The 52,014-nt window shown below is 54.4% G+C and overlaps 2 protein-coding genes, 1 long non-coding RNA gene and 1 other non-coding gene across 9 annotated transcripts; 2 read left to right on the forward strand and 2 right to left on the reverse strand.

Annotated features, from left to right (window-relative positions):
* Positions 1 to 6,924: 6,924 nt before the first annotated feature.
* RTN4RL2 (reticulon 4 receptor like 2) lies at positions 6,925 to 21,560 on the forward strand. The gene is made up of 3 exons (XM_031690691.2): positions 6,925 to 7,314; positions 12,987 to 13,468; positions 20,178 to 21,560. The coding sequence occupies exons 1-3, from the start codon at positions 7,284 to 7,286 to the stop codon at positions 20,925 to 20,927; spliced, it is 1,263 nt and encodes a 420-aa protein (XP_031546551.1). The 5' UTR covers positions 6,925 to 7,283; the 3' UTR covers positions 20,928 to 21,560.
* Positions 21,561 to 21,617: 57 nt separating this feature from the next.
* On the reverse strand, positions 21,618 to 25,834 carry LOC140698785 (uncharacterized). The gene is made up of 4 exons (XR_012076739.1): positions 25,667 to 25,834; positions 25,161 to 25,281; positions 24,891 to 24,961; positions 21,618 to 21,696 (listed from the first exon to the last, which is right to left on the reverse strand). It is a non-coding gene; the product is annotated as an uncharacterized lncRNA (long non-coding RNA).
* A 2,234-nt stretch (positions 25,835 to 28,068) lies between these two features.
* SLC43A1 (solute carrier family 43 member 1) lies at positions 28,069 to 50,280 on the reverse strand. 6 transcript variants are annotated; one of them, XM_072969972.1, is made up of 16 exons: positions 49,816 to 50,280; positions 49,496 to 49,662; positions 48,339 to 48,505; positions 41,223 to 41,400; positions 41,060 to 41,115; positions 40,861 to 40,937; positions 38,573 to 38,665; positions 36,701 to 36,834; positions 35,513 to 35,691; positions 34,263 to 34,409; positions 34,132 to 34,167; positions 33,781 to 33,907; positions 31,967 to 32,108; positions 31,633 to 31,706; positions 29,860 to 29,983; positions 28,069 to 28,775 (listed from the first exon to the last, which is right to left on the reverse strand). In XM_072969972.1, the coding sequence occupies exons 3-16, from the start codon at positions 48,490 to 48,492 to the stop codon at positions 28,629 to 28,631; spliced, it is 1,668 nt and encodes a 555-aa protein (XP_072826073.1). In that variant the 5' UTR covers positions 48,493 to 48,505; positions 49,496 to 49,662; positions 49,816 to 50,280; the 3' UTR covers positions 28,069 to 28,628. The 6 variants fall into 6 exon arrangements, with proteins under 6 accessions (XP_072826073.1, XP_015103325.2, XP_072826075.1 ...); XM_015247839.3 differs by lacking the exon at positions 49,496 to 49,662 and having other exon boundaries at positions 49,816 to 50,279; XM_072969974.1 differs by lacking the exons at positions 49,496 to 49,662; positions 49,816 to 50,280 and adding an exon at positions 49,322 to 49,378.
* Positions 41,807 to 41,877, forward strand: TRNAS-AGA (transfer RNA serine (anticodon AGA)). The gene has a single exon. It is a non-coding gene; the product is annotated as a tRNA-Ser (tRNA).
* Positions 50,281 to 52,014: the final 1,734 nt, after the last annotated feature.

Consider the following 52,014-nt stretch of genomic DNA (forward strand, 5'->3'; position numbering starts at 1 on the left):
GAGTCCTGCAACAAACATGATGTTAGAAACAGTTTCTACACTTCTGCACAGTCTTTGTAATTATCATTTCTGTGGCAGCATCATATTGCATTGACTAGATCAGCCATGGTTTACCTTAACCATCTCACTGCCTGGAGAACTATAGGAGGATAATGCCAAGGGCATGCCTGGAGCTTTTTCTTCTGTAGAATTCTGTTCTTAAGATCAATTCCCAGAAGTGAGATTAACGGGGCAAGAGGTAGTGATATTTTCAAGGCCCTGGTTCCCTTGTTCTAGGTGGTTTTCCTGAGCTGTGCACACTGCTTCCAGAGATGGAGAAGCACAGACGTCATCCAGCCTTGCTGGTACGGGGCAATGGTGTTTGTAGATTCTGCTAATTTAATAAGTCTGAAACACTATCTCCATCCTGCTTTCATTTGCATCTCTTTGATCACTAACCAGTTGAACTATTTTCAGGGTATCTGTTTATTCTCTACTTGCCCTCTTGGGTGAAGGAGTGATCCACATCCTTCACCTGTTTATCTGCCGACGTCTGCAGGCCTTTCTTATCCATCCGAATGAGCACTCCACAGTCGATAAATATTCATCATCTGCCAGCCAGATTTGGCAATGGGAGGCTTCTGAGCAGGAGGGTGGGTGATCAAACTACACCTTGGGAAGATTAACTTTGAGATGAACTGAGGAAAGGGGCTGAGAAATAGAGAAATCTGTCAGTGGGCTTCCGGGCTCGATCCTGTAAAGGGGCTCTGAACTGCGCAGTGGGGGTGGGAACGGCAGGGGGTCCGTGTCCCGTGTACTTGTGGCTCTTTGTACTGACTCCAACAATGCCCCTCATGCTCCCTTGCAAATTCAGTGGCTTCAGCACACAGAATTGGAGGGGAAAGGGATTACTGTGTCCTGTTCATTCACTGTGTAGATAAGAAAAATGTTGTCCATGGAGGATCCCACTCTAAGCACCCTTCCTCACCTGGTGTCTCCAAGGAGGTGGGGGAGGGGTTAGAAAATCAATGCAAGAAGGAAGGGGACTCATTAGAGTCTTTCGCCCTAGAATATGGGTTCCCAGACTAAAGGATTGTAAGGCAACTAGTCTCGTAGCCACCCCCAGGAAGGGCTTCCCAATACTTCCCCACACCCACTCTCCACCCCAGGCTTTTCACCCACTGCTGCATATCAGCATAACCAGTAGTGCCTTGTACCATGATTGTTCAATTAGCATCTTCCTCGCTGGACAAGGGTGGGGTGGGGAGGGGTCCAACAGATCAGCAACATTGTCAGGCTGTGCCAGGTGCACGAAACAAACAAGTCAAAGGAGACATAGACCTTGCACTCAGGGAGTTCACAATCGAGTGAGAGAGGGAGGCTCTCTTCGCCAGGAAGGGCACTGCAACAGATACAATGGGATCCCACTTTCTAACCAATAGACCTCCAGGAAGCCAAAATTCTGACTTTTGGTCAAGACGAGCATGGAACTTCATGAAAGAAGGGAAAAATCACACGTTCCTGGATTCAGAGTCTTGGCTCCATAGCTTTCTAGCCATGTCACCTTTGATACAGCCAGGTGACCTCTCAGTCCAGCTGCCCTTAACATCTGCAGGGGCTGGCCGGAATGCCAAGACAGGCTCTGGTACCACAGGCTGAGAGGGTCCGCCTTATGCCACCAGTCCACGCCTGGCAACCCCTGCCCACAAGGTACCCCTAGCCTCCTGCCACACCGACGTAGCTCTTCAGTGTTCTTCAGAGGAACCTGATGTTGGAAGGCTAGTTCAAATCTAGGATGATCCAACTTCTTGGAGTTCTATATAGAAATCCAGCCATCTCCTCCTCTCTTCCCAAACACAGCTCTGTCCCAAACAAGGGGCCTCATATACACGTGTGGGAATATCCCACCCACGTGTGCAAGCTCCACCCACATGCCCTCCAAACAGCTGCCCCTCAGCCACCCCAGGGGCACACATGCTGGCAGAAGGTAGGTGGGAGAAGACACTCACTCAGGTGCTAGAAGTAGCCTAGAGCCATTTGAGCAAGAGATTCCAGAATCCTAGATACCCAAAGTGTAGTCTAAAAAGAAGAATGCAGCAAGGACCTACTGTATAGCCCAGGGAACTATATTCAATTTCTGGTAATGATATGTAATGGAAAAGAATCTGAAAAGAAAAACTATATATATGCATGTATATGTATAACTGAATCACCTTGCTGTACACCTGAAACTAACATTATAAGTCAACTACACTTCAATAAAATCTTTTTAAAAAATAAAAGGAGAATGCAGGCTTTCAGAGCACATCCCCTTGGGCTCAGGGACTTTTGCTCCATGGAGGGTGCTGGCTGCAAGAGGACCAGAGCAAAGGTCTCTAAAGCAAGGAACCCAGGGCAAGACCTTCTTGCCCAGATCTAAAAGTAGTACAAAGTCTCTGAATTTGCATCTCCATCTGTAAAAAGGCGATATTAATAGACTTCCCCCTGCTCTGACATAGAGCTGCTCTGAATGTTAAGTGAGCGAATACACATAAATTCATGACATGAAGCAAGTAGTTAATAAAGGCCAGTTATTATTATAAATAATAGAGATGGGCAGAGACCCCAGAAACCAAACAGGGAAGGAGAAAGCACATTCTGACACCTTTGCCTTTTAAATGAATCTAGTGTAGGTTTTCTTCCCTGTTTTAGAAAGGACCTGAAGGCAACCCCGTCCTCATCAGGCCAGGCAGAGTAGGATGTGGAGCTCACGGGCAAAGTTCTGGGTGGCAAATCCAGGCACAGCTCTTTCCCCTCCCTCCAGAGTATATGATCACCGTCAAGGCTCAAGATCAGGCCAGCTGGCCACTGGGAGCAATCTGGGGAAGAAATTCTGGTCTTCCTCTGGGACATCACAACCCCAGAGCTGGAATCTAGCTGAGAGACTTCATTTTCAGTAGCTTCTGATTCCAGAGTCACAGAGAAAGGAGGATTCACCAAGTCAATGCTTTGTGGGACTTTCAAGGGCATTGGGTTCAAAACATACCATTCAATAATGGGGAGCTTGAAGCCCAGAGAGGAGAGAGATCTGGCCCACATTACACAGCCATTCGGAGGCAGAGTCCGGGCTAAAGCGCAAGACTTTGAATTTAGGTCTGGATCGCTTTCATCACGCTGGGCAGGGAGCCCTGGTTTATGGCAGAAGCAGGTCAGACACACACACAACCAGGTGGGAAGGAAGAACTAAGGGCTGACTCCCAGACAGAGCTCTGCGATTCATGACTTCTGAGACCTCAGGTCGTAGCTTTACTTTCTGCCCCTAGACGGCAACATCTATTTCTTCAGGTGGACATTAGTCTAAACGAGAAAATTAACACCAATATGACTAGTGTCTATTGAGCATAGGGTCACGCTCGCTGTCAGGTTCTTTCATGCTTTATCTCATTTAATCCTTAAACCACCAGATGAGCTGGGAGCTACTATTGTCCCCTCTCCCATTTTCCAGATGAGAAAACTGAACACCTTGCCCAAGGTCATCTAGCTAAGTAAGCAGCAGAGCCAGGGTATGAACCTGGCAAAGCCTTTGCTCCTGACCATGGAGCCGCCCAACCTCATATGCCAACTGCCAAGGGTCATACGGTGAAGTTGCCAAGTAGGTGGAGAAAAGAACCAGGGAAATTCCATGGACTCAACAGACAGGTCCCGTAAGTGGGAACTCATAGATGAAGTTAAGATTTATCTCGGTTCTGTCAATGTCCTGCTTCTTCTACATGACCTCCTTGCCAAAGCTCACAGTTCTCCCTCCGCACAGTGAATCCTCAGGGAAAATCCAGTCCAACCGCCCATTTCCCTAGGAGCCTCGGCTTCCCTTGGGGATGCAGATCCACCTACAGCCACCAGAGGGCGGGCCAGCTCTATGGCAAGTCCTGAGGACGACTCCCCCCCCCCCCCCACGCCCCGCCTCCTCCAAGAGCCGGGCCAACAGTCTAGCCAGGAACGGACCTAGATGCCGTCAAGGCACAACCCTCAGTTACATTTTACCATCAGTTTATTCCCTTCGATCTCAAAATGTCTAACTGCAGACATTCAACTCGATCAGACATATTCTACTGAGACAACGGTCTTAAGAATCACCACGAAAGGAGTAGCAACAACAGTGACCACCACAGACACTGGTCAGAGCCTCATTTGACTAAGCACTTTTTCATACCTTGACTGGCTGGAGATTCACTGGATAAGCTGAAGCTTATGCGTGGTGGTATGTTCCACTGCACAGTTGAGAAAACTGAGGCACGGGGGAGGGGAGTAACTTTCTTAGGGGACTCTGGTCTTCAGGGAGAGCTGTTTCCAATTCCCTGTCTGTCTGGAGGAGAGGTTGGGAATTCGGGGGGCTGCAAATGTGGCTAGGCAGGGGAGGAACAAGGGATCAGAATGCTCCACGGGGAAAACCGAAGGCATTGTGATGTTTCCTGTAAACTGAGAGAGCCATCCACTCACCCGACATTCATCCATCCAACAGTGTTCATTGAGCACCTGCTGGGGACACGAAGACGGATGAGAGGAATTTCCTGCCCTCAAAAAGCTGGCGTTCTAGTAGGGGAAAGTGGTGATTCAGCAGATAATTATAGGAAACCGACGCCTGTATAGTGGGATATGAGCAGAGGGATTTTTGACCGCCTGTAGCACACCCATATTTGGGGTGTCTTTTGGGGCTCCCAGGCCTGAAGGACAGGACTGGAGCCAAGGATGGTCGGCAGTAGCATCCCCCTTTCCTGCAGCTCACCCCGGGATGGGGGGACCCCTCCCAGCTTTGGGTCCCCAATTGTGTTGGGGGCCCAGGGTCCCACCCCCCCACCCCTCTCAGAAGAGTGCCGGCCCAAGGAGCCGATGACAGCACACACCTGAGTCAGCCCCGCCGCCCACCCGCCCCTCAGCGTCTGTCTCCGCATCTTGTGATATTTCGCTCCCCGGGAGCCAGCCCCACTGCGCTCCGGAGGCAGCTCGGCAAACAAACCCAGCGACAGATTGTGCTGCGGCTCATTCCGGGGAAGGACGCCAAATCCCACCCTGCTACCCCCAACACTCCCTCCCCGCCGCCCCCTCCAGGCCCTCCTCTCAGGCGCGGGCCCTCGGCAGGGTGGGTCCCGGGAAACGCAGGAACCCTGCCTTCTAGAGATGGGAGGGAGACGGGAGCCCCAGAGACACCCCTTTCCGCTCCTACCTCATCTGAACATTAAGACGGGCGGGGAGAGGAAATTTAGGTGCTGGGAGGGCGTGGGAGCCCAGGAAGGGCAAAGGATGGAGCCAACAGGGGGCGCCCGAGCGTCAAGGTGCCAGAGGGCTCGGAGACGTCTAATGAAACGGGGTGAAAAGGGATGTAGAGACAGAGATAGCGAGACATAAAACACAAAGATGGAGAGACAGGGAGCCACAAGGACAGAAGGGAAGCGACAGAGACACGGCCAGAAAGTGAGAGGGACAGAGAAGACAGTGACAGAAAGAAACAGATGCATAAAGGAAGGAAATGACAGGGAGACAGTAAGGAGGGGAGGAAGGGAGGGAGGGAACAGAGACTGGAGACCGTCTGGAGACCATAAAATATGAATAAGATTTGGGGGAGAAATCAGAGAAATCGAATGAGAACGAGAGAAGAATGAGATTATGGATGGAACGGGGAATGAATGGAAGAATGAGACCAGCATTTATAAAGTGCCGACTGTATGCCAGGCGCTGCGTTGCGCTCTGGCGCAGACAGGAGAGGAGGAGCCAGAGAGCCAGGCGGAGGGGCGAGGGGTTTCTTTGTAGGTGGAAGCGGCTGCCCGGGACTCCCGCGCTTCCTCCGGCCGGGCCCGGCTTCGCGCAGGTGGCCCTCGCACCGGCGGTTAGGCGCCGCTCCAGCAGTCCCAACCCCGCCTGCGCCGCTTGGCCACGGTCCCCCAGACGGCTACCTCGAGGGCCCTGAGCCTGTCCTGCGCCGAAGGGGCTCTCAACGTCCGGATGCCCGACGCCCTGGACTAGGTCAAGGCCAGGGTGATCTGCATCGCCTCCTTTGTAAGGGGACGCTTAGGTCGCGGGGCTGGTATCGCCCCGAACGAGGCCACGAGAGGCATGAGGGACGCAAGGGGCCCCGAAGAAATCAGAATGCACCCCTCTTGAAAAGGAAGTAGAAGAAGCTCTCGTGAAGCCAAAGCTCTCCTCTCACCTTTAGATCTTCTATCCCCCTCGAGGGTGATGAGACACAAGCGCACCCAAATTTGCACTCGCTTGTAAATGCGTTAAGGGACATACACACACCAGGGTGTACATACTCTGGCCACCCATCCCCAAGCTCGCTTGCGCCAAACCCTCACGCGGGCGCGCGTTTCCCACCAGGGCAGACACACACGCTGCTGGGCACTCAGCGGCTCATCGGTTCGCACACTCACGTAACCCTGCTTCCCCTGGCCCGTATAAAAGCGTGCAAGCAATCAGTCACACCTGCACAAGCGTCCTTGCGCGCGCATGCACGCTTATGTGCGCTTGGTCTTGCACCCACAGACTCTTGCATAGACTGTTCTTACAGTGGCACACACTCAGGGCTCGGGGGCCGGGAACGGAAGGGAAAGTGGAATCTTGGAGCTCTCCCAGAGGAGAGAAACGCTGGAGGCCTGGACATCGGGTGCCTGGCACCCAGCAAGGAGGGAGAGGCGACCCGGGAGCCCAGCTCCTCCAGGAAAGTTGGGAGGGGAAAAACTGGAGGAGTCCACGGGGTTCCCTTACACTATCGCACCCCCTCAGGAAGGGATTTCTCTAGAAGCGTGGCGCCACGAAGGCGATCGAACACAGTCCTCCGGGTCTCCCAAGAAAGGGAGGGGTCTGTGATGGAGGGGGCTAGAGAACCGCTCCCGCCTCCTAGTGGCCAGGAAAGGGTTAAGTCGCCCAGCTAGAAAGCGAGGGAGGAGCCAGGGAGTGCAGGAAGGAGGAGGGGTGGTTGGGAAGAGCCGTCCCCACTCTCCCTCCGCGAGCAGCCGGGGCGCACGGACCGACGGACTGACGGACCTGCGCGCTGCCTGCGCTGCTGGGGGGCGCGGGCACCGGGCGTCGACGGTCAGCTACAGCCCTCCCTGTCCCGTCACGCCCCGCCCCGTCCCGTCGGGGCCGATGGCTCCTCTCGAGGTCTGCAGTCCGGGGGGCGCAGGGTAGAGCGCCGCGGCCGGGCCACACAGCTCGGGGACTCCCGGGCCCTCCCGGAGCCCCGCGGAGTCCCCGCCGTCCGTCTGGCGGGCTCAGGGAGCGAGTGGGAGCGCCCTCCCCCCGCCGCCCTCTCCCCCGAGCGTCGAGACAAGATGCTGCCCGGGCTCAGGAGCCTGCTGCAAGGTAGGGATCCCAGCCTGCGGGAGGGCATCCTGCGGAGGGGAGCAGGGCGCCCCCTCCCCTGAGGGCGCGAGGGTGGGGCAGCGGTGGGTATAGGGGTACCCGGGGAGGGAAAAACGCTTAGCCCCGGGCCCCGCCCCCGCCCCCGGTGCCGCCGGCTGGAGCAGCGCACCCGACTCGGAGCCTGCCGGGCTGTGCCGGGAGCTCGTGACCGAGGAGGGACGCAAGGGGCGGGCGGACCCGGCTGGGAGGGGGAGGGAGGCTCAGGTTCCGCTGTCCCGGCTCCACCTGCTCCGGGGGACGCCGAGGACTCGGACCGGCTGGGGAAGCGCCGACTCAGCAGCTTCTCAGTGCCCGGTGCCTCAGCACTTTCCAGTCACCTGGGAGGACGGAGAACGTGGGTAGGGGGCCGTCTGGGAGGACTGGGGGCGCAGAGGGAAATCCAAACGTCCCTCCCTGGTAGAACAGAGGAGGGCACTAGAAACGGGTTAGTTCCCCAGACTGAGTGACAGACCAACAAGGGTGTGGGCCAGGGATTGGTGGTGGGGTGGGGAAGGTGGAGGGGGATAGGAAGGGCCCAGTCAAGGATGGAGAGAGTGGCTGGGAGAGGGAGATGGGGAGGAGGAGGAGGAATAGAGGTTAGACGGGAAAAGCTTGGAGGGAAGTGGGACCCTCGTTAAGACGGAGGAACAGGGAAGGAGAGGGGAGACCAGATTAGGCGAGGGGTGGAGGGCAGACTAGGGCCACTAGGGACAGGGGCCCAGAGCCTGAGGGTGGGAATAATGAGAAAGAGAAAGAGGGCTGGGACCCTGGGGGCCAGGAAGGAAAGGGGAGTGGGAAAATCAGAACCCCAGAAACCAGTGGAGGATGGGAATGGTGAACAGAGATGGGGTGTCAGGAACAGGGAAAGAGGGTCAGGATGAGAACTAGGGTTGAGATGGGAAACCATAGATGGGAGAGGGGCTGGGTTAATCAGGATGGGGATAGGGGCTGGAAAGGGAGGGAGGGGAGAAAGGAGAGAAAAGGATGAGGGAGAGATCAGGGGGGCTGCCCAGGGATGAGACAAAGAGGCTTCTGGTAACCACTTCCACGTGGGAAGCCCTCCATTTCCAAAGTGCTTGCCTGACACATCCTTTCTCTCAGGGAGCGGCCAGTGGGGCCAGACCTTGGACTCTGAGCTCAGGGTCTTGGGGGCAGCTGTGAGGGTGAACGGTGAGGGCGAACATTCACTTTCGAGTGGGGTGGCAGCCTTCAAGGGCAGGCACTCTGGCTGGCTCTGTGCTGCCATTTATATCTCGGGGCCCCGTCGTCGTCGGATCCTGCCGCTGCTGCCACGGTGGCTGCTTATTTTGGGGTGTTACATTCTGGCAGGGTGAGAAGCTGTTTGCAGCAGCTCTAAACCTCCGTCACCCGCGTCAGTGCCTCCCCAGGCCCCTGCGTCACTGGCATCACCACCACCTCCTCAGCCCCTGCCCCCTCAGCATCTGCCCAGAGGCCCCAGCCCTTCCTAGCCTTTTGAGTGTGGAGCTGTTGTTTCTTGTCTGGGACCCCGTGTGCCCCTCCTTCAGAGCCAGAGGCCTGGACTCCCTTTCCAGGGAGCATTTTCCTGGGGCTGCTCTGCCCTGTAGGTTGGCACCCTGGCTCTTGCCCTCCAGCCTGTGTCCATCTGCTTCCTCCTCAACTTCCTTCTTTCACCGGGGTCTCTGGACTAAAGGGGGACCTCCTGGGCTGAGAACTTTGTGAGCCTTGGTGCTCCAGGCTGATAGCCCGGAGTCCTTGACAGTGGTCCCTCGATGAATGGATACTTTTTGGCTCTGGGCACCTCAGCCTTCCAGGATCAATATTGGGTTCTGGCCTTTCTCTCTCTGTTCCTTCCCCTGGTCAGTTCTGGCCACATCTTTTGGACACTGGTCATCACTTCCTGACTCCCTGCCGTCCTCTAGAATAACCACAGCCTAGAGCCCAGGAGGGGAAAGTTGCAGAGAGCCTGGGTCCCTTCCTTGCCTTGACCCTGAACAGCCAAACAGACCCAGTGTCATTGCTGGCCCAGCCCTGTGCCCCTGGGTGCAGCTCCTGCCCCCCTGCCCCTGTTGCCAGGAGTGCAGCAACTCCCACTCAGGTGGTTTCTGTGGATGACACGAGGATCTCCCAAAGAAAGGTCAGAGACGTGGACTTGTCCAGTCTGGGTTCCACCTTGTTCTAGGTGCATGACTTGAAACAACTCATTTCCTGTGTGTGTGAGCCTCCCTCCCCTCGCCTGCAAATTGGGGGCCATAATGTTGATCTCCTGGGGATTACGTTATATTGTATTCTACACACAAAGACCTGTACAAATACAGTGGCTGGCACACAGTAGGTGCTCACTAATGGATGGTTTCTGCCCATCCCTGCTCCATGCTCGCCTGCAACTCTAGCCATCACCTGCTGACTTGAGAAAAAAAGAAAAGGAAAGAGAGAGGACGGGATGAGCAGAGGCGGGGAGGGTGCTGTTAGAATGGGCTTTCCTGGGCCCAGATAGTAGTGGAGGGATGACACGAAGCCTTTGAGAAAGATATTGGAGGCAGGCTGTCAGAGATTCAGGTCAGGAAGCCTGGGCTGCTCACTCAGAACTGGACCCTTCCCCTCCCCAGCCCTGTGAAATAAGGGGTTTGCTCCTGTTGCCTGATGAGTTGGCTCCATCTCCTGCTCTGACACTCTGTGCATCTTGCCCCAGTCTTTGCCAGGGAGTCACAAAATGGGGGCCGGGAGTGAAACTGCGGTCCTTGGGGAGAGAGAGAAGACACGGGCCTGGAGGGAAGGAGTGATGGGTTAAAGCCGTGAGAAGCAGGGGGTGGGGAAGGGACAGTGGCAAGAAGGAAAAGGGCACGCGCCTGGCAGGAGCTGAAGGCAGAGGAGGGAGAGGAAGGCACCATTCACCAGGCCTGCCGCCTCTGCCCAGGAGCTCTCCAGCCAGGCCCAGGGGCAGAGGCAGCCAGAGCCCCCCACCTTCCCCTCCTCCTCGCTTCCAGTGAGAGCCGCAGCCTGAATTATGGATGAGGCTCCTTGGGTTACAGCTGCTTTGCACGGTGGCAGCGAGGGCCAGAAATGGCAACAGAGTCACTGTTACGCAGCAGCTGTCACGGAGGGGCCCCCGGCCCAGGGCCCCTCCTCAGAGAGCCTACAGGGAACACCATCTCAGCCGTGGGAAGGTGGGCCATGATGGGGGGAGATACAGTGGGCAAGAGGAGGGGATGTGGGGAAGGAAGACAGAAGCCCCCTAATGTGGGTGGGCAGAGGACCCGGGAGTCATGGGTAAGAGGGATGAGTGGGGCCCCTGCCAGTCCCTGCTGAGTCTCCAAGCTGGAAGAGACCCGGTGCCAGGGGACTGGCTCCTGACTCTGGAGCACTCTGGGCTCGCATGTCCTTCCCTCTGTCTCTCCTGGGGGAACAGTCGGCTCCAGAGGCTGTGGAAAGAGCTCCATAATCCTCCTGAGGGCTGGCAGCCTCCTGAACGCACTCTCTGTGAGCTTCTGGCTAAGGGGTGGGATTAAGGGATCAGAGAGGGATTTGGCTTTCTCTGGTGTCAAGTCCTTGGGGCAGCGAGCTCAGAGGGTGACTCCACCAGGAAGGGAAGTGCCCTAGTCTGTCATCAGGAGACTCCTTTCTGGCCTTTGCCCTGCCAACCACTTTGCTGTGTGACCTTGGGCAAGTTGCTTGCCCTCTCTGAGCCCCAGCTGTCACCTCAGTAGAACCAGAGTTCAAACAGGATGAACACGGAGGATTTTCCAGCTCTGAGATTTTGTGTTCTAAGCCCAGAACCTCAGCCCTCTTGAAACCCACCCAGGGCTCTCCCTACTGGGCCCCCACACCCCACCCTGCCTGGTTGGGTTGAGGGGTGAGAGACGTGCTCCTCCACCCCACGTGGCTCTGAAAAACTCAAGAGGAGAAAGTAATCGTGAAACGCCGCACGGGGGAGGGGTGAGAAGGGCCGAGAAACGCGGAGGTGGTGTGAACGAATGAACAGCAGCCGCTGTGTCACTGAGTATTACATCACACCCAGCCTACACACGCACGGGGCCCGGTATTCACACACGCGCGGAGGGCGGCGGACACACGCTTGCACGCCCGGCGCGGGGAGGGGCCGGGGACACTCGCCGTGGGACGGGTCCCCCACCTGGCGCCTTCACGTTCCCCCACGGGAGGAGGTGCAGGAGCAGCCGTGATGTCCATGCCGCACGCGGGGCCTGTGGGCGCCAGGTGCACACCCCGGGCTCAGCAGCACTTCGTGGAGAGAGCGCCCAGCTCACACGCACATTCACCCACAGCAGCCTCTGACACGAGGCATCACTGAAGTCATGGACCCCTCAGGCTCTCCCTCCGTGTCTCGGAACCCGAGAGCCCAGGATCTCAGGTCCTTAGGTCCAAGGATGGCGTCTTCCTCTGCCTTGGCAGGCCTAGGCCACTGCTTGGAGCAGAAGGTGCTCACTGGATCTGTCCCCAGGGGATAACCACCTGGCTTTTGGGGTGTAGGCTCCCCTTCTCCCAGGCAAACCTGCCAGAAGGAAATCCCAAGATTTCTGAAACTCATAATGAAGGACAGAGGTCAAGCCAGTTTCAGCCCAGAACTTTCATCAGCTGCAGGAGAGGGGCAGAAGGCCAGGGGACAGGGGCGGATGAGGGGCCCTGCACCTCCTGCTGTAGCCCAGGGATACCGGGGCCTAGGCACGACTCTTCAGCCCCGGGCCCTTGGGCCTCCCTGGGCCTGCCCCTCCATCTGTAGCACAAGAAGGTTGGATCACAGCCAACTTTCAAAAGTTACTTTGAAAAAAACTGTTTAAGTGACTTTGAATGAGAAGCACTTGGGGTGTAAAATGCAGGTTCCCGGGCTACCCCCAGGAATGCCAATTGTGCACAGGCAGGGCGGAGGACACTGCCTGCTTTCCAGGATTCCTGGCTGATTCTGTTGTAGGTGGCTGGTGGCCCCTGTTGAAGACCCACTGCCCCCTGGTCCCCAAGAGCCCTTCCAGGGTGGATAGGTGAAGGAGGAAGGCTGCGGTCAGCAGTGGGTCAGCAAGACAGGACCTCAAGGGAAGCCTGAGGGCCATTTCACACGGTCTTTAGATTCACAGAGGGTCTCAATTTAGGTCCATCCATTCTCAAATGGGGTTGATATTGCTCCCCAGGTGATATCTGCCAATGTCTAGGGACATTCTGGTTATCATAACGGGGCCCGGGGGAGAGGGGGAGAGGTGTTATGCATATGGTGGGTTGAGGACAGGGATGCTGCTAAACGCCCTACATAGGACATCATATAGGAGTGCCCCATAACAAAGAACTGCCCTGCCCACCTCTCAAGACCAAGGTTGAGAAGCCCTGACTGCTAACACGGCCAGATCTACCACAGTGAAAACAGGAATGAAAGTGGCAGTCACTCTGACCACTCATCAGACAACTTTCAACCTATCGCAGTGCTTTCTACAATGTCCTCTTGGCATTTCTTTGCTTTTTAATATACTGGGAGCCTCAAAAAGCGGAGGCCTCTAGCAACTCTGAGGTTGTACCCAGAATCCCCCACCCCACCTAGGAACACAAGGCTCCCAGCCAGGGTCCCACTAGGGGTGGGTGGGCTGCCCCCCTAAGCTGGCACTCCCACCCCAGCCATCCACCCAGAGAGGCCCCCCTCCCTCTCCCCGCAGGTCCCGCCTCGGCCTGCCTCCTGCTGATGCTCCTGGCCCTGCCCCCAGCAGCCCCCAGCTGCCCCATGCTCTGTACCTGCTACTCGTCCCCGCCCACCGTGAGCTGCCAGGCCAATAACTTCTCGTCGGTGCCGCTGTCCCTGCCGCCCAGCACGCAGCGCCTCTTCCTGCAGAACAACCTCATCCGCACGCTGCGGCCAGGCACCTTCGGGCCCAGCCTGCTCACCCTGTGGCTCTTCTCCAACAACCTCTCCACCATCTACCCGGGCACCTTCCGCCACCTGCAGGCCCTGGAGGAGCTGGACCTCGGTGACAACCGGCACCTGCGCTCTCTGGAGCCCGACACCTTCCAGGGCCTGGAGCGGCTGCAGTCGCTGCACCTGTACCGCTGTCAGCTCAGCAGCCTGCCCAGCAACATCTTCCGTGGCCTGGTCAGCCTGCAGTACCTCTACCTCCAGGAGAACAGCCTGCTCCACCTACAGGTGAGCGTGCCCCACTCTGAGACACACACACACACACTCACTCACTCAGCTTCTGGCTCCTCCATCCCTGTGCACAGGGGACACCCTTCCGGCCTCAGGGTCTCAGCCCCTCTGTTTCTCTGTCCCTTTTCTAACTTTCTGTCCCTCCCGCTTTCTCCAGGGGCTTTTCTTTATTTTGGCTCTTCTGGCTATCTTTCACCCAAGCCCCCATCTGACTCCCTCTGCCTGTCTCTCCCTTTCTGTCCCTCTCTGTCTCGCTCCCTAACTTGCCTCCCCCATCTGTCTCCTGCCTCTTCTGTCTATCTCCCTTCACACGCCCACTCCACACACACCCCCGTGTCTGTCTGGGTGTGTGTGTGTGTCTCTCTTTCTGTGTTCTCTCCTTCCCCCGCCCCGTGTTGCCTTCGGGGGACTGCCTGTCCCCAGGCACCCCAGCCCCAAGACCTTCATGGCTGCTCTTCTCACCCACCCCCACACCCTCCCACATCATCGGGAGGTGGAGCGAGAGGGCAGAGCCACTGCAACTGGTACCCCATAGAAGGTTCCACCTCTCTCCATCTCGCTGGGTAGTGGGACCAGGGGGAACCCTGCCCTTCTGAGTCCCCCAAACCTGTTGTCTCAGTGCAATGGGAGAAAGCGAAATGGGTAAAGAGCTGTTAAGTAGCTGGAAAGTGGATGCCCTGAAAACGGAAGGAAAAACAGTAATTGCTGTTTATTGTTATTATTATTGATCTCAATGTTGTTTATCGTTGTTGTTATGCTGACTGTTTGACAGTCAGGTCCTCCCATTCTACTTCCTCAGGAAGCAATAACACACCCTCCAAACCACTCTGGGAGAAAGTTCTCTCTGGATATCCAAACTCTCCCCTCTCCCCACATCAACCTGGAAGGCACTTCCTCCCCTCCACCCCGGGGTTGGGGCCGAACTGGTCGCCCACGTGCAGATTTGAGGCTGATAATGAGAATAACTATAGTAATAATAATGTAACATTTATTGAGCCCCCAGGATGTGTGAGGTGCTGAGAAAAGAGCAGTGAACGAAACAGAAACTCATGCCTTCACAGAGAGCATTCTAGTGGTGGAGAGAGACCAGGAGTAAAGTATACAGTATGCTGGGGAAATATGTTGTGTGCTATTATTATTATATAAATAATGATAATAGCGCACTAGCACTTAGCGGGAACACTGTGTGTCAGGCCCGGTGCTTAGGACTTTTCAGGTATCAGCTCTGACATTCACAAATATGTGACATTTTTTCACCTCTATGGGCCTCAGTCTTTCCTTCTGTAAAATGGGGGTAGTCATAGCATCCAGCTCCTAGGGAGCATTAAGTGCATGAATAACTTGTAAAGTACTTGGAATAGTGCTTGGCATATGGTAAGCACCATACAGATGCTTGTTAAAGTGCTATTTTAAAAAGAGAAGGGGGGAAGGTAGAGCTCAGTGGTAGAGCGCATGCCTAGCATGCGTGAGGTCCTGGGTTCAATCTCTAGCACCTCCATTAAAATAAATAAATAAACCGAATTACCTCCACACACACACACACACACACACACACAAAGTTGAAAAAAAAAAAAAGACAAGAGGAGAGAGATATAGGTCAGTGATAGAGCACATGCTTAGCATGTATGAAGTCCTAGGTTCAATCCTCAGTACTTTTTTATTAGAAAATAAAAAGGGAAACAAGCCTCATTTAATATTGGTCTCGGTGAAATGGTCCATCTTGGACCCCATTCTGAAGATGTGGGTGGTCAACTTCAAGGATTATACTGAGACCATGGGTGGGTCCCAGAACATTCCCTCCTTTTTTTTTTTTTTTTTTCACTTCTTAACTTTGCACTTCATGGTTTCCAAGTGAGCTCAGCCACCTCATCTCATTTCTACAGCCCTGTCGGGAGATTGTTTACACCTCCTTACAGATGAGGAAGTTGAGAACAAGGGTCCCAAAGACTTTGTCCCAAAGTCTCTTAAGCCACCACTGGTGTGACTGGAGGCTGATGCGTTCTCACGTCGAACCTCACAACAGGCTGGCAGCAGGGACAGAGGATGAGGCCACACAGCTAGGAAGACCTGGTGGTACTTGAACTTCCATGGTCTGATGACATTTCAGGCCCTTTTCCTCACCGAGAACTCTCCCCTGGGGTCTGTTCAGGTGCAGGGAGGATGGTACTCAGAAGTCCAGCAGAGCGGGCTCATTTTTGAAAGCACACACTTTGGAGTCTGCCAGACCTAAGTGCAAATCCCAGCTCCCGTATGACTTTGGACAAATTACTTAACCTCTCTCCACCTCCATTTCCTCATCTGTAAAATGGCAATCATGATGTCCTTAACAACAGTACTTATCTAAGAAGTTTTGTAAGGGTTAAAATTTAGCACAGGGCCACATCAATACGTGCATGCTGTCATAATTCTTATTATTGTTAGTATTAGTAGTCTGACGGCCACTACCACTGAGACCCTTTCCTCCTTATCAGCATATATTCGTTCAGAATGGGGAAGCTGGGGTCCCCGTGCCTGAGTTTGAATTCCTGCTCTGCTGTTTTCTGACTTCTTTAACTTCAGGCAAGTTGCTTCCCCCCTCTGAAGCTCAGTTTTCTCATCTTTAAAGTGGGAATAATAAAAATAATACCTCCGTAAAGAATGGCTGTAAAGAGTAAATGAGTTAGTATACATGAAGCACATCGTTCAGTGCTGAATAAATTATGTCATCATGACCTGATCCCCCATCAACTCAGTCCACAGTGGCAACCAGGGTCTGGGGACAGGAAAGACCTGGGCAAGGGGGACCTTGAGTGGATACCAAGGGGTCTCCTGAAATGGGAAGTGTCTATTCTGCACAGCCCTGGCATGAATGGTCCAGGGCATCATGGGAAGGAAGCATCTTCACACGTGGCCCTTTAGAGAAGAGAAAGAAAGACACAGCCTCTGCCTGTGAACTGCCTGGAGAAACTAGGCTGGGAGATGCCACAGGCAGGTGGGGAAGCATGCGGGCTGGGGTGAGAGCCACAGAATGCAGGTGTGACCCAGTATGGAGCCAGGCCTGCCCTGAGACGGGAGCTCTGGAGGAGGCAAGAAGACCACAGCTTTTCAGGATGAGGAAGGTGGAAATGAAAAGGGGGTGGGATGGAGGGTCTCAGGGACCGTCTGCTGTAAGCCAGGCACTGTGCTGGCTGTCAGGGACTCAGGAGGGAACATAAAACAGTGTCCCTGCTCTCCTGGAGCATATTTCCGACTGGAGTGGAACCAGATGATAGAGACAGTCATCCCTCTTTTAATCACTAGAGCAGCCTGCATGGTGTAAAAGAGCAGTCTTTACATTCAAGCAGATCCAATTTGCTCTGTGGCTTTGGGCAAGTTACTCAACCACTCTGAGCCTCAACGGGCCCATCCATGAAATGGAGGAAAAGGCTTATACCTCAGGGGTTTGTTGAGAGAATTAAAGGAGATGCTACTTGAAAAGGGCTCAGCTTGTCTAGTCCAGAGGAAGCATCACATCCCCCATTCAGCAGCTGACGACACTGAGGCTTACAGGAGTTAAGTGACCCATCCAGAGTCACTCGACTCGTAAGGGGCACAGCTTCGAACTGGCCCAGGTCTCTCTGACTCCAGAGAGCAGCTGTTCAGAGTCCTGTCTCCAGAGTTCACATCTGCATTCCACTACGTATTAGCTGTTCAACCCTAGGCCAGTCACTTGCCTTCTCTGAGCCTCCCTCTCCTAACCTTTGAAAGGGGGAGAATAACATTAGCTGCTTCATAGGGCTGTGACGGTTAGGTTACTACACGGGATCTGTGTGGCACAGAGCTTGGCACACAGTGAGCGCTCGGTTAGTCAGCTGCTGACGCAAATGATTGCGATGATACCCAGCGTAGACTGGTGAGTGCTGCGAGCGGCGGTGCCTGGCACAGCGTAGATACTCAGTACAGCTTTGTTCAATGAATGAGGTACATTCCAGGGCTCACTTGCTCATAAATATCAGATGAGGATGGATCTTAATGATCAATGATCTCAAGTCCCTTGTTTCACAGATGAAAAAAACTGAGGCTCAGAGAGGTGCCTGGAGCTGCCCAAGGTCACACAGTCCAGCAGCCAACTTGAACAGTGCCAGAAATGAGCTGGGAGCTTGGAGGGAGGCAAGGTTAAGAACAGGATGCTGTCCGGGGAAGGGGGCAGGGATGCTGCCTTGAGATTCCAAATGGATGCAGAGAGCTGTGAACCGGCCGGCTGGGGGAGGTGAGGGAAATGTGGTTTTCGAAATGGAAGAGGATGACTTTAGCAGAGGCTCTCAGCCCAGAGGGAGGGGGTGATAGGGAGGGTGGTGGGGGAGGGCGAGGGCTGTGAAAGTCAAGAGCTTATTAATGCACAGAGAACAGTTTTAACGGTGGGGAGAGGAAGGGCCGGATTTGGGAGCTACAGCCCGCCTGAGGAAGTGGCAGAGGGATTTGGCAACAGCTTGGATGCGGGGTGGGGGGAGCAGTGGGGAATGGACCCCCAGGCTGAGGCTCAGAGAGGGGAGGGGCAGGATTCTTGAAGAAGGACTAAAGGGAATATAGGGTGATTGGAATCAGGAATTCTGTAGCCCAAAAATTGAGGCTGTGGGTCAAAGGTACCTGAACTCCCCAGGGTCTCTGAACTTTTGATTTTTCCTTCCTGACCTCCTGAAGTCCCCAAAGTGACAATTACCTCTGCACCCTCTCTGCCTCCCCCATATTCATCCTTTGACCAGGTATCTCTGGGTGCATCCTACTCTTGCTGACACTCCATAAAGAAGAGAACCTTAAATAGGTGTTTGAGTGGAAGGAATTCAGAGCCTGCCACTGGGTGGGCCAGAAAAGGACAAGGGGACCAGGCCGGGTTGGGCCAGGCTGAGGCCACAGAGATTCGGAGCCCACTGGAGACCTGAGCTGGGCGTGGGGTGATGGCAGCAGGGGGCGGAGAACGCTGGTGTCAGAGGCAGCCGAGAAGGTTGAGGGGGACGGATCTCAATGTGGCCAAGAGGAGGGTTCTTGGCAGGCTCAGTTCCTGTAGCGGAGAGGGCGGAAGCCAGATGGGAGGGGGCGAGAAAATGCAGGAGCACAGGAAGGTGGAGGCTGTGGGTGTGGGCTGGGAGTCAGCGCCCTCCCCCCCACCTGAGAGCCTGAGACCAAGTTCCTGGGTGGGGAGGGGGACCCTCTCCCCAGGCAGGGAAGGGTGGGAAAGCCACAGACAGGAAACAGGACCCCAGGATGAGCTGGCTTGAACAGAGAGGATGCTCTGGGCCCCCAGAACCAGGCCTCCTGGGCCTGCTGACCATGTGATGTCCTACACAGGAGGGGAGGACCTCAGTCCTGGGGCTCTGGTCCCCTATCTGGCAGCCTTTCATCTCTCTGGGGCTCAGTGCTCTCTGTGAAAAAAAAAAAAGTAGGCTGGGCTGGTGGACCCAAATCTGGTTGCCCATCACCAATACCTTGGTGAGCTGGGTAAAATGCAGAATGCAGCCCCCTGCTTTTTCCCCTCCGTGGAGCATGCCCACTCCTCCACCCACTGAACCACAGTTCAAGGTCATTCCAGAACTAACATGGTCTAATTCAGAGACTCCTAGCCTTATGTGTGGGACGGCCCCTCTAAGGGGACAATGATGCAGGACATCAGGGCAGCAGGCTTCCTTCCCGTCCGCTGTGGCCTGGGGAGGGTGGACCTGACAATTGGTCCCCTTAATATCCCAGCCCAGTAACAGAACTCTGGGGCCCCAGGTAGCTCCTGTGTTAGAGGAAAAGGGATGGGACCTAATTCTAGCTGAATCCCTATTGTCATAATAACCACCCCTTATTGATAGTGATCTGCATGCCGACTCGGTACTGTATCCTCACATGATCTAACCCTCAGCCTGCTGAGAGGGTTGTTCTCTGCATCATACCTACTGAGGAAACTGAGGCTCAGTGAGACTAAATAACTTGCCCGAAGTCAAGCAGCTGGGAAGAGAGCAAGCTGGATTTGAACGGGGGTTCTGCTGACTCCTGGGCCTGCAGGCTTCATCACTGGGCCACATCCCAGTGTGCCAGGCACTCTGCCCAGCACCTCCCCCATCTGATCTGTATGTGGACTGTCTTCTTCAAGCCTCAGAACAAACCCAGGAGGAGGGACACTCACCCTCACTTTATGGCTGAGGAAACAGAGAGCTGCCTTGGCCAAGTTCACAGTCATGGCTAACGCACAAAATGCCCACCACGTGTATTAATACATGTTGCTTCATTTCATCTCCACATCTTACAGAGGAGGTAACTGAGTCACAGGGATACTGAGAGATTAGCTCAAGTGTCAGCTAATGACAGGGCCAGGATTTGAAGTCTGGAAGGCTGGCTCCTACTCTGCATGCTTAACCAAATCAGAGGTTCTCATTCTCCAAGTGTGGTCCTCCCACCAGCAGCATGAGCATCACCTGGTAACTTGTAAAGACACGCAGACTCTCACCTCCGCCTCCCCCTCCCTCGCTCAGGATCTGCTGAATCAGAAGCCCTGGGCAGGGCTCAGGGATCGCTTTGGCTTCTGATGCCCCTCAAAGTTTTAAGAATGATATTGCTTCTCTCACATTAACCCCTAAATAGGTTAGAGGAGGCAGGATTGGAACCCAGGACTCAGAAGGTCAAACCCTTTCTGTTCTGCCACGACGAAATCCATACGTGTCTCAGGACCACTCTCTTCTTCTCGCCACCCTCCCCCGCCCCCCGCCAGGATGACCTGTTCGCGGACCTGGCCAACCTGAGCCACCTCTTCCTCCACGGGAACCGCCTGCGGCTGCTCACGGAGCACGTGTTCCGCGGCCTGGGCAGCCTGGACCGGCTGCTGCTGCACGGGAACCGGCTGCAGGGCGTGCACCGCGCGGCCTTCCGCGGCCTCAGCCGCCTCACCATCCTCTACCTGTTCAACAACAGCCTGGCCTCGCTGCCGGGCGAGGCGCTGGCCGACCTGCCGGCGCTCGAGTTCCTGCGGCTCAACGCCAACCCCTGGGCGTGCGACTGCCGCGCGCGGCCGCTCTGGGCCTGGTTCCAGCGCGCGCGCGTGTCCAGCTCCGACGTGACCTGCGCCTCCCCGCCCGAGCGCCAGGGCCGCGACCTGCGCGCGCTCCGCGAGGCCGACTTCCAGGCCTGCCCGCCCGCCGCGCCCACGCGGCCCGGCAGCCGCGCGCGCGGCAACAGCTCGTCCAATCACCTGTACGGCGTGGCCGAGGCCGGGGCGCCCCCCGCCGACCCCTCCACCCTCTACCGCGACCTGCCCGCCGAAGACCCGCGGGGCCGCCAGGGCGGGGACGCGCCCACCGAGGACGACTACTGGGGCGGCTACGGCGGCGAGGACCAGCGGGGCGAGCAGACGTGCCCCGGCGCTGCCTGCCAGGCGCCGCCGGACTCCCGCGGCCCCGCGCTCTCGGCCGGGCTCCCCAGCCCTCTGCTTTGCCTCTTGCTCCTGGCGCCCCACCACCTCTGACTGCGGTGCCGAGACTGAAGAGGCCGGTGTGTCTCCCCTCCACCCCCCACCCCCACCCCCATCCCCCGCTGCCGCTCTGGCCCATCCCCGCCCTTGCGGCCTTGGGGCCTTGTTGCCTTCTTTCCCCTCCCAGCTCCTCTCTTCCCCTGGGACCAGGCCACCTCTCCCTGCCTCCCGAGCTGCTGACTTCTGGCAGCCCCAGGAGGGCCTGTCCGGTGGCTCAGCCCTCTTCTCCCTAGCTCTGGCCATTAATACCCGTCGCCATCCCAAGGCTGGGTGGGCACCGCAGGCAGCCGCTGCCCCTCCCCCAGTGCCCGCAGTGGACTCGGGACGGGCTTTGTCTGCAGAGCATCTCCCACCAGCACAGCCTTCGGAAGCTCCCGGGAAGGGAGCCCCGTCCAGGAGCCCTTTGGAGGGTTGCGTCAGTCGGGGCCAGGCTAACCCTCGGCCCCTGCTTATCCTAGCCCCCCCTCAACCTCCCGACACTGGAGAAATACTTTTCTCCTAAGTCTACCCTGGTCACTTTTTAGGGTGCCTGGAGAGAACTTTCCTCTCCGCCATGGCCCCTGTGTGGTGAAGATCAACAGAAGTTGTTTGGGAAAAAAAATTTATTAAAAAATTCTATTATTTTATCTTCTGTAAGATTTGTTGGCTCAGGACCTCAATCGTGGGAGGAGGGCTTAGAACCATCAGGATTTCAGGGCCAGGGAAGCCGTTCCACGCCATCAGAGTGCTTCTTGCTGTTCCCCCTATGATGAGAAGCTGAAGCCTGTGGAAGAAGGGCGTGACCCTGGAGTCCCAGGCAGGCCAGGTGAAGTGTGACTGCCAGGAGTGGGTGCTGATGGCACCTCACCTCATTTGTCCAGGAGAAGCAGCTATAGCTGACCCTCAGTTTTCTGTGCCTGAGGAGCTAAGCCTGGGGAAGGCCTCCAGCCCTGGCTAACGGTTCCCTGCCAGGCCTTGTTCCTTCAGGAAAGACAAGCAGTTCCCACTTTCTCCTGCAAGGAGGAGCAACATGGACAGCCATGGTCACAGCCAGCCCAAACAGGGCTTGGGGCATCTGAAAAAAGCACCTCTTCCTCAGGGCTCTTGCAGCCCCACACCAGAGCAAACACCTTAGCAAACAGAGCCTAAGGCTGGATTTCAGCTCGCACTCGCCCCCCTCAGCTGGGTGCCCTTGTGCAGTGTGCAGCCTGTACAGCTGTACACAGCAACCCTGTAGACAAATGGTCTCTTTTCATTGGCTCCTGTGAAGTAGAAGGCATCAGGGAGGAATCAGGTCAGAGAAGCAGTTCTCCAAGCAGGTTAGAGGAGAAACCCAGGCACTAGGGTGATCAGAGGGGCAAGAATCCCAAGTTGGGGGTGTCTTGCTGGCTTGAGGTGTGATCAGAAGCTTCATCTTTCCAGTGTGTGGAGGAGAGGCTGTGGAAAGGAAAGAGCCCTGGCTAAGAAGGACTTGGGTGAGTCTCATCTAACGGAAACAATTGGGGAGACATTTGATGGTTTAAATTTAGGATTAAAACTCTAACTTTGGATCTGGGAAGAGAAAGAGAGGGAACCTGGGTGTCAGGGCTCAGGGAATGCTGAGATTTTGTGACTCTGGCCAGACAAGTCAGAAGGATGGGGAGAAGAGGAGGTAGAAATGTGAAAGAATGAACGTCTAAGGCCTGAGGCAGGTGGACTTCGGATAAGGATGTGGGGTTGGTGGTGGTGCTGAATCTGGGGTCTCACAGAGACCTGTGTCAGGCTGGCTTTGAGGAGGCCAATGAGTGCGACTAGGGGGCCTGTCAGGCAAGAGCTCTGATGGAGGAAGGGCTGCTGGGGCCTGGGCAGGGGGAGGCGGGAGGATGCTGGTAAATCAGAAGCAGGCTGTCCAGGTCACAGAATTATCGTTGTGAAATATTCATGGGCCTTTGGTCCAGTTGCTATTTCGGAACAGTGAAAGCAAGAGGAGTGTGTGAGCCCCAGGAAGAAGCCTACAGCAGTGCCACTTTCCCCCACCCCCACTGCCGGCCCCCACACGCCCAGACAGACCTACGGACGCCCATCACGTGCAAACCCACGCTCACACGCTCTCACACACACACTTACACAAAGCAGAGCTAGAGAGCACGTGCAGGCATGCCAACACCCACGGGTCCCACAAACAGGCAGATGCACCTCCAATGCCGACACGCATGCGCAGACGCTCGCAGGGACCCTTGCACAGAAACCATCCCCAGATATCTTGCAAGCACGACCCCAGCCTCTCCGAACAACCCAAATTGACAGCCCTGAGCTGCAAACACCCTGAAATAAGAGGGACTTTCAAGGCCATCCAGTCGAACCCCCACCACTGCTCTGAGGGGGCAGTGGAGGCCCAGAGAGGGGAGAGGGTTTTGTCAAGACTCCCCATCCCTGAAAGAAACAAAATCCATTCACCTCCCGCATTCTGTGAGTCTGCCTGACACCCAGCCTAGTTGTAGTGACCTCGTCCCTTTCTCTAGTCTCTTTCATCTGCTAGCTCACCCAGTCCCCCTCCCAGCCCCAATCCGGCCCTCCTTTTCCATTCCCCCTACTACCTTCCTGCTTCATCTCATTACCTCATGCCTAGAATATGGAAGAAAATAGCAGTAACCTCCTCCCCGGTTTTTCTACATGCAGTCTCTCTCTCCCTCCCACTCAGCCTGCCCGTGGTAGCCGGATTCATCTGATCACAATTTGCATTATGTCATTATGTTACTCTAGAACCTACAATGGCTCCCTATTTCCTGCAGGTTAAAGATGAAACACCCTAAGCGAAGCATCAAAGACCCTTCAGATTCTGGTTCCAACTGCCTTTCTAGCTTTTCCTCTCCTGGCCTCACCCCAAACCTTCACTCCAGCTAGAAGGACTGCATGCTGGCCATCAGTTAACCCACAAACCTACTTTGAACCCTCTCTAAAGTTCCTCAGTCTCCTCCAAACTAGGAACCGTCTCCGCTTGTCCTCTGATGACAGACTCCAGAGCCCTTCCCCAAGCCAAAACTGCATCTCGCTGACCTTATCTTATCCATGGGGGTTCTTTTCCTGTGTTTCAAAGCTGCTGGTGGAGACTCAGGCTAGGGTTCCCTCCAAGCAGATGGCTGCCCCCCACTGGCCACCTTGGGTATCACAGCCAGGCTCCCCCATCCTAAACTGGGAGTGAGCATCTATCTGCCTGGGGAGAGGAAGAGAAGGACGCCAGATGACAAGGTTTATAAGCCCTTAAACCTCTAAGGTTCTTACACTCAGAGTGGGTGGCAGGTTTTCAGCCCTGCTTTCTGAGCTGCTGGCTCCTGCCTTTAGCTCTCTAATCCATGAGAGAACCCCTTTCCTATGAAATACAAAGATTTTCGGAGGGTGGGAGGGGTGCTCCCAGGACACTGCTGAAAGGAAATTCGCCCATCAGACTCTTGAGAGGCCACTAGGCCAGGAACATCCAGGTGGCAGGCCCAAGGTCCAGCTGGGGTCAGGTTTCTAGATGAATTTTTAATGCTTCCAGCCAGATCTGTCAGATGTTCCGAAACCCGAGCATCTCCTTTCATCTCTGTACGTGATGCCCTTCCCCATCCCTAACTGCCCCTGGGGGTGGGGCAGGGAGGGTAGGCCTGGGTCAGCTACGCAGCAGCCTCCTGAGAAATGATTTGGGGGAAGTAGAAGAATGAGTGACCTAGTTATTTTCTCACTTGCTGTGTGACCTTGAGCAAGGTACTTAACCTCTCTGAACATCCCTGGTTTTGTTTTGCATTCATAACCTGTGGGCAATAGCACCTGCCTAAACTGAGTTGTGGAGTGTAAGTGCAATAGCCCATGGAAAGGTGACCTGCGTGTTTGCTGTTATTATCTTTCCTCAAGTCCTGCCTCTCTCCTGTTTTCTTCCAACCCCAGAGGTGCCTTTGGCTCTTTCTTTTGGAGGTGGGAACGTTGGCTTCGCCATTATCTGCTAAGATCCAAACTACCTACCCCAGGGTTCTTTGGCCTTCTTAGAAACTTCAGACATGATGGTGGAAGGGAAGTGAGACAGTGAGGCAAGGCTGGTGAGAGAAGAAAATGGAGCAGCTGAGGCAGAGGGGAGGGAAGCAGGCTGCAGAGAGACGAAGGGTCAGCCCTACTCAGAGAAGAGCCAGGCGCAGACTCATTCTTTCTTTCTCCTTCCTTCCTCCCTCCCTCCCTTCCTTTTTTCCTCCCTTCCCTCCTTGTTGGCACCTTCCATATCCTCTAGTACTCTCTCACCGGAAGCAGAGATGGCCCTCCTGAGCAGAGGTGAGGTCAGGAGCACGGAGGAGGGGTTGGGAGTAGGGGTCCAGGGCTGTTGATGAATCTTTCCAACCCATCAATTCCCTGCAGAGCGTTTCTGAAAAATGAAGGTCTCCTGTATCTGATTTAGGTAGGAAACTGCAAAGATGCAGATTCCTGAGCCCCTCAGCCCTGCTGAACCAGAGCTCCGAGGGAGCCCTGGAATCTGTATTTTAACATGTGGGGGTGGATTATCAAGCTCTCTAAAGGCTAAGAAATAACTCCTCAAAGGTGGGGTGGTCCCCGGGGACAGACAGAAGAAAGCAAAGGGAGAAGAGTTAGATCCCTCCCCCACCAAACACACACACACCCCCTCCACACTTGGTGGAAGTTACAGACAATGCTGCATGGAGAGGGTGATGCCCAGGGTGGGAAAAAGGATGAAGGAGGCAGTGAGAGGACTCCAAGACAGACGGGGGAGGGGGGTGCAGGGAATGTGATACCCAAGGTAAGCAGCCACAGGCAGAAACAGTCCCTTGCAGGGTGTCCCCACCCTTCGTGGCGACCTGAGACCCTGAACGTCTGGTCCCGAGATGTGGAGACTCTGGAAGACTCCTTTGTTTCTAGGGCGTGGGGTCAGGGAGGAGGCCTCATCCTCAGACACCAGCGCCCCTTCCCGGAGGTTCAACGTACAGATAAACGAATACACATCTACCCATCACTCCCCAACCCCCACCCCGGCCAGAGCCCTCCCGCCCCCTCCTCGGGTCCGGCCCTCTTCCGACCTTCTCCCCCCGCCCTACCCGCCCCCAGCCCCGCCCCCGTCCCAGCTTATCTGCATAAAGTTCCAATTAACACATTTTCCCTCAGCTATTTACGATCCCGGCAGTAGTTAGCTCCCAGCTCTGGAGCCCGCTGCCTGACGCCCCCTCGCCCCTCGGAGTTGTGGCCCCATTAACCCTTGCGACCCGGGCCTCTGCCTGCAGCCTTGACCCCGCGGGCCTGGCCCGCGCCCGGAGTCCGGGGGGTGGGGAGCGCGCCCCGAGGGGACGGCGGGCTCCGCCGCAGGCCAGAGGCCAGTGCTCTCCGGGAAAAAGGCAGGAGCTGGCCCGCCCCTCTTTCTGGGAAGAGATGGGGGGGCTTCTCCTGGGAGACTCGGGGCGTCGAAATTCCTCGTTCCTCATCCTCCGGCCCCCGCACCCCTCCTCCTCTCCGCCACGTACCCTCTCCCCTCCCCAGCCATCTGTTCCACTCGGCAGCGCCGCGACAAACACGGCTCCAACTCGCTTCCGCCCCTGCCCAGCCCCCTCCCCAAGCTCCCCACCCCGGGAACGCGGAGGGAAGAAACACCCTCGCCCAGGAAGCCGAGATCTCTGCCTGCATCTCCCACCCGGTCCTACGGCCCAGCTGGGCAGGGGCAGCGTCGAGACCCCCTCCTTCAGTCGCGAGGGTTGGTGGGGCCGGAGATAACGCTTAAAAGGGTGGGGGTCGGGGAGGGCGTGGGGAAATCCCAAGGGAGGGCAGCCCAGGCCAGGGTAGGGGCCTGGAGATCGAGACCCAGGAAAGGCAAACTAGTGGGTTTGCAGTGTCACTGGAGGGGTGTCGGGGTTCCTTTCATGGTTGGCGCCGGCTCCCACCCTCCGACGCTGTCCCAGCCGCAGCCACGCAGCGCCGCCTGCTGGGCACACCGAGTACGGGGCGCACACGCCTTGCTTCCTCCGCCCACCCTCACCCCAAATCTGGTGGATCCCACTTCCTTTCAGCCTTCACCAGACCGTTCAAAAAGTCAAGGTCCGGAACAGGCAGCGCAGTGAGACCTTGACTGAGACGTGGGTAGGCCCTCTGGGAAACCGCCCAACCCTTTGCAGAGCAGCCAAGGATCCGTATGACTTTGCTGAGCCTCCACACCGCGCTGGGCATGTTTCTCATCTGTAAAATGGGTAGGTCAGCCTGTTTCATCAGCTTCTAAAGAGAGTTTAAGACGTAAGGAGGGCTCATCTGTCATACTGTCTCCAAGGTTTTGGGGGGGATGGGTAAGGCCTTTGAGGTGACACTCAGCCCTGAGAGGGCAGCAGAGAGCCGGGCTGGGAATCTTGGAACCTCCTTTCTGCCTCTGATTGCCTTGGCCGACCGATGGTTAGGACTCAGGAGTCAGAATGTCCAGGCTCCAAGCTCAGCTCCACCACCTACCAGCCCTCGGTTCTCGTGCCTGAATCTGTCTGAGTTTTCCTCAATCTACAAAACAACCCACCTCTTACACTATAGTTAGGATTAAATGAGATACAGGTGTCGCCAACAGGTAGATTATCAACAGATGTTAGTGGCTCCTCCCTGCCCCATTCCTCCATTCTGTGACTTACTCTAGCCAGTAAGGCACAGGTCCTGGGGACAGAATCAGATGTAGGAGTCGGATAAATACAGTATAGCTTCCTGGAAGGTCCCTTGTCCTCAAAGACAGTATCTTCCCTTGATGCAGGTAATTTTAAAGCCTCACTTTATTGCTCAAAAGTAAATATAAATATAGCATAAAATTAAGCTCAAAATTTGCATGAAGTTTTAAGATAAAACACTTTAAAAATGTTACCTTCAACAGACTTCCAGGGATGCTTTGATAGGAAAGTTTGAGGGTCATTCCTTAGCATTTGTTCCAAAGCATCCTGCCCTGACCTCCCAGATGTACCCCAAACCCTGGGAAGTGGGGGGCAGGAGCAGAGGGCAGGATCTGGACTCCCTGCAGACACTAAGGGCAGGGCAGGGCTGAGAACAGGATGGTGAGCCAGACAGCTAGAGGTGGACAGGCTGGCACTTGAGTCGTCCTACTTAATGCCCTGGCAAGCCTGGGTGAGGAAAAGGGATGGCTGTGGGAAGACACCCCCACCACAAGACACAGGCACACACCAGCCAGTCTCTCACTTCCCTTTTTATTTCCTCTAAGATCTACAAGTATCAGCACCAGGGAGGGAACCCACCACCCTCCAGCCTCACGAAGGGGCTTAACCCCCACACCCCGTCCAGGACACAGCCAACACTTCAGGTCCCTTCCCTCTGAGGGGAAGGTTATTTCTTTACAAATGCTCACATGCATGCACGCTCTGGGCATTGCACAGCTGAGACCTCAAGGGTCACCTGTTCGCTTATTCCATAAGCCCCCAGGAGGCACCAGGAGGTGGGCTCCTAGGACAAGGTCCAGAGAAAGGGCAGGGCCACACCCTGGTCTCTTCGAATCCCAGGATCAAGAAGGCTCAATCCCTGCACAGGGGATGTCTTCAGTCAATGGAGCATTGCTTTGGGGGATTTTTTTGTTTCCTTTTAGCAAGTCCCTACAAAAATAGAACTGCTTTTGGTATTTATAAATCCATGGCCCCTGGCTCTGTGTGGAGGTTACAGGTAGAAAAGCCATGAGGCATTCCCTTTGGTTGCTCAGGCCTTTGGCTGCCTGTCATCCAGGTCCCTTGGCTCAGAGGTCTACACAGTCACCTCGGGGCTGCCAAGCACCTTCAGGGGGACCTCCCAGGGGGTGACGTACTCCCTCTGGAGCCGGGCACGGTAGTAGAAGAGGTAGCAAGGTAGCAGGAACCCCAGAAGTGAGAAGAGCAGGAGGCCCAGATTCACCTTTAGGGCAAGGAGAGAGAGGGAGAAAGAGTCAGGTAGGGACGTCTTTACCCTCATCACCCTCGGGGACCCTCCTTGGCCCCCCACCCGGAGAAGGCAGCCTTATTAGTTCTGGGCTGGAATGATAAATCTAGCTAGCACTGATGGTGGGCAGTCACCATCCACCAGTATTCCCCTTAACGTTCAGCAGCCTTGTAAACCGTGTCAGAGACTGGTTTAAGCCCCGGCGAAAGGCAGTGGCTAAACTATCTGGTGCCATCTGAGTAGTCAGGGCTGAAACTGGACCTTCTGGGCTGGGAACCTTGACCTCTTTGAGGACATTGACAATGGGCCCCCATTCAGGGGGTGAGAAGAGGCTCTCAGGCGGTTAAAGGCTCTGGGGCTTGGCCTGGGGCACAGCACAGAGGCCCTCACGTGGCTTGGACCCAGCGCACAGGCTACTCTGCATTACTCACTACGTGGCTCTGGGCAAGTCATCCCAACCGTACGCACCCCCTTCTCTGGGCTGCTGCAGCGACGTTCAGTAAAAAAGTACCCCATGTGCTTAGCACCTGTGTGCATGCGGTAAACCGCAGCTGTCACTCTGTCATTGTTCTTGCAGGAGGCTTTAGGGGAGTGGGGGTCCCTCAGGGCAGACAGCTTTAGGGAGGTGATGTCACTTCAATGTAAGGAAGAGCCTTCCTGACAAGACCAAGTGTTGCCACCTTGTGTGGGAATGGCGCCCTGTTGCTGGGGGTGTTGGAGCTAGAGGGTCTAGAGGAACCCCTGTCCAGGGGTACTAGAGGGAGGATCCCTGCACTGGTGGAACTGGACGGGATCAGGACTGGATCAGGACTGGGATCACACATCACCTGGGATCTTATTAAAAACAGACTCCTGGGCCCAGGCCAAGAGACGCTGACTCAGTGGGCTGGGGAATCTGTGGGCAGCCAGCTTGGGAACCCCCAGAATAGAGACCTCCAAGGTGCCTCCTGGCTGAGATGCGAGTGAGGGATTCTGTCACATGGAAGAGCCCCCACCTCAACTCCTCGGCCACATCCAGAAAAGAGGGTCCTGCTGCCCTCATACCACCCCCGGTTCTCACCCAGAAGGGCTCTCCTTCCAAGGGTCCCACCATGACCATGAAGAGCGGCTGCTGGAGCAGGGCAAACACAGCACTGATGAGGGACTGCAGGCCTGTCAGTGTCCCAAAGTGGTTGGACGGGTACCTGTCAATGAGAGGACGGAGGGCCAGACGTGAGGGGCAGGTGGTCCTCTCCAGCCCAGCCCCCAGCCCGTCCCCTCCTCGGGCATCACTCTGTGTTCACCAGGCAGGGTAGAGCTTAAGAGGTCAGGCTCTTTGCATGTGCCCTGTGGTCCCTGGCCTCCGGGCTGTATGCTGTGACTTCAGGGCTACCGAGCTGGCTTCTGACACATACTGTCTGTGTGATAATAGCAAGTGGCTCAACCTCTCTGAGCCTCACTCTTTTCACTAAAAACCAGGGGCAGCACGAACCTCACTGACTGGTTGTCTGTTCTTTTAACATACATGTACTGAGCCCCTACTACGTGCCAGGTGCTATTCCAGGTGCGTGGAGATACAGCGGTGAACCAAAAGGACACGGAGGTGGTGGGGTGGGTGGTATCACACAGCAGGCAAGATAAACCCACGGTGTGCGTTAGACAGTGGTAAGTGCCAAGGGGAGAAGTTAAGCAGACAAAGGGGGTGAGGGTGTCAAAGGATTGCGACTGTAGATCAGAGGCCAGGGGAGCCCTGTCTCAGAGACAAGGACAGCTGGGTAAAGACCTGGAGCAGGTGAGACGGCTGTGAGCCTTGTGGATATCGGGAGGAAAAATGTGCTGCAAAGAGGGGACAGACAGCAGTCCGAGGGTCCCGAGAGCGAAACACACTTGGGGTTTCTGAGGCACGAGGCAGCCATCGTGGGGAAAGGGGGTGAGCAAGGCAGGGAGGCCCCAGGGGGCCAGATCCTGTAGGGCCTTTTAAGCCTTACTAAAGCTTTTGGCTTTTTCTCTAAGTGAGACAAGGCAGGAAGCCGTGGGGAGGCATGTCCTAACAAGTGTCTCCAGCTCCTGAGTTGGAAACACTGAGGGAGTCAAGAGCAGATACACGAGACCGCTGGGAGGCTGCGGCAATAATCCAGGATGCGGGTGGCATCGCTGGAGAGCATGAGAAGGGTCAGGTTTGGGGTCTGTGGAACGTGGAGCTGGCAGGGTTGCGGATGGATGGGCTGTGGGCTGTGAGGAAGGGAGGAATCCAGGATGACTCCAAGGTCCGGCTTGAGCTGAGGTGGCCATAATGAGGTCTGAATAAGGGGGGGATCCATGTTGCAGACCGTGCCCACCAGGGGGTAAGTTCTTCACATCGGTTACAATTGTGTCACCCCGTTGCCTCCATCATGCACACCGGACAGACTCAGCCATGTGAACCAGAAGAGAGCAGGGAAAGGGAATGGTGGTGGGGGTTTGGGGGGTTCAACGTGAAGCAGCAAAGTTATGAGGCAAACGAGACTGGAAATTTCAACAAGGCTGACATAGGGAGAGAGGCCCCTTTGGGGCCCATTCCAGAAAGCAGGCATAGGACCGAAGGGGCATCAGACCAAGGATTTGCGCTTCCTGTAAGGGAAGACCCCAGACAGTGGTGTCGTCCCGCAGTGGGGCAGGCTGCCTTTGAGGACGTGAGCTCCCCGTCATTAGAGGAGCTCGGAGAGGGCAGTGGGCCAGACAGCCTCGATGTCAGCAGTCCAGGGAGGCTGGGGAGGGATGCGCTAAGGGGAGCCCGCAGCCCTTTTGCCCCTGCTCTGGAGTCTCTGGTTATGAGGGGATGTTCAGGAAGGCACTGTGGCCCCGGCTGACTCACACGGCGGCGTAGAGGCCTCCACAGGCTGAGTGGTAGAAGCCCCGAACCACGGTGTGCAGGACAAAGGTCAAAAACTGAAACCAAAAAAAGAGAGGAAAGAGGTTCAGAGCAGCGTGGAGGCAGGAGGAAGGATGGGTCAAGATGAGGGGTGAGAACAGAGGTGACACACGCCTGCCCCCTCACCAACACGACCTACTAGGAACCCTTCCTGGAGAACCGGGAAAAGAGACCCAAAGGATGGGAACCACGCTTCCTGGAAGGCAGGGGCCAGGTGAGCCGGGCCTTTGGCAGGGCTCCGGGAGGCAGGCAAAGCAGGGAGGATGGAAACTGGTACCTGGAGGTGTAAGCTGTCGATGAGACACGTGATGCCGAAACCCACCAGCAGGAAGTTGGTCAGGGTGAAGGCGTTGATGGTGTTGGTGAGCTTTTGGATCTTGCGGTAGCGTGGCTTGGCGGACTTGGTGGCAGCCCCATCCCTGAGAAGAATGGGCTGTCACTGGCCGCTGCCTCCACCTCCTGGGCAGCCCCCCCAGTTCTCAGCCAGGCCCCTCCCTCCTCGGCTGTGCCTTTGCCACGAGGGTGGCAGAAAAGGGAGAAGCCGTTTCTCCAGCCCCGTGGTTCTCCCAGTGTGGCTCCCCAGCATCATCTGGAGCCTTTGGTAAGAATGCAGATTCCAGGGCCTCATCCCAGACAGCAGAATCTCAGGAGTGGGGCCCTGGAACCTGCATTTGGAAAACTATCCCAAGTATTTCACAAGCACACTGACGTCTGAGAATCAGCGATGGGAAGGAAAGTAGATGCCACTTTGGGGAGAGCACCTTGGCCCCTGACTGCCCAGCAAGCCCCTCTGTCCAGCACGATCAAGGGCACTGAGGCTGGGCCAGGGGAGAGGTCAGTAGGCTGAGACAGATGACAGCAGGCTGCCCACTGGTCCCAGACAGAAGGGCCCTGCTAATGGACCATGGCCGTCAGGACAGAGCGTAGAGGAGGAAGACTGGGTGCCAGGGCCGGGGCACCACGGATGCGGAGGGAAGCCACTGGGCTGCTCCTTAGATGCCTTCTCTCCTAGTCTCCCTCTCCCATCCTCTCAGGACAGACAGATTTTTGGATTAACACAAAAAAACACACACAGTCATGAGACCCAATGGTGGTCTCCAGCCAAAAAGACAACCCCACTGACCCCTACCTCCTGTACTCACACTCTTGTACCGTCCCCTTGCACACCGTTCAGTTACTCTGTGTGACCACAGAAGACAACCCCACTTGTGTATGGTACTTCTGAGATTACATTTTGAAGGATACTGCAGCTTCTGTCCTGGTCTCCCCCCCTTGGCCATTGTGCTCTGGGGTCAGCCAGCTGCTGTTTTGTGAGCAGCCTTTGGAGAGGCCCAGGTTGGGAGGAAACCAGCTTCCTGCCAACAGCCACACGAGTGAGCTTAGGAGTGACTGTCCAACCCCAGTCAGTACTTCAATGACTGTGGCCCCCAGAAGACAGTCTTCACCCAACCGTGCTGTCACCCCGATCTCGGACTTTTAGCCTCCAGAACTCTAAGAGATAAATTTATATTGATTATAAACTACCCTGTCTGTGGTATTTTGTTATACCAGTCTGAAGAGATTCAGACAGACTCTGAGCCAAAACCACCCGGCTAAGCCATTCCCAGATTCCCAACTCTTGGAAACAAGGAGATAATAAATGATGGTTGTTTAAAGATGCCAAGTTTGGAGGGGTAATTTGTTACACAGCAATAGATATCTAATATACCAACTCTATCTCTTCCTAACCTTCCAACTCTAGAGTGTACCATTTTTAACAAAGGTTCTGGAACCTGCTACTGAAAGCTGTGTGATCTTGAGTAAGTTACTCAACCTTTCTATGCCTCAGCGTCTCATCTGTGAAACAAGGATAATAATGTTTGTACCTACCCGGGGGAGCTGGCACAGGTGTAAATAAGTCTAGGCAAGTGCGCAGTGCATAGTCAGCCCTAGATGTCAACTTTACCTATTATCAAGCCAGCCATGTCTTCTCTTGGTCTCTAGTTTCCTCATCTGTAAAATGGGGATGTATCCCTCCCAGGGCTCTCAGGAGAATGAAATGAGACGCTGGATGGGAAAGCACATCGCTGTCTCCATCCCTGGGCAGGTCACCTGGCAGAGGCCTCAGTGGGCGCGTCCACGCAGTCCTTGATCCGCCAGTCCATGACATAGCCGATGAGAGGGCAGGTGAGAAGGCACAAGAGCTGCATGGCCCCGAAGACGTAGGAGTAGAACTCCACTGGGCAGGGCGGGGTGAGAAGTGGGGTCAGGATCCAGCACGAGGGATGCCAGCACTGTCACCCACCTCAGCAGAGGAGAGGGGATGCCAGAACAGCCTTCCTCGGACCCTAAATTCTTAGATCGCCCAAACGCCCAGAGTGACAAAGCTGGGCCCAGGCTCCCTGGGTGGTGGGCACTGTCTGGGGTGGGAGTGGGCCAGGGCCCCAGCTTTGATCCCCCTACCTGTCTCTGTCGCCCTTTGTTTCAGGCTGTCCGTCTCTGTTGGGGGCAGAAGGGAGAAGCCAGGGTTAGAGGAGCTTAGGCAGGGGTCCCTCTTGCACCCGCAGCCCCCAGTGGGCTCTGCAGCACCTCACCATGCTCCTGGCCGCGGGTCACCAGGTACTCCAGCATCTTGTTCATGGCGGCCATGTAGAATATGATCCGCAGCTGGGTCATGCCCATGGTGAGGAGGCTCCACAGGAAAATGGGGGAGCAGAGGCTCTTGCGCAAGGGGACAGACTCTGCGGAGACAGCAGGGGGCGCCCCCGAGCCCCAGCGCTTCCATGTGCCTCTGCGCGACCCAGCTGATGCCATTCTAGAGGGGCTCTGACCCTAACTGCTAGACTTTGGAGAGGGACCGGTGTCCTCAAAAAAGAGGGTTCAGCCTCACCGGCCTCCAAGTGCTTGCCCGGCTCTATAACGATCTCACTAGAACATCCTCAGCTGACCTCTGGATGTGTACCCTAGGCTTGGGGTGGCGGTGATAACTCTGGCTACTGTTTATTAAACGCTGACTCTGTGCCGCACACTTGACATGTATTAACCCATGGAGTACAACAACCGTCTCCTTAGCACGTTTTACAGAAGGAGAAACTGCAGCACAGAGAGCTCAGTGACTTGCTCAAGTTCACAGGGCTGGAAGCTGCCGGTTGGCTAGACTCAGCTCATGCCCGTAACAGCTCCGCTGTGGGAGGATAGGCAGTAGGGGTCACCTTCAATCTGCACAGCATTCCAAAGTTTACAAAGAGCTTCCACGTCCCCAGATTCCTTCAATCCTCAGCTAACTTCCCTGAGAGCTGGGTGTTCTCAATGCTAATTTAAGAGGCAGGGGTAAGTGAGGGGATTGTGATTCTACCCACGTCACATGGCCTGTAACTGGCTGAACTCAAACCCCCATCTCCTGACTGCAAGGCCCATCTTTTTTCCACTAATCTTGGAGCTGACCCCGTGCCAAGAGGTTGAGGCTGAAGGCAAGCGCAGCTCCCCTGTAGCCAGCAGGGGGCGCCAACCAGCCAGGCGTCAAAGGACCCAGCCTGGAGGCTGGCCCACCTGCCAGGACCTGGTGCAAGAGGCTCAGAGACTGCAGGGAACCGTGATGAAACCAGCTCTCCCACAGGCCTGGAGACCCTGCCCCATTCTGGAAGCTGCTCCCTCCCTCATCCCAGGAATCCAGCAGAGTATCCCTGAATCTGAGCTTCCCAGAGTTCTCTGAGCTTTGACTTTGCCCCCATTCTATACCTAGGGAGCATGCCCACCTGTATGAGGGGTGCTGTCAGAACTAAAGAAGGGAGGATGAGCACTTAGGCGTGAGGACCTAAGGCTGGCACCTTGACCAGACACTCACTCTCAGCTGACTTGACTGAGGTGCCACGAACATCCTGGGATGAGATGAAGGTGTCCACCCCCTCCTCCAGGCTGGAGGCCTTCTGGCTCAGCCACTGGCCCACGGCGGTCAGATAAGTGTAGAAGCGGTCACCTGTCACCTTGTGATCCAGGGCCAGCTCTTTGAGCTTGATCTTCTCCCTGCCAGCAGTCAGGCCACAGCATGTGGGGACCAGCAATGCAGAGCCCACCCTCAACAGTCTGCCTATGGTTCGGGGGGTTGTTCTGGGGTGCCAAGGCCCCCTTTACCCAGCACCGACATGGCCACTGACAAGCTCCCAAGCGCGGGGCTTGTGTCTGTACGGCTCAGGGTCCAGCCCAGGGGCCAGCTCAGCACCTGGGAGTGAAGGGTGGATGAGCTATTTTCTGCTAGGACTGCTGTCACAGAGGTAGCATTAAGAACTCAGACTGGGGGTGGGGGCAAGTATAGCTCCGAGGCAGAGCACATGCTTAGCATGCACGAGGTCCTGGGTTCAATCCCCAGTACCTCCATTAAAAACAAAACAAAACTCAGACTCCAGAGTCAGAGAGCCTGGTTCCAACCTTAGATTCACCCTCACCCCCACCTTTCAATGGTATGACCCTAGGAGAGTCACTCTGTTCCCCGTGCCTTTGTTATTATCTGAGTTAATAACAGAATCCACATCGCAGGGCTGTCTGGGGATGGGCTGAGCACGGCGCCTGGCTCACAGGAGACGCGCGAACAGTACCGGCAGTTATTGGACTGGCACTGTGTGTGCTCGGCTGCGAGCATCACCCCAGTCCCCTGGGGAACTGATGGGGTATTGGGAAAAGTTGGCATTCAGGTTGCCCCACAAAGGGTGGGATCTGCCATTTCTTTGTCTCTCCTCAATCTAGGTCCACATGGCACTGTTGCAGGGGTCCCTCCTACTCTGATCCCATCCTCCAAACCTGGAAAGAAGAGTAGTAGTCACCACGTTTTGAATGCCCGTTATATGCCAGGTCTGCTTATCACACCGGCAGGCGGGTGGGATCAGGCCCATGGTTCAGAGGAGAAAGCAGAGCTAGGAAAGCTCAGGTGATTGGCAAATCCAGGTTTCTCTGACTCCAAAGCTGATTCTGTCCATCACACCCTCACACCCTGGCCTCTGGAGGCCCCTTCCACCCCCAGCCCTCCAAGGCCATTTACTTGTAGTTGACTTCCTCCGGTGAGGGAAAGGCCTCCCCTGGCCAGTTGAGGGCACAGTTCAGAAAGATGAGGCAGGCCAGGCCCGACCAGGTGAACATGATGACCATGAAGGACACGCCAGCATCATAGATCAGCTGTGGAGGAGGGGGCAGGCCCATGGAGGAGGCCGCGCAGCCCCAGACCCACCTCCTCCAGCCAGAGACAGAACCCAGGCCCCAGAGGGCTGAGAGAAGGTCTCCCCCACCCGTTCCTTGAGCCCAATTTGCAGATGAGGAAACCAGAAGTTAAAAGTCAGACCTAGAAGCCCCGCCATCTTCTTCCTTTTTTGCCTCAGCCCCCACCAAGAGGTGAGAAAAAGTTCCCAAAAGGTGCTGAAGTTGCTGGCCACAAGCTCAAAATGTCTTTGAAATCAATTATTATCTCAAAAAGAGACACCAGTGTTGTCTTTGGCTCCAGACACATGTTCGTTTTTGTACCAACGTCATTTCACTTTATGTACAACAGAGGAGAATTAAAACTTCTAACCGTGTTTATCCTGCCCTTTCCCGGGCAGGTTCCCTGAGCGAAAGACAAACCCAGTTGGAGAAGCCTTGTCTCACTTTTCACAGGTGCTCCCGGGTGTGACAGCCGAGGAGGGAGGCGGTTTGTGCAAGTGCTGGGCCCATGGCCTCCTAACTCCAGGACAAGTAGGTTTTGTGTTGATTGGGATTCTATGCCAATGTCTCAGTCCCCTTAGTGAGGAAACCAGGTACAGATAGACGTCCCGCCTGCCACCGTCTGCCTGGGGTGACTACTGTGTGCCGTCCCGCCAGGCTCCAGCTCACAGCTCCAGTGCTGCCTGGGGAAACTTCTGCCAGTCCTCAGCCTCAAGCCTTGGGGCTCTTTCTTCCCAGGGAGCAAGATAGAGCTTCAAGGGGCCACACCCTCAAAGATCTGGCTCCTCAAATCCCACTGAGGGAAGGGAGAACCCCACCCTTCAGACCTGCTCCTACCTGAACAACTGTTGGCCACCCCCACCGGTGCGCTCTCCAACCCCTCTGGGAACACTGAGCAAGAGCCTTCTAAACTAACAAGTTAACTGTCCAAGGCTGAATCTGAGGGGCATGCTACAGCCCATTTGAAATGCTGCTTTGATATCAGTGGGAGCAACAAGGCCCCAGATTTGCCCAGAACTAGAACTCAGGCCTTCTGGCTCTAGGTCCACCAGGCTGACCTGCCTTGGGAGCTGGCCTGGCATGGACTAGCTTGGTGATCATGGACCCGAGCCACCTGGCCCCCCCAGGGCAGAAGAAGATGTGGGTGTAGGGCTAGAGAGTTGTGGGCCTGGAATGCATGTAAAGGGGTTGGACTTGATTCTGTAGGCAGAGCAGAGCAGGTATGGGAGCCAGTCCTGCATCTAAGATCATTCTGGAAGTCATGTGAATGACAGCTTGGAGAGGGAAAAGACTGGAGGCAGGGAGACCAGCACTGGCCCAGGAGAAAGGACAAAGGCCTGGACTTGGGTAACGGAAAAGGGAGGGAGGAGATCAGAGAAATCAGACCCACTGGTCCACAGCAACACCTGGGCTCTTCCCATGATGCTTCAGTGTTTTTCCCTGCGGTGGGAACTGACCCCTGACTGGCAGGAAATGGGTCACCAGACATACTAGCCACCATGCACTCAGCCAGCTCTTGTGTCAAGGCAGAAAAAAAGCCCAGGGACAAGGCGGGGAACAGCTCGGTGGCAGAGTGCATGCTTAGCATGCACGAGGTCCTGGGTTCAATCCCCAGCACCTTCATTAAGTAAATAAATAAATAAACAAACCTAATAACCTCCCCTCCCCAAAAAGAAAGCCAGGCTACCTCACCGACCCCCTCAAAGCAACTGCATACCTTGATTACCGGGTACGTGATGGCCGAAGAGGCGTAGGAGCCAAACATGAGGGCCATGAATGTGGAGCGCAGGTTCCCAAACATGTTGGGCAGCTGAGGGAGGAGAGCGGCACCAATGAGCAAGGGGAGACCCTGACACCTGCCCAGGGCTCCCCTTTCTTGGCCCCACCCAAGAAAGCTTGGAAGCTTCTCACCCAGCTATCCTCAAAGTGCGCTCCAGGAACACTAGCCCCAGAGTGGCAACAGAGAAGTTCTAAGGCAAAACCAGTGTCAGAAACTGTGCTATAATCCCCTCCCACCCACAGAAGTGCCCTTAAAGAGAAATTCTGTGTAGCCCCAAGGTTTCCCAAGTTAGTTGTTTACAGAGACCCTTAATCATGACAGGTCTCTTAGCCCACAGAATAAGAAAGCTGATCTAGTGTAACTTATTTGACAGGTGAGAACACTGAGGCTCGGAGAGGGAAAGAAACGTACTCAAGTTCACAGGGCACATTAGTGACTTTCTCTCCTGTTCTGGCCATCCTAGCTCTACCCCAGACCCCAAGGTTGTGACCATGACTGGCTCTAATAGTATGGTGCCCCTTAACCTTCTCCATGGCCCCAAAGGCCCTAGTCCATGGTTTCTGCTGAACCAAGACAAGTAACAGGATGACTAGGGAGGTGAGGGTGGGAGTAAGGAAGGGGACAGGGCCAGGCCAAGTGTCCAGAAGATATAGTTCTGACATTCAGAGCAGGTCCAGAATTCCCACCAGTACAGAACTGATAATGTATTTTGCTCACTGGCCTGAGTCAGGCCCTCAGGGGAGGGGAAAGCAAAGTCAGACAACCCCTTGTGATCCTCCACCCCTCCCCTACTCCCCCAGTCAACAGATCCCATAGCTGGAAGAGTCTTAGATGCCATACAAAGCTTAAACCCTCTCCACAGAGTGGGAAACCGAGGCCCAGAAAGGGATCTCAAATAGCTCTGGAGAGGAAGGCGAATAAACACAGAGAATTGACCCACCGACCTTCAAGAGTCTTGAAAAAGGGGTGGGGCCAAGCTGACCCCACTTGGGCAAAGGTTTTCCTGGCACCGTGTGTCTGCAAGGCACGCTGCCAAGGACGACAGGGAAAGTGCCAGGGCCAGGCCGGGCCTTTGGCACTCCCCCAAACCCCCGCCAGGGTCTGAGAGCTCTGTCTCCACCCAGCACCCCGCTAGCCAGCCTGGCTAACAAGGAGCAGCACTGGACGTCCTGGCTCTGGCCTCGGAGCACAGAGGTCCAGGGGCGGGGCCGGCTCAGGGGGCGGAGCCGGAGTCGAGCCCTGCCATTGGTTAGAGACTACAGGCGGTGCAGCAGGGGGCGGAGCAGGGGGCGGGCTGTGGGCCAAGGGCCCCTAGGCCTCAGGGCAGGGTCAGAGCTCAGGCCCCGAAGGGCGGGGGAGAGAAGGGATTTAGGGCCTTGAACCAAGTTGTACAGAGTGGAGAAGGGGCTGAGGAGCGAGGCGAGGAGGAAGGGATCCGCTTCCTTAGAGAGTTGTGAAATGTCCTGGGCTGGAATTAAAGGCGGCTGCAGGGCGAGGTGATATTCAGACAAAAACACCCAGTTTGGCGTTCAGGCGGCCCTCCCTCTTCCCTCTTCCCTCTTCCCTCTTCCGAGATCGCCTGAGGCTGGCCCAGCCAGGAACCCCTCCCCCAACCACACGCTCCTAAGACTTTAACCCTTATGCTCACTCGTTCACATATATACTTAGAGTAACACACCCCAAACACACATGTAAGAGGTCAAGCCCCGTGGAAAAAAACGTTTTTTTGTCGTCCACAACTTTATATGGTTCAACCTAACACACAAATACAGTCACCCAGGCACGGACAGCATCGCACGCACACAACATGCAAACATACACCCACTGTCTCAAGCTATCCCTTCCCCTTATTTTAGTATTACCCAGTTTCACTCTTTCCAGCACTTAGGACTAGGGACATCATTTATTAGTTTACTTGTTTTTAGGGTTACCTGTTCCCCTACCCCTGATTATAAGTTCCAGAAAGGTGAATAAGTTGTCAGTTCTGTCTGTGCTGTGGCCCCAGCGCCTAGAACACAGCTCAATAGGCATAAGGGCTCAGGACACATACACAACAACATCTATACGGACACGGTCTTATCCACACATACGCAGCCTCACACCCACCCATCGCTGCAGCGAGCACAGTTTCACACACACATTTGATCTGCGTCCACTGACCCGTCTCCCACCCACACCCTCCCTCACCCCTACCCCCCACTGCACTCCTGGGTGCACATACTCACTGTGAGTGAGGAGAATGTCAGGCAGATGCCACCAAAACCATTCAGGGACAGCGCCAGGAATATCAGCGGAGACAGAACTGGGAAGGGGGGAGGGATGGATGAGGGCATTTGGGGAGTTGTGGGAGGCTAAAGACAGGAGCTGGGGTAATATCCACCTTCATCCCACCCACTCCTTTTCACGAGAGGCCAGACATCTCACCTTCGGTGTCCCGAGAGGCCAGGGCCATAAGGGTGCAGGATGCAGCGAAGCAGGCACTGCAAAGATGCGGGGAAGGGGGAGAGGTTGAACGCTGTGCCTCCCTTCCCCCTACAGCCCCAGCCCTCCAGCTCCCCACCAGCTCCCCACAGCCTGGCCACCTCACCTGCCAATCAGCCTGGTGGGCCGGGGACCAAAGCGGTCCATGAGGATCCCCAGTGGCAGAGTGGTGGCACTGAGCACAAAGGAGCCGATGGTGAAGCCCAGGTTGAGCATCTCTTCCTGCTGGTTACAGCTCAGCCACTGGTGCTGCTCATCCTGGGTGGTGTTGGTGGTGTTCTCAGCTGAGAGAGGGAAGGGAAAGGCAGCACATGGCTGCAGGAGCAGCTGGGCAAGGAGAGTGGCTGGGATCAGGGGTCCTGCACTCAAATCCCATGCCTCCACTTGACTGCTAGTCAGGTGACTTTGGAGGTGGCCTGGAATCACATCCATTCCGGTGGAGAAGGGAGTCTATAAATGGCAGCAATCAGTATCTGACCCGGGGACAGTCACATACCCAATCTGAGGTCTCAACTAGTTCAAACGTGATAATGGACACCAAAGTACTTACCAAATTGTAATATGCACTCAATGTCCAAACTTAGGGGGTTGCAGATCCCCAACAGGAACCACCCTCAAATCTAGGGATGACATCAGTGAGTGATGCTCAACTGCTGTAACAAGAATTCACTTAAAACTTAGAGGAAGGGGGAGGGTATAGCTCAGTGGTAGAGTGTGTGCTTAGAATGCACAGGTCCTGGGTTCAATCCCCAGTACTGTCATTAAAAAATAATAAATAAATAAACTTATTTACATCACTCCCCCCCAAAAAAATCTTAGAGGAAACTTTGCCCATAGATGACATTCTGATAAAATAATAACTAATAGTTATTGAGCATTTAACTATGCTCTAGGCATGTTCTCAATGGTCACAGTATTGATTCACGACAGCCCCATGAATCAGCTTACAAAGTATCCCCATTTTCCAGATGGTGAAACTGAGATGCAGAAGTAGGACCACAGCACTGTCCTCCAGTACTCCTTCAGATGTTCACCTCTGAGAAAACTCACCCTCCAGGTAAAATGCCAACTTGGAGTTGTGGTAGGTTAATGAGAAAGGCTGGTGGTGGGGGAAGCAGGGGGGTTCACTTCACCCAATGCTCAGTGAGTCCTGAGGGGTCTACTCCCCTGTCTCCTATCTGTTACTTTTGCATCATTTATTGCCAAGGGCAAACTCAGGGTGTCCCTGGAAGGCAGAAAGACCGGGGTCTGAATTCCCACCACCATCGCTATCAGCTGTGCAACCTTGGACAAGGAATTCCTCTGAGGCTCAGGCCCTCTGCCTGTAAAAGGGAGCAGAGGATGCCTAACCCACAGACTCCTTAGGAGATTCAACAGGAGAAGAGAAACGAAGGGCTTTGCACAGGACCCGGCCCAGAGAAGGGGCTCCTGAAACAGCTGATGGGTAGATGTGCTGAGCCTCTTCTAGAGGTGCTGGGGATCCCACAGTGAACGAGACAGGAAGCTCTCAGCTCTCACAGGGCTTGGATAATAAACAAGGGAACAAACGGACCCTGATATTAAGAGTAGCAGGTGCTGGGAAGAGAACAAAACAGGAAGAGGTGATAGTGCCTGAAGGCTGGGAAGGGGAAGTATCTGCCCTTGATGGTGACCATGACCCTGGACTTCAGATATACCCGGAGGGCATGCAGGCGGCAGTGACCTGTGTGCTCACATAAGGAAGAACATAATGAGTCATTTCCAGATCATGAGTGCATGGTGATGGGCTGCGGGAAAGCTGGGGAGAGGGCTCAGACACCTGGGAGAATAGGTGAGGATTCAGACCACACAATCTCTGAGGTTCAGGTTAGCCCGTCCCCTAATTTAGTGGTGTTTATCATCGCTGTTCATTTCTCCACCACACATCTACTTACTGTGTGACAGGCACTGTATGGGAATTCCGTGTAAGGCGGGGAGAAATGCAAAGATAATTTAGACCAGAGGCTGCACACAGGTGACCAGCAATGAACCCCATACATATTTGGACCCCACACATGTTTGGATTGTCTTGGCTCGCAAATTGTAATCAGATGCCAGTTTATTATTTATTTTTTGGGGTGGGGGGAGATAATTAGGTTTATTTAGCTATACCATCCCACCCAACTCTGCTCCCTATTTATTAGCTGTGTGACCTTGGGCAAATTACTTAGCATCTCTGAGCTCCAGCTTTCTCTTCTATACAAACAGATTTGTTGTGAGGACTAAAAATCTAAACAGCAAATTGTAAATGCTTAATGAACTGTAACCATTGTTTTATTATTTTGGCACCTATGCTGGATATGCACTAGTGTGGGATAAAATGAACTGCCGCTGCCTAGCATCTGAGTACCAGTTCCCTCTCTAGCTGTGAGGCTCCTACAGATGGGTCAACCATCCACCCCAGGGTGTACCTCAAAAGAGGGAGAGCTGAGAAGACAGAGGGTGTGGCCAGGGAACCCCAAAGCCGCCACCCATGAGCACCTCGATAACGAGCTCCCCATTTGTTAAATGGCATCATCGGGTCCTCACGTCATTTCTCCGCAGCGAGGAGGACAAGGGTGGTCCACTTCATCTTACAGACATTCAAGTGGAGATCCAGGGAGGATGGGGGACTTGCCTAAGGTCACTTAGCAAATGCTGGCAAAGCTGGGTCCAGAACGAAACAGGAAAACACGCCTGCAGTCTGAATTTTGTGTGCTAGCTCCAGTTCATTTTCACAATAGCCCCACAAGATAAGGATTGTTGCTGGTCCCATTTTACATACGGGGTAACTGAGATATTAAGAAAGTTAAGGGGGGAGGGTATAGCTCAGTGGTATAGCTCAGAACCTTCCAGGTATCAACTCTGCCATTTATAAGTGTGTGACAATTTTTTCACCTCCCTGAGCCTCAGTCTTTCCATCTGTAAAATGGGCGTAGCCAGAGCATCTAACTCCTAGGGATTTTATAAGTGTTAAGTGCATGAATAATTTTTAAAGTACTTGAAATCATGCTTGGCATGTGGTAAGCACTATACAAATGCTTGTTAAAATGTTGTTTTAAAAAGAGAAACAAGAGAGAAGGGATATAGCTCAGTGGTAGAATACATGTTTAGCATGCATGAGTTCCTGGGCTCAATCCCTAGTGCTTCCATTAAAAAAAAATAATATAAATAAATAAATAAATAAATAAATAAGAAATTTATTTTAACCAGCCAAGCAGTACATAACAGAGTGGGAAGCCATATGGCCTGCCTCGGTCCACACATGACAGGGACACAGATTCCTCGTCTGATTTGTGTTTTTAAGGCCCTGCAGAGGGAGGCTTCAAGAAGCAGAAAGTAGGTGCTTTCGACAGGGCAGCATGACTGATGCAGAACAGGATATTTCTGATGCCTGGAGGCTGAAGTCACTTGAACGAGAGACATTCTCCCTGCTTTTCAACAGTGGACAAATAAGTTCTGAGAACAGGAGGGTTCACTTTGGTCACTTCTGGTGATCCCAAACGACCAAGCTCAGATGCACACTCAGTTCTGGACAGCTGAAAACACCGGGAGGATACCCCACACTACCTACAAAGGTTAACCCCCAATGGATCAAAGATCTAAATGTAAGAGCTGAGACTTTAAAACTCTTGGAAGAAAGCATAGACGTAAGTTTTTGTGACCTTAGACTAGGCAACCGTTTCTTAAAAGTAACACCAAAACACAAATGGCAAAAAAAGACAGACTGGACGTCACCAATATTAAAAGCTTTTGTGCACCAAAGGACACCAGGAAGAATGTGAAAAAACCACCCAGAGTGGGAGAAAAACTGTGCAAATCCTATATCTGATAAGGGACTTGTATCTAGAATGCAAAGAACTCTTACAACTCAATAGTAAAAAGGCAAACGACCCAACTTAAAAATGGGCAAAGGATCTGAACAGGTATTTCTCCAAAGAAGATACACTAAAAGTGGCCAACACGCACGTGAAGAAGATGCTCACCATCATTAGCCTGTAGGGAAATGCAAATCAGAACCACAGGAAGACAACACTTTATGTCCACGAGAATGACTGTCATAAGAAAGATGAGTAATAATGAGTGTTGTCTAGGATGTGGAAATTGGAACCCTCATACACTGCTGCTGGGGATATAAAATGGTGCAGCCACCCCGGAAAGCAGTCTAGCAGTTCCTCGAAATGTTAACAGAGTTACCCTATGGCCCAGCAGTTCCACTCCTAGATAGATATATAGATATAGACCTAGAAGTAGATGTATAGATAGAGATGGAGGAAAGCTATGTCCACATAGAACTTGTACCTGAGTGTTCATAGGAGCGTTACTCATCATAGCCCCAGAATGGAAACAACCCAACTGTCTATCAACTGTTGAAAAATAAAATGTGGTAGCAGAGGATTTGGAAGAGAACCAGGTCCTGATACATTCTCCAACATGAATGAACCTTAAAAACATCATGCTAAGCGAAAAAAAGCCAGTTACAAAGGATAACATTTTATAAGATGCCATTTATACAAAATGCTCAGAATAGGCAAATCTATTTTTGTCATAGGCAAACCTATAACAGAAAGTAGGGAAGTGGTTGCATAGTGCTTGGTATGGGGGGGAGGGGGTACCGCTAGTGGGTCTAAGGTTACTTTTGGGGGTAAAGAAAATGTTCTAAAATTGGTTGTGGTGAGAGGGGAGGGTAGAGCTCAGTGGCAGAGTGCCTGCTTAGCATGTGTGAAGTCCTAGGTTCAATCCCCAGTGCCTCCCTCAAAAAAAAAAAACAAAAAAACCCTAAATAAACCTAATTACCTCCCTCGCAAAATTTAAAATAAAAAATTGGTTGTGGGGAAGGTAAAAACTGAGTAAACTAAAAACCATTAAACTGTATATTTTAAAAGGGTGTATTGTACGGCATGTGACATATCTTCTTTTTTTTTTTTTAGTTGAGTGAAAGATTCTTTAAACTCTATAGTTTACAGTTTTAAAAAGCTTCACATAATCCCATAATAACCCTCTTTTTCTGCCCCCATACTTCCCCTCCCCCTTTTCTCTCCCCACTAGTAACCTCTAGTTTATTTTCGGTATCTGTGTCTGCTTCTTTTTCATATTATTCACTAGTTTGCTTATTTTTTAGATTCCACATGTAAGTGATATCATATGGTATTTGTCTTTCTGTCTAAATTATTTCACTTAGCATAATGCCGTCCAAGTCCACCCACGTTGCTGCAAATGGCAAAACTGCATTCTTTTTTATGGCCAAGAAGTATTCCATTGTATATACATATCACATCTTCTTTATGCAACTATCTGTTGATGGACACTTAGGTTGCTTCCATTACTTGGTGATTCTAAATAGTGCTGCTATGAACATTGGAGTGCAAGTATCTTTTTGAATTAGCATTTTTGGGTTTTTTGGATATATACCCAGGGGTGGAATTGCTGGGTCATATGGTAGTTCTATTAGTGACTTATATCTCTTATATCTTAAATAAAGCACTTATCCGTATTTTTAAAAAGCACAGGTGGATGGATAGACAGCAAAAGGGAAGGAGTTTGGGGGGGTTGATGGAAATATTCTAAATATTGATTGTGGTGATGGTTCCTGAGGTGTATAAATTTGTCATACCTCATCAAAATGTGTGATGTAAATTAATCTTCAATAAAGTTGATTTTAAAAAAAAGACAGTGGAGAAGGCAGGAAGAAGCTATCCGATGAGCACTGGCAGGACCCAAGGCCAGTAGGCTGCAAAGGGCAGGCCTCTCCATTCTCCAGCATAAATAACTCTGAGAGAACCCGGGAACTCCTGACCTCTATTTGCAAAGGGATCCTCCACCCCTCTTCCTGGTTCTCTTAGCCACCCTGGAACACCCAGCATTTCATCCTAAGCTAGCTCCTCCAGACCCAACTTGCCTCCCCTGGCCAATTGCCAGCTCTAATCAACACCTCCTCAGCCCCCATCACCCTGTAATTGGGGCCAGGAGATGCATGCACATTGCATCTCTCGTGCCAACTGCTGCTTCCTTTACCGATAAAGCTGGCAGGGGTGGAGCAGGTGCTGCCCAGAGCAGAGATCGAGAGCTCCCTAGCTCCACCCCTAAGGCAACGGTTTTCTCCCACAGCCAAGGCACGTGCCTGCAGGGAGTAGAGCTGAGGAGCCCGGGGAAGCCAGGAATGACCCTGACCCTGACCAAGCACTGCTAACTCTCATAGCGCCCCAATGGAATAGGTATTCTTCTTCTTCCCATTTTGCAGACCGGGCAGTTGAAGCTAGATGTTTTCAGGAACTCGCCAATGTCACCCAGCTGATAAAAGTGGTGGAAGCTGGGATTCTCACCCATGCTGGCCTTCCTCCAAAGCCTGTTCCACAACAAGGAGGTTGGAGGAAGAGGATAAGGAGGAAGGGGAAGGGCCAAACTCCACATCCATCCAGCTCTTTAGGCTGAGCCTGTCAGGACAGCTCTCTCCTTCCCAGAAAAGAAAGATACCTATCAGACCGTTAGAGCTTCTCGAATCGCAGACACCAGGAGGGACAACTCCCTGCCTCCAGGCAGCTGCAGGCAGCTGGGGAAGTGGCTACTGCTCCCAGGGATTCTTCAAATTCCCACTCCCGAATTCAGGGCCCCTCACTCAAAGCCAAGGTGATTGAAATGGAAAACAGGGACCCTCCACAAGACTGGAGCCTAGAGGAAACGCGGCTATTAACTTTGTACAAATGGTGACTTGAAGACCTGGGGGATCAAAAGTCCTGAAAAAGGAGGAGTGCACCCTCCTTTACATTCAAATCCACCTTGCAGGCTCTCCTTTAGCCACAGTAAGACATCTCTCATCCAGCTAGCTGCTCCGGACCTGAGGCTACCAAAGGCTTAGGACTCAGAGGATCAGTCCCAGGATCCAGATGCCCTGCAGACACCTGGCGTTTAGCGAAGACTGATTTAAATGAATGAGGTAGAGGTCAAGAAGTGGGGTGGGTATAGCTCAGTGGCAGAGCACATGCACGCTGTCCTGGGTTCAGTTCCCCAGAACCTCCATTAAAAATAATAAGTAAATAAATACATAAATAAATAAATCTAATTACTTTCCCCCAACAAAAAAATAAGTGGGGCTCTCCAACCCCCTGCAGAGTGCTGCGTTGTGAACAGACCGGCTTTCTGTCCACTTGGCTACCTGTCCTTTGCCAGAGTCCACCTTCTGCTTCTGCTGCCCTCGCCAGCCCCACTGGCCCCTTCTCGGGCTTACCTGAGCACAAGCTGGAATAGAAGCCCTCCTTCTTCAGCATGATCAGGAGGGAGCTCCAGCCCAGGAGCACCGCAGAAAAGAAGAGGTTCTCCAGCACTGCGGTGCACGCCATCCACCAGCGTCTCTGGTATGCCTCCTGCAGCGTGGGGGCCATGCTGGCCACGAGCCTGCACAGGAATAGGGGATTGAAGGAAGGGTCCAGTGAACCCGGAGGAATGCCTGGCATCATGGTGGCCCCTGAGACCCTTCGAGCCAGCCCTCAAAGGGGACTTCATGGAGGCCTCGCAAAGTCCTGGGCTTCCCAGTGGGTGCAGCCTAGCTGGCTCTGGGAGTCCTGGCAGTGCCAGGGGTGCACGTGGCATTGTGCTCCCGCCGTGTCACTAACAGAGACAAGAAAGGTCCTGTCTGCGCGCAACAGACTGCTGGCGCGCTGCCAGGATCTTCCACTCAGGCCACGGCGCGCAAAGCCCGGTTGTTGAGCGGAGCGGGGGTGGCAAACCCGCACTTCCTCAAGTTCCAAAGGTCAGCAAGGGGCAGAGCGCGCTCTGAAGCCACCGCTGGCCAGTATCCGGCCTCCCGCGCCAGGAAGGACCCCCCAGAAGCAAGCAGGAGGAGGAAGGGGAAGTCTGATGCTAGCCTAAGGACCCCCCCCACCATTTCCTGTTGCCCCTATAGGACCACTCCTCTCCTCTGGGGCCGGGCGACAGCAAGTTCTCCCCCTTTCCGCACCAGGCGACCCAAGTCCCTGAAGTCTCTCAGTCCAAGGGAACAGCTGCCACGTGGAAGGAGACCCAGGCGGGCCCTCCAGCGCCGCCGGCGCCACCCACTCCCTCCCTGGGGCCCCGGGCACCATACTGCGCGCCTAGGAAGCAGCCCTCCCTCTCCTGCCCGCGGAGGGTGCTCGGGCTTCAGCAGGAAGTCCGGCGACAGCTGGCTTTATAAGGGCAGCGGCGGCGGATGGGCTTGCGGGCCGGGGTGTTTACCAGAAGGAGGGAATGAGCGCCCGGGCCGCGGCCACAGCCGCCACCGCGGGAGGAGACTGGACCCGGGGCGGGGCGGGGGCGGAAAGCAGCTAGAGGGGTGAGACCAAGAAAAGCAGAGAGGAGACGGACCAGAAGGGCAACAGAGAAAGGGCGAGAGGGAGCGGAGGAAAGTACCTCGGGAGTGCCTTCGCCCGAGAGGTTCAGTAATCCCATCTGGGAAATGGGGCTTTGCATTCCGGAGTTCCCGCAGGTCCGTTCGAACTCTGGCAGGAGTGTTGCTCCAAACAGAGGCAGTGCAGCAAGAGGGGGCCGGGAGGTGCAGGGGAGTCGGAGGGGCCAGACTAAAGGGGAGGCAGGGACGCGCTTGGAGAGGCGGGACCCGAGGGCTCAGGTAACGGGTTTCTCCTGGGGAGCCTGGGATTGTCGGTGGGAGCCGGCCCGGGTGGTTCTCAGCGACGCGCAGCCAGGGACCCCCAACCACGCTCGCAGCTCACCTCTGATCGGGGCAAATTCGCCTTCTGTAGCCGCGCACCCTCGCGGGAGCGCAGCGCCTTAGCGGCGGGTGCACACTCTCGGCCTCCGGTGTCAGGGGTGCCCAGCTGGGAACCGCAGCCGCGCTCCGGGCTTCTCTGCGCGCCAGGTCCGGGCGGCCTCGGAGATTCAGCCAGACAGCCTGGTGTTCTCACCTCCCCTGACCCATCCGAAGTCAAGGAACGGGAACCCGCCAGGCGCCACCAATCCGCGAAGTGAGGCTAGGACGAGACAGATCGACGGCGTTCGTAGCTGTATTTACACCCCTCCCGGGCTGCGTCCTGAGGTAGGGGCGGGGGCTCTCTTGCCTTCCCCTCCTCCTAGTTCAAGTTTCACGCGCACGTGACTCGCCTTTTGGGCCCCGGCACACGCCCCTGCCCCTAAAATTTCTACCCTTACTTCCTCCCCTCTCCCTCAGCCCCCAAGACGAATCGGGCAGCGCCCTCCGTATCCTTGGTCAAAACAAAGAACTGGCTGGAGCAGACTGACCGCTTTGCAGGGCAGGCTTGGGTGGGGTGTTGAACTGTGCATTTGGGGGTCGTGTTTTCCGAGAGGCAGAACGACACGGGTTTCTTTGTAGTCAGCTCGAGGTCTGAGCGTCGACTTGAAAACTGACTGGCCTGGGTTACACTGGACAAGTTGCTTAACCTCTCTGAGCCTCGATTTCCTCCTGTTAATTCTCATCACAGTAGTATCTACCTTACAAGAGTACCTACAGTTGTAGTGCGGGGAGACGGGGGGGGGGGGAATTGGGGATTATGATGCAGATAAAATGCTCAGCAAGACGGCACTTGGCACAGAGTAAGCAGCAGCAGCATTATTATTATTATTATTATTATTATTATTATTATTATTATTATTATTATTATTTCAGAAGATGTGGTGATGGGGTGATTCCAGACACTTACCTATTCCTGGGAAATCTCTCAGCCTCCCTGAGCCTGTTTCCTTATCTGTAAAAAGGAAGGGAAGTACCACTAATTGGATTGGGATGTGGATTAATGAAATGAGGAAAAAGGCAATTAAATACAGAGGTGAGTTTATTATGGTGTGTTGAGAGTGATATTGATGATGCCCACAGAGCTCTGTGGGCATGTGAGCAGCCGCCCAGGAAGTGCCAGATCTCGGACAGGAGGTGGGTCTCAGAACAGCTGAGCCACCAAGTCAAGAGAGGAATTCACCTTTGCTGAGTGATTACTATGCACTGGGCATTTTCCAAAGAAAAACTACCGTTAAATCCTCAAAACATCCCCGGCTCATTTAAACATCACAGTTTTTCACAGAGGGGAGAAGACTGGAGGCTGGCAGCTGGAAAATGGTGGGTAGAAGCCAGATGCAAAGTCAGGTCTGTCTGGCTTTTAAGTGTGGCCCTTTCCATTCCTTCAGGCCAGGAGGACACAGCAAGGGCAAAGGCTTAGCAGAAAAGGCAAAAGGAGTTCTCTCTGGCAGATGGCTCAGGGTCTGATGGTTTCACTTCTTAAAATGCATTACTGGCTCCCAGAACTTCCAGCTCAAGATCAAATTCCTTAGCTTCACACAAGGGGCCCTAGATAGAATAAGGACCCCATAACCCCAGGCAGTCATGGGTGGATGCCTTTGAGAATACAGTAACATGTCCCGAGTTCACTCCCTGTGAAAATGCATGTGTGAACATGAACACACACCTGTTACGCAAATTTCGGGGGTTTTGTGGATCCCTCCCAGGCTCTAGGGGCCATGGGCCCCCATGGCTGTAATGCTTGCTCTTCCTTATCTCCAACCCACATTTCCATTTTCCTCCCTCCACCCCTTCCCCGTGAGCTATCATCTCCATGAGAGCAAAGGTCTGGTCTGCTGTGTTCTCTGCTGTATCTCCAGCATCTGAAACAGCAGCTGGCACCTAAGAGGCACTCAGTAAACACCTGTGGGGAGAAGTATGAAGCCAGCTGCTTTCACACCTCCTTACCTTGGCACTTGCTGTTCCTTCTCGTGGGAAAAACAGATTCCTTTCTTCATTTTTAACATACTCGTTCATCCTTCATAACTCACCTCAAGTTTCATCTCTTTCTGGAAGCTCTGATCTCTTAGGCTGGATCAGGGGCCCTGCCCATGTACTCCTCACACCCCCACCCCCACCCCCACCCAAACACTATTTTATCCTGAAATTAAACCTTCACACCAAC

This window comes from Vicugna pacos, chromosome 10 (genome assembly GCF_048564905.1).
Source record: "Vicugna pacos chromosome 10, VicPac4, whole genome shotgun sequence".
NCBI lineage: Eukaryota > Metazoa > Chordata > Mammalia > Artiodactyla > Camelidae > Vicugna > Vicugna pacos.

Bases quoted from the DNA above. Each gene is read 5' to 3' on its own strand.
- SLC43A1 (XM_072969972.1), bottom strand. From the start codon at position 48,492: ATGGCCCCCACGCTGCAGGAGGCATACCAGAGACGCTGGTGGATGGCG. The intron at 41,116-41,222 runs GTGAGGTGGCCA...GCATCTTTGCAG, and splicing joins CCCACCAGGCTGATTGGCAG to TGCCTGCTTCGCTGCATCCT. The intron at 32,109-33,780 runs GTGACCTGCCCA...CATTCTTCTCAG, and splicing joins CCCACTGAGGCCTCTGCCAG to GGATGGGGCTGCCACCAAGT.
- RTN4RL2 (XM_031690691.2), top strand. From the start codon at position 7,284: ATGCTGCCCGGGCTCAGGAGCCTGCTGCAAG. The intron at 7,315-12,986 runs GTAGGGATCCCA...CTCTCCCCGCAG, and splicing joins GCTCAGGAGCCTGCTGCAAG to GTCCCGCCTCGGCCTGCCTC. The intron at 13,469-20,177 runs GTGAGCGTGCCC...GCCCCCCGCCAG, and splicing joins ACAGCCTGCTCCACCTACAG to GATGACCTGTTCGCGGACCT.